This window comes from Apteryx rowi, unplaced genomic scaffold, assembly GCF_003343035.1.
Source record: "Apteryx rowi isolate R43461 unplaced genomic scaffold, aptRow1 scaffold_11, whole genome shotgun sequence".
NCBI classification, from domain to species: Eukaryota; Metazoa; Chordata; class Aves; order Apterygiformes; family Apterygidae; genus Apteryx; species Apteryx rowi.
Window position 1 is genome coordinate 3,351,392 of NW_020447308.1, and position 72,089 is coordinate 3,423,480.

The 72,089-nt window shown below is 39.9% G+C and overlaps 1 protein-coding gene across 1 annotated transcript in view; it reads left to right on the forward strand.

Annotated features, from left to right (window-relative positions):
* Positions 1 to 69,902: 69,902 nt before the first annotated feature.
* Positions 69,903 to 72,089, forward strand: part of NR2F2 (nuclear receptor subfamily 2 group F member 2) — a 12,251-nt gene continuing 10,064 nt past the window's right edge. Inside the window, exon 1 of the mRNA XM_026073259.1 lies at positions 69,903 to 69,974. Coding sequence (XP_025929044.1) covers positions 69,903 to 69,974 — 72 coding nt within the window. The remainder of the gene's footprint in view (positions 69,975 to 72,089) is intronic.

The window sequence follows — 72,089 nt, forward strand, 5'->3', positions numbered from 1 at the left end:
CATTATTAACTGTGGTAACATTTAAATTAAGTAATATTGTGATGGAGGAAAGGAGGGAAATGAAGAGCCTTGGGAATATTTTTTCTGTTGTTTAATTGCGGTGCATTTGGTGCATTCCAAAAAACAGTAGATCTGCTCTTCAGAGAAAAAGAAAGTTTCTAAACCCCCACTAATTGAGACAGTTTGGCAGCACATAGAAAGATAGAGAATTATCATCTGTCCAGGGAAATCCACCCCCTGCTTCTCCCAGCCTTCTTTCACATGGTGCATGCAAGATGTTCCTGCTCACTTCATCCTCAAACATTTAAACACTTTGAGGACCACACACCTACAATGCGTTATTTGCAGAGCTTTTTAAGCCTAAATCCAATGTGCATGCATGTGTATCTGTGGGTGGGAATGGCTGGATAATGTTACTGTGATAGCTGATGATAATATTTCTACCAATTGTTAAGCTTCCTAAGTCTCCACTTTGTGAATGCTTCGGCGTATCATTTTCTGAAAAACGCAGCCTTCCTTGCCTAAGGAAAGGTACGAGTCAATAATGTGTTCATGTGAGATTATCTAGGAGCCTCTGATTCACTCCAGAGAAAAAAAGTCTCCCTTACACAAATGCGCCTTTCTAAACACTTCAGGGGTCACATGGTTCACTACAGGATTGTGTCAGTACAGCCATAAAATAAAGGTGGCAGTTCAAGCTGTCTTTAACTAGCAGTGTAGCAGGTACTGCAGAAACACAGATGTGCTGTATTCTGAGCTGCTTAAAAGTGGCTTCTTGCCTGTAAGTATTCTGCTCTTATTTCAGACACCAGGAAAACGAGTGAGGGATGAATGAGTATGTTTCTTCAGTGTTTTAGGAAAAGTGTGGGAGTAGAGATTATAATTTGAGTCAAATTCCTAATTCCCTTCAGGCCTGTAAAATCAGTAGGAGTTCCTTCACTTTCATCTTTACATGCATGTATTGTTGGGTGAAGTTAGAACAAAGGAAGGTGAAAAAGAATAAATAAGTTGGGGTTTTTTTAATAAGTGAGTTTAAGGAAGACAAAAAAAGCAGCAGTCCTTCTGGTGTTAGGACAAGAAAAAAAGGAAAATTATTACTCTGGATAGTGTATACTATTTACCTGGGAATTTTTAGTCAGTCACTGTCTTTTGGGAACTACTTCAGCCATCCTTTGTCCATTTCCTCTGCCGTGGTAACTCTGCCTGGCTGTCCCACGTCTCAAACAAAGCACAATATCCTCTGTGACTTTGTTAAAAAGTACTGTTTAAGAACACCTTAGGGCCCAACTCTTCTGACTGTCATGCCTTTGTTTTATATTTTTTCTCAGTTCCTCCTCTTTCTCCACTGCATCAATGCACAAAACTCTTGGTTTTGTCCCACGACATTCACAAGTTTGACCCATCATAACCATTCTACCCTCTCATTGTCTCTTTTGCACTGAATCAATCAAACCTGACTATCCACTTCTCCCTCAAGCAGTATCGGTCTCAAAGCTTCTCAAACTCCATAAATTAACCATTGTTTCATCCCTCAAAATACTTGACACTCTTATTCTGCAGCCTATAGGAAATCTCCATCTGATCACAGCTAGACAGGCAGGAGATTGCACTTCTTATTTGTGATCAGCTCATTAAAATTATGAAATTCTACACACAATAACATTTGTGAAAGCATCCTTCTAATGCTTCCACTCTGCCTTTTTATTCAGTGTATTTCACTTTCTTAGCCTTTAAGATCTGATCCAAAATCCATTAAGTTACAGGGGAAAAAAAACACTGATATCCAAAGCTTTATGCATCAAGCTCTTATCTCATTATTTCTTTTGTGGCAAGAGTTCATTTGCTACCACTCCCAATTTACTTCAGATTTAGTGCCCAGTTTTCCCTGACTACAGTTATGATGCTCAGCAGTTTTGCACATCACGTTCTACATGAGTGATCTGGGTAGCCCTGGGGCAAAGGACTTCCTTTAAGAGGTCTGTGAAAGGTAATTAAGAAACTTAAATCTAGTGTTAGGAGGTTTAAGTTTACCATAGAAGAAAAAAAAATCATACAGATACACAGTTCAAAAAAGGTTAAAAATCACTGTTGTAGATATTTGTAGATTGTCTGATACTAAAAGGTTCTGACCAGATAAAACCCTCTGYATTTTACAGTAAAATAAATAGTAATAATTATATTGTTCCCATCATCTTATTAGGCTCCACTGCTCTCATCCTGAGAGCTCCCCTGGTTTGAAAGAGAAGTCTTTCTTCCATAGATCACTGAAGAAATAGCTTATAAGAAAAGTCAGTCTATGCATAAGAGAAAAAAACAGCACTAAGGAAAAGCTAAGCAATAGATATGAATCATGCATTTCGTCCTGAAAGCAGAGACATTTCCACTTATGTTTATCTTCTGTGTGAACAAGTTCTCTGGTCTGGGTCCCAGTTCTTTCGAAAGTCCCATCCCCCATCACCGCATGCCTCCTATGCTGGCTGACAGTCTCGTTGTCCCAGTGGCTGTCATGGGAGGTCATGATAGATGGCTACACTGCAACCCTTTTAGAAGGTTCGTGTTCATATTATGCCCAGAGACCTTTTTTAATCAATAGTCAGTTCAAGTCTTTTTAACTGTATGTACCCACAAATATATTTATGTATTTTTTATGCATATGTGTGAATAAGTGGTTGGAGAATTGGTAAGGTGAGCAAAATACTTTGATAGGTTTCAGCATTTTGGAACCCAAAGCAGTGGAAGCTCATGAGTAAATGTGGTCATTTGCAGCATGTGCAATATTTTTTTTAATATTTTAGTCCAAGGAAGAACAGTCAGGATATTTTCATTGTGAGGAGCACAGAGACTTGAAATAACTAGGTTTTGATACTAGCCATATTGCACTTCACTTTTCCTCAGCACAGAATGCCAGCTTGTTTCTTCAAATTAAGACAATATGCTTATAGTGATGAACCTTATTGGCCATCTATCTTCCTTTTGTAATCTGGCTCTCATCAAGCTGAAATGAAGCCATTTCTTCTGACTGTGGCTGATTAAACACAGAGTAAACCTAGATCTCTGAGGAGGCTCTAATGATTCTCCACAGGCCTAGTGTCAGACCGGCACCTGCAGCATTCAGCTTCCCCATTTCCATCATAAAATGAAGCATCTGTTACAGAGAAGTGTTATCTTTTTATCATCGATGGTATCTTTCTGTTTGAATTCACCTACCCCATTTGGTATAAATTACAGCCATTTCATATGTAATGAATGGTCACACAGGATGCACTCTGGTTATTGGGGGTCAAAAGGGCACAAAATCCTTTTACTAAACCTCTATTAAACTTGGTGAAAGTTAAGACTACATGGTTTGTGTAAAACCTTCTTTCTTACAACAAACAGGAGGAAATACTTATCACAGCTTAATGCTCAAGCATTTTGATATTGCTTGTCTAAATATTGGCCTTTGAGTTCTTTAGAAGCAATATCTGCAGAAGCATTATTAGTTGCAGGGAACAGAAACAGAGAGAAACATGTTCATGCCAAAGACATTTCTGTCTCAGTAACTTGATTAACTATAAGCCTAAAATGTAAAAGTAGACAAGACTTGTTTGCTGGAAAGGTTAGTTGCCAACTTAGAACCTGCTGCAAATCCCACAGAAGTCAGCTGGCATATTTTCAATGATATCAACAGAGCTAGTTTGGATCAGGCCAAAGATCAGCTAGCTGTTTACATTTTGTGCAGTCCACATGCGCCTCTACATTTTACTGTCTTCAGTCTTCTGTTTGAACTAAAAAAAGGCAACTTTGTCTTAGAAACCATTCATTTTCAGCTATTGGAGATTTGGGACATAACTTTGCAAGCATTTCATTGTTATCCACCTACAATATGGATGGTCTGGGCAGCTTCACAGCTCAAGCGATAAAAGAAACTCCCAAATATTCTAGCTCAGAAACAAAACTTTTCTCATTGCTTCTTGAAGTACTAGTAAAATTTTGGGGAACAATAAGATTATAAAAAAGCAACCAAATAATTCCCACCTATGAACATGTAGCTGCAAGATACAGAAGTGGGGGCAACAACTACCCAGCAGTTTTCTTGGTCATGTGAATCTGATAGACATTGCTGTAAGATAATGATGACTTTGACAACATTTAAAGAGTCCAAATAAGAGCAGGCCTTCCATGTTAGATCTTGCAAATACAGATAAAGTCTGTAGTGAACTAAAGAACAGTGCAGAGATACTTTCAAGTAGCTAGCTTCGGTATCAGGCTTTGACTATTTGGAGGAGAGCAGAGATTAGCACCACCTATTTCTTGGCTAATTATTGGGGTGTTCAATCACTGAGGTGTAGATTAAACTAGGATAGTAGAGGCAGTTACAGTCCAAGGCATTTCTTTCCACTCATCTTTGTATGCTGCATTCTGAACAGGATATGCCACCACTTGAGCCACTACGATTTACAGCCCATCATATTCCAGGAGGCTGAAAAGAATATCCATTTGCAGTAGTCTCTCCAGGCTTCACATTTCTCCTATACGATACAAGCTATTATATTGTCCATCTCGCCGAGACTGCATGAGATTTCTTTTCCTCATGTTTGTTAACACAGGTATAGAAGATGCAAGGGGCAAAGTAGTATTATCTAAGTTCTGTTGAATTACAGATGTTGAATGATCAAAAATTGAAGTTATAATTAGAATGAGAAAATGATACCCACAGCCCCTTTGGTGGATCATTTGCCTAGTTATTTTTCATGGCACGTAACAGGCAAAATAATTCAACTGCACAGAAGCAATTTAAAAGTCCGTATTTTGTCAGGTTTAAACTTTCAAATACTTGTTATCTACAGAGGGCTGGGGGAGATAATGGGGAAAATGGGCCCAGTGGGGAAAAAAAATCATCCTGTGAAAATCAGGGTGAACAATTTTGTACCGAGATGCATTTTCATGATCATTTGGCATGCCTGCATTATGTGGCCACTTTCTATTGATCCATTTTGTAGCAAGCAAAATCATATTGTCCTATCACAAGAGCACACTTGTTATTCCAAATAATTAGGACATGAGTCATCTTAGTATCATAGTTGGCATTAGTGATATATGGGGCTGATGACTGATGAGTCCAATGAACGTTTTACTCATGTAGACTTAATATGCAGCTGAAAAGCTCAGTTAATTCAGAAGAGACACAGCATAAAAGCGATAGCATCTTGTAAAAGCAAGATCCAAGACAAGCAGAAATGCAGTAACATTAGTGATGAAAACAGCTTAGGATTTCTCAAAGCAGCTGAAAAATGGAAGAACTTTTTCATTAAAAATTTCAAAACTCAAGTGGTTTCCACTTGGCAAGTAAAAAATTATTTTTTTAATTTTTCTACTGTTTACATCATTTTTTGCAAGTGCTGAAACTGTTTTTGTTCCATGTCCACTTTCTCTCATGTCCTTTTTGTTACTTGAGTTGAAAAGTGAACAATATCCAAAATTTCAGTTTGGTTTGGAAAAGTTATAACAGCAGGAGGAAATGAAACTAGCCCAACCACTTTAAAGAGTTTCAGTTTTCCTTTGTTCCCTTCTGTAACTTTTCCAGAGTTAGATTTGAAATAGTCTGAAAATAGGAAAAATGGGAAGGAGAAAGATGGGGAGTGCAAAGGGAAGGGGAAAAAAGATGGAAAAAAAACAATCACTTATTTTCTTGTAGAATAAAAGAAAAATCTTTTTAAAAGATTATTTCTTTTTTAACTAAAACAGAAATAGGCAAATCTGATCAGCTCTTGCTTTATTCTCTTCTCAAGGTACCAACCATTGCTAGTTAAGTAGTAATGTTTTCATCTAAATGTTTTAAGTCGATGTCAGGGTATGAATCTTGCCTCTGTTCTGTGTCAGATACAACTTACGTTAAATGTCACCTTCTGTAAGCCCTTCCACTTAGTACATCTCAGTCAAAAAGGTGCCCCAAAATTAACCATCTTCAAAGCTGCCTCAGAGTACTGAAACTAATAAAAGCTGGTCTCAGCAGCTAGACACCCTGAGGGCAAACAGAAAGCAATCAGGGCCAAAGAGACCAGTTAGTGTTTTCTTCCTCCATGGGACAGTTTTGGGTGAAGTGAGAACGTTCTCTACCTCAGAGTATGGCCAGATTTTGACTGCACATTCCAATTGAGTCAAGAGAATATAAAGCACTGGAGACCATCATGGGTTGTGTATTAACTGGTGACTGTAAAATTTAAAGGATTTTGTCTGTGAAGACACTCCATTTTTCAGAGATCTGATACCTCATATAGAAATGGGTCAAAAATAAATATTTAAAAACTGGGAGAAGAGTACATGATTATCTCCCCAAATATTCCAGACACTGAAGCATCTAATCACAATTTTAATGTTAAAGGATCTGAAATCTCTGGAAACAGTCTCAGGTTTATAATTGTGCATGCAATACAATGCTCCCATAGAAAAAAATGACTTCATAATTTCACTCTTTTTTAAAGAGTTGCCTCTCTTTAGGTTTAAAATCTAGTAGTGACTTGACTGTATTTGTAATCTAGTATCTCCTTGTCGTAAGATTTTGTCTTCACTGATTCAAATGTTATACAGCGTTCAGTGCTATATAGCTTGTATATAATGGTTTGTCTGTAGAGATTTAATTCATGGACTGAGGCCACACAATGCTTTTCAAAGCCTTCAAATCATTTTGTAGTCATCCTGGGGAAAAAACAGCTTAGAATGAAATATCGGAGGTGGGTACCAACTTATATGATTGTGAAGAACAATATGTGAAAAATTTTGTGATCACCACAGATGAAAGAACTTTGAGATGAAATTGGTCTTTCATAGCAATATCAGTCCACTATATCAACAACAATGTATCTGGACAATACACCAGTGTCATTGACTTTCACTATTTTAAAGGCCTTTAATACTGATTACTGCACAGTGAACAAAAGCTTTTCTTGTGAGAAGTCTGAAAAGGTTGATTATATGTACATTATAGCTGAAAATGGATCAGACAAGTAGTAAGTTATGAAAGTATGAATACAAGAGAATAAAGCCATTCACTTGGCTTGAATTACTTTAGTTTATCTTCTTAGGCTGAATTGTGGCTGTGGTCTTTTGCAACTCAAATAAAAAGCATAGATCAAGATGATATAAAGATAAGTGAGTATTGCCAGCATTAGGCAATAAAATCAGTAGCTGGAATGGAAGAAAACCTTGATATGTAGTGAATTTTTTTAAAGGTACAGTAATATGGGCAAAAATCAGCCAGACACTACAGTCACGAAATTTGATGCTAAGACAATAGGAAGATACAAGCATCTGCTCTTGCTTTTTTTTTTTTTTTTTTTTTTTTTAAATAAAGAGGTTAGGAACTGAAATTATTTTGGCCAGCTGGAGGCACTATACCTCATGTCCAATTTAAACTTTGTTTGAAACCTTCAGAGAGATGAGAGTGGGTAACAACTTTCATATTAGGCCCCACACAGAAGTGTCTATGTCACTCTCATGGAAGTTTACTTAAGAATTCATTCAAAATTCAAAATTCTGCACTATACTGGAAAAAACTGCTACAAAAATAGCAGTTTCTTTCTCAAAAGATTTTTTCCGCATGCTTTAGAATCATGTTTCTTTCTGCATCTTACAAACGAAATTAAGTATTAATTACTTCAAGCTTGTTTTAGCATGGAAGATCCAGTGCAACCATCACTGAATAGGAAAATGTGATGGCAGAATTCACGTTTCTAGCAAAAGCAAACACCTCAAGAAGAACAGAGACTGATCTGCAGGTCTTGAGCAGATTTTGCAGACCGGGCAGTCAGAAAAACAATCATTTTATTTAAAAACTGCCTTTCTGCTCTAAACGTCACAATAAATGCAGAAGGCCCAATGCTATTCCTCTGGAATAACACTCACACTTTTTACAATAAAAAATCCTAAATTAATTTTAGTCACTACCTTAGAGGGTCATTTCCAAAAGATGAAAGTACATTTTGTAGCAGGGTAGAAGGATAACAGAGAGCAAAAAAGAATTACAATGCATACTAGTATTACTGAAAAAAAGAGCACGAGTTGTGATATCCATGAAATGTTAAATTTTCCGCTATTCACAAGGCTCTGCATTCTTAATATGTGTAAAGAATGGTCATCTTGGTTGCTAAAATATAACCCAAACGCTCAAGCCACAGGGCTAAAATACTCCAAAGTAGCCATTATGTCCAGCTGACTCTGCCATTTAGCACTTCTCCTGTAATGTCAGTGGTGTAACCTTACTCCCCAGAAACTGGACAGGGAGTTATGCCACTGACTTCAATCTGATCTGGCTGTCGGACAAGCAACACATATATCCCTTAGGACTACACGCCACGGGGAAGGCCTCCTGGCCTGTGGTCTGTGGAAACAGTCCCAAACGCCTTGGTTGGAGGGGAAGAGATCAGAGCTGTGTCTTAATCTCTTCTTGGGACTGGCAGGAGTTTAATGCCCGCCTGACTGCAGTGGAGCCAGGTTTCCACCTGGTTTGCCTCAGCTTAGGCACACAAAAATAGAGAAACACGAAATCAGTGCCCTCATATTGAACTACTGAAATGTGCTAAATGCAGCGTCATGAATAGGACGTTCCTACACACCAAGCCTCGCAAAAAGAGGGTCATTCAGAGCACAGGACTTTCCTGAACAGTTTGCCTCAATTTCTTAGGAGGCACTGCACGTTTATGCATTTCACGAAGGTCCATGGCAGTAGACACTGTGCCACAGAAAGAATAAGGTAAAGCAATGCTAATCTTTGTGCTTCGTTTACTGTACAAATAGCTCATGTTAGCCACTGACTTCTTAATGTTTATGTATGCTAAGTGCACCTAATCTTACTGAGAAATTCATGCAAGCATGTGTTTAGACACATTGTTTAGATGTAGGACAACTTTGTATTTAAATGTTGCAGGGTGTGTGAAAGCCCTCCTGCTTTTTCTCTAGATGTCACATGTGCACACTCTCCTACATGCACATACATWCACAAGCGCATACACATGCATGTAATAAATATCTTCTGGTCCACAGACAATTTGCTAATTGATGTTTGTTAAAATTAATATTTTTGCCAGTCAGAATTAGTCACACATGAAGCATGAGCTTAGAGTGGGTTGTTTTTATTAAAAGTTTTATCTGTCACTTAACGGAAGATTTATTATCAATTTTGATCATGCTGTTTTTCTTTGGGATAACAGTAGTGTTACATCATTCTGTGTATCTCTGTACATCAACCCAAATTTCATTCTGATTTCAAATGCATGCTGATTTATTTTACAATGTATTTGCTGCACCCTGGGCTATCTCATAGATACAATACTCAACTCCACATAACACAGAAATCATGTAAACAGGTGAATCAACAAAAGGAAAGCAAACCGCGCATGCCAGATATTCTCATGGAATAGAATACCACTAACAGAGCTTGACTTTCATCTGCTTCAGACTTTTTTTATTGCAAAAGGACATAAAAATACTGTTTCTAGGAACAACAGAAGAGTCTACTTTTTTAATCAAATAATATTTCAGCAATGCCAGTTTCTCTAAGTATGATCTATTACCCTTAYGTAAATCTGAAACAACAACACTGACATGAATGGAATTAAATCTGGAGTCATTCAAGAAGAGCCGAGACCCAAATCTCGCCAATCAGTAACATCTTGTTCCAGATTGCAAAACTTCTTGTTAGAATACAAACACTCTTTTATCAGAAGAGTTTAAATGCATTGTTAGTGACGTCTTCACAGAATGAGTTGGAGTATTTCTACTTTACAAAAGAGAACCTCTTCCTCTTTTTAAAGCCATCAGTTGTTTTAATTTAAATTAATACTAAAAGTTTCTTGCTTTGGGTCTGCTGTCAGCTACAGGATTCTAAAGAGTCTTTATCAATGTAGGAATGCTATGACATAAAGACCACTCACCCAAGAGAGATGTATCCTTGTGATCTTTCTCTCCATTCTCTAGAATTAATCCCAAATTATCTACCACTCATCTATAAGAGACAGTTAGGGCCCAATTATTTCCTCAAAACTGAGGAGGTAATACAAATTTAGAGCTGGGAAGGCAAGAATCTCTATATATTTAAATTAAAAGGAATGGATTTGTGACCATTCAGACAACAGGAGATTTTGCTTTACAAATTCAGAAAGCTGCATTAAATTACAATACATCCCAGAAACTGCATTGTCATCAACACAGTGGCATAGATCAGGAGCGCTTTGCTGGCTCTTCTAGGCAGTTCTTTTTCTATAAATAAGCATAGCGGCCAATCTTGTGCCATGCTGACATCAGTAAACACAGAAATCCATAGAATTGTCTTTAAAGTATTTTGGCTACATGCAGTGGAGCTTTAATAGGATCAGTCTTTTCCTGACAGGACACAGTATGTTGACTAAGTTTAGTTACACTTTATGATTTCAAAGGCTTCTTCCCCTGTTTTCCAACAGATACTCCCCTCCCCCTCCCTTTTTTCTTTTTTTCCAAGAGAGCAATGATCAAAGTGCTTTTAAACATGGTATTCATGACTACTTTGAGTTAAAAAACTGAAACCTAAAGTGATTCCAAGTAGCACTTCATTTGAATTTAAGGTAGGTATAAATTTTGCACAACTGTTCAATTTCCACCATTCAACCACTGCAGCTAAAGAACAGTTTAGTAAAGTATTTACCTTTACATATCAAAATGGGAGTTAACCATGTGAATAGTTCTGTGAACTTGAAATGACACCACATGCATGCTGAAAGTTAGAGGTGCTCAAGAACTTTGTTAGACCAGCCCAAGGGTACTGTACATCATGCAGAAACAAGCCAACAAGATCTAAAGGGAACAGAGTATTCCTCTTTAGTTTAATTACGTTCAGTTTATTCAAGCGTTGGATTGCATGCAACAAAGGACTGGCCAACTTGATTATTGCCAAAGAGGCAGGGAGCAAGAGGAATATTTATGCCACTTCCACAGAGTACCTTGAGTATGTAGCACTAAATGCAGTCATGTGCAGGACTTCAGAGACGACTACAAACCCTTTAGTGTCCACACTTAGTTTTTGTTTTTATGGTATTATCTGAAATACCTACTCAATGCAAACTGTGTATTTATCTTGGAAGGAAAAGCCAAGCTGCTTCTGCCAGGATTTAAATGTACTGTTCCAGGGGAGCGTATGTTTTCTACACTTTACGCTCAGACTACCAAACTTCCTGCACCAGCACTCATTACATGGTCCAGTTAGAGTTAAGAGCAATCTACCATTCCCCTCCCTACCCCCAGCAGATTTGTGTTCATTTCACCATTTCTTCTAAAATATAGTGCTTCTCTAGGGACCTGACTTCAGTTTATAAATAGATGGTATATAATGACGTAATATTCTGGGCATAGTCACTGCAAAGCTGCACTCATCATAAACGACTGTTACCAGAAAGCATTGTCATTTATTTGCTCTCCTTGGAAAAAGGAGGGAAAATAAACACATTAATCGTTATGGCGGAGAGGGGAGGGACACAAGTTTGTGCCATTGATTCTCTCCAGTTTGGAGCCTGAGAAGTTGATGTATTCATCTTCTCTTTAATGCCAGCCTTCCTTAGCATTATTCATACAACTTAACTCACGCTGCCTCCTCCTCATCCCTCCTGCTTTGCCTCATGCTTCTCAAAAGGAATTTCTCTGCATGGCACATCAGAAACTAAAAATCTGAGTTGCTATCTTACTTCCAAACCAAGTTGTTGTCAGCATTAAACCTACACAATGCATTACAATATAATCCATTTACAGGGTGTCTTATCATGCAAATAACTCAAGGTGCCTCACAATAAAATAAAAAGGACGAAAGGAATAAACCTCTGCCATTGGAGCGCACAAAAAGGAAACCTTGAAATTTACTTTCAAACACACTAATGGCTCTTTTCTCCCAGTGAGGCATGAAGAGAGATGGGGGAGAGGATTTGACCACAGAATTCCTATTAGCATTTGATGGGAGTTAAAGTTGCAAATCCACCACAAGATCACTGGGAGACTAGACCCCTTAAAAGGAGAAACTTCCTTGAGATCTTGAAGAAAGAAGATTCATGAAGGTAGGAGTATTAGAAAAAAGCTTGGTCACCAGAAGATCATCTTGCTGGCTTAGATCTAAAGAAATGTAAGGCCTTAATGATCTGGCTTAGGTGCAGCAGTCATAAAAACTCAGAGCAACACAGAAGCAGAAACACTGTTTAAAAGTAAGAATCACTTTGGCCAGTGCTTACTTCTGACTCATTTCCAAAAAGGGTCCTGGTTTAAATTAATGTTCCATTATCGGTGTAGAAATAGCAAATAAAAGGCACTTTTCCCCTTCCTATTTCATTTGTTTTCATTTTCCATAGTTCTTCTTAGACTGCTATAAACTGCTCATTGGAAGAGCTGGATCAGTAATTTCCTCCCTCTCATTTGCTCCCCTGGGTTAGAGCATGAAGCAATCACAGGCACTGAACAGATCGGCTGCCAGAAGAGCAGAACAGGGAATGAATTGTGACCAAACCACATTTTGGATTCTGATTCTTCCTTGCTCCCTGAAGGGAGCAAGCTCTGCCAGCTCTCTGCATGGCCCACATCATTCCCCCATTCATGCCAGACTAGCTTTACTCAAATGACAGCCAAAAGATGGGGTAAAGCAAGTTTGCCTGCTCTTCACTTCTATGCACATGAGTGGGATTGACACCTCACGCCTTGTACGGTGCCCAGAAATGGAACAACCTTAGGAGAAGTGACAATTTGAGCCATTATTTTACTGCTCCTAGAGAACAAAACTTTAATATASTAAAGATGTCAAATACTGGAGACATAAACCGGCATTTGGAATAAATATGCCGGGAGATGCTAGCCTTTCTAGGAGGCTGTCTAATGCAACTGTTGCCCATGTCAAATACAACCATTTAGACTATTGGCTTTTTACCCAACTGGAGACTAGCTAAAATCAGACTGAGGAGCAAAAATACTTGTTGCACCAAATTCAAGCTATTAAAGATCTCTAATTGACTTAGAATAACAGAGCACAGGTTCAAAATGATCAGAGATGAGCTTTATTAGCCAAATAATTAGGCAGTATTAGTCAAACGCTTCGACTTTGCTAGGGATTCAGAATTGGACTGTTGCTCTTTGATCTAAACAGTCACATTCAAGGTATTTTATTTTCCCTTTAGTGCTGACCAGATGTACATGCAGGCTCAAATTCAAGATGTTTAGTGAATGTTCACCTTTGGGGCACTCAAGAACAGAATAGAGAGGACTGGAGAACCTCAAACTTCAGTAGATACCCACCACCAGAGAATGAAACTCCTGGCAGAGTTGAACATTTCCTTTTGCTCCCAAAGGACCATTTCTAGTATCCAAGATTTGCTGCATTTTTATTTCTAGTGGCCATTGACACAGCATCATGCAATACCTTCTACAAATCCATTACATGACTTGCATCCATCTATCACGTTGTAGCATGACTGAAGAACATTCATGCTCTCTAACCTATTTCCAAGTCTGTAATAGCTGCCTCTATGGAAAATGATTACTATATACCAATGTTACGCCTACTTCCTGGAGCTTATTGTGGCTAGCCTCACGTACAAGCTGGGTTAAGTCTACAATCATAGAAGCAGAAAGCATAGTAATTCTACATTTCTAAGCTTCCTTTCGTTCAGGGTCACAGTAGCTATGTTCTCTCTGTTTCTCTGAACATTGGCTCTACTCAGATTTGATTGATCTTTGTCTTCAGGATACCCAGTTCCATGTTCAGCCCCACTGATTTAAAACCAGAGCACTACTTAAGCTGTGAATGATATTCCATATTTCTAAATGATATCAGAATGTGGCCTGTGGCACAGGCTAAGAAATAATGAACTCAAAGTTACTTTTCAAGAAAGAAAACACTAACCTAAAAACACAATTTGGAAAGAACTGTGTGGCTTGACTCCTCTTACTTTAAAGTATTAAGGCCAATTCATTTGCCATTTTAAGAGAATGAAAGCCCTTCTAAGACACTATTCCTCTTTCATCTATCATATACAGCTGGACACGTATGGCACTCTTGGTTTGCAAGAGTCCTTCCTCATGGACCATAGCTAATTTCAGATGAGACAGAGGGATATGTATCATCTGCCTTTCCAAGATCAGAATCAGGTCTGCCTTGGTAAGCTAAGCTTTAGCTTGGAGAGAATTTTTATGGCTGAGTTATAAAAACCCTAGAAACAGGGGAGTTTATGACAGAACCACTGACAGACCCTTAACTATAGCAGTATTCATGGTTACCACTACAAGAAAGGCATTATGTTGGAGGGCAGTAAAGTTAAACCTGCCCATAGGGCATTCTGAAATGTTAACTGCTGGTGCATATAGTTAGATTTTTAGCACAGGTGTACTCTCCAAATAAACTTGGCTTCCAGAAACCTTCTCCTTTTCAAAAAAAAAGAAAAGAAAGGTTTTCATCTATGACACTGGAAACATTTCTGTAGTTGTGAACAACTACATTTGATTAAAATCTGTCAGATTTATCTTCTTAGCAGGAGGGAAGAAATATGTGTTTTCCTCAGAAAGGAAATCAATGTGTCTTTATGATAGATGTAGAGTGAAAACAGGGATAGTGTCACTTTAAATGGTGAAGCAGGAAGGATGGGTAACCCACAAGATATTACCATTAGCTGCTGACATAATTGTTGTGAGGCAAAGCCCCAGTTCAGATCTTATATTCTGCATTTATAGGACTTTTTTTATGGCTACTGACCCAACAGTTATTACTCAGACTCTTAAGGCACAACATCTTCAGCACAGATGCACTGTGTTTTTTGTTCTCATCACATTTCTTAATTATCACACCTTAGTAAAATCTCAGTAAAAAAATGCCTTTGGCTTTTTGCTGACATTATTAATGCTGGAGTCCAAATAGCTTCTTTAAAACAGTAAAATAACAGTAAAATAATTTTACTCAAAATACCACAGAATTTGAATACTGCTTAAAGCTCACTGGTTGATTTAGTGGCCAAAAAAGATATTCATCGAGCAATAATTATCACCAAAATTAGAAAAAAAAATTATTTGAAAGAATGAAACAGAGCTGGATTAAAATCAGTAGCCTAATACCCTTATCAAAGTATTTGACCTCAACGAATGCATTGTCAACTTGGATTACGACATTATCCAGTTACCAAACAAAATGGTTTAAAGAGCTGTGCATATAAATACTCTGTCCTTATTCTGGAACACTTATATGCTAAATAGAGAAAAAAGAAGAAATGAACAACAATTATACCCCTGAGCAACTGATCCACAGAAGGATAAAACAACTTGCTCAGTAAGACAGATATTTTGGCAGACAAGGAGTACAACCTGTATATCCTGAATGCCAGACCATGGTGCTAAGTAGAAAGCCATGCTTTCCTTTTGAAATAAGTGATCTTAAATTTAACCAAGTAAAACATGCCAATTTTTAATGCCAAGCAATATACAGCACCTTTCACTGGTCTACACAGATCCCCTTTAATAAAGTTCTATTCGAGTTCCTTGAAGGAATCAACAAATGCATAAACAGGGATGATCTGGTCCAGAGAGCGTACATAGGGTTTTCAGAAAGGTTTTGAGAAGGTTTCACAGCAACGGCTCTTAAATTGAGCTGTTATAGGATGAGATGGTTAAAAGAATAAATACTCAAGCCTTCCTATTGGAAAGAGTTTTCCAGCAGGGTTCCCTGAAGAACCTGTGCTATGAACTATGCTGTTCATGTATGAACAAATGATAGAATTATTCAGGACTGTCAAAGCTAAAAGATCTCACCATACTGACTGCCAGAGTGTTAGAACAGAACAAATTCAGCGTCACTAGGTGGAGGGTAATGCACAAACAGACTCTAGGCCCATTTATGCTAGAAAGATCTGTGATTGAGAATAATTCTCTTCAACAGATCAATCCAATGCTCCACAAAAGGGAAAACAGAGTACAAAACAGGATATTGTAGAGAATGAAAACCCAGAAAATACCCTCATGCCATGTGTAAATCCATGGTGTGCTTGATTACAACATGTAGTTCTGGTCATTCTAATTCAAAATAGATAGAGAAGATTATACTACTTTGGCTCTTTTTTCTAAGCAAAAAATACCTAAAAAGAGAAAGAGGGGACATGATATATGCCTTAAAAAATCAGAAATAGAGTAGAGAATGTAAGTAGAGAATGATTATTCACTATTTTTTATAATACCAATATGGTGCACCTTTTAGAAGAAACTATTTTTCTTCACAGCACAAATTAAATGATGGAACTCACTTCCACAGATGCTGCAAAGAACAAAAGTATAAATGAGCTTAAAATTTTTTGAAAAGTCATTGAGAGCTATTAAACAACAGCTTTGGATGTCTTTAAACTGCTGATTATCAAACCAGGAGAGTACAGCAAGGGAAGAATCACTGCACCCTGCTTCTAATCATCTTTCCCTACGCATCTGTCACACAGCACACTTGGGCTAGGTGTTGCTTTGGTTTGACCCAGCTTGGCAGTTTACATTATAATGAACTTTATTATGAAACTTTCATGATATATAAAATTGTGCTAATAAAATTTGTAGATGACACAAAGAATTATTATGGTAGCAAACGTTGGGAGACGACAAGGTTCTGATTCAAAGCAGCAGTCTGTGTTATTCTCTATTTACTGTAATGTGTTTTAATATAGCTAAATACAGAGAGAGTCAGGAAAGAAGGCCACTTTTATAGAATAGGAAACTGTCTCAAAACAGTTCAAACGTAAGGATTTAGAGTTTAATCTCTACCTCAGCACACAGCTCTGTTTTGTGCTATAGCATAAAAAGGCTAAAACCCTCCAGAGTCCAGAACTAGAATGAAAAAATAAAGATCCAAGTAGAAACAAGGAAATGATCTTGTCTCTGAAAAAGCTGTGGTAAGATCACCACCAGAAAACAGTGTCCAACTCTAGTTTCAAAATGGAGGCAGAAATACTGAAGACCATAGGAGACAAAAATAATCTAGGTACTAGAAAAAAGCATTATTGTGCAAAGCATAATGAACTCAATTTCTGCAGTTTAACAAAAAGAAAGATGAAGGACTTGATTACTGAGCAGTGTTACCTGTATGCTGGGAGAATAGTGGATAGTATGTGGCTTTTCACTTGCTGTCAACAACATGACAAGATGCAAAGCTGGAAACTGAATTTACAGAAACTCGGCTATGAAGTAAGATGCAATTTCCCAGCACTGTAACCAGTTACACTTTGAGATAGATAACCAGTGGGCTTGAAGTGTTTAAGTCAAAATTTGCTCTCTCTAAAAAGAAATGCTCTGCTCTAGCTCTTGAGAGAAATTCTTCASTCTGTATAAGCAATGGTACAGCTGAACATAAACACAGGTAAATGATGTTTACCCAATCTGATTAGGACAAAATAGAATTTATCTTCTTCATTGCCTGGTTTGGAACACCTAACGATTTATACACACTCATATTGGAGAAGACATGGAGAAGGAAGGGGGATGTGTAGCCAGATGGCTGTGAAATACCTTTCCAGCCATCCATAGACCAGAGCCCTTCTTCCTACTACTCCACGTATTCTGATCTTTGCCTTTTTATCCTTGCGGTTCCACATTAAGAAATGCTTCAGAGCATTAGAGAGGTACTGGCAGTATCAAGAATAATTCTCACACCTTTGTGATATAATTCAACTTTGCTTTAGTCAGGTAGTTTTTCCTTGGCTATATCAAAGACTTTCCAGTGCTACAGATGAGATACTGAATAGGTGGTCAAATTTTTAAGGGGAAAATGGGGCAATCTTACGGGTGGCGGTTGATGGGGGTGGTTTCCCTCATGCACAAGATCGCACTGACCACTAGATTCAGATCCAAGAAAGAAATTAACACCAAATCAGAATATCAGGACAGCACAGGAATTCCTACAACATGGGATTACCTGAATATATTTCAGCCGGCCAATTTCCCCAGCCCCTGATGCTACCTTGATATGACCTATTCTCTACCTACAGTTAATATTTGGGCAACAAGGAAGGGCAGAGTGTAGGGAAAAAAATCTCATGGAGTTTTAAATAGGTTGCAATCTCTGGGCTTATCGTAGGTAATTTGTAGTACTTAATAGTCCTGATATACAGGAGGTCACATGAAATCATTTAGAAGTCCTCTCTGGATTCAGTTTTGAAGAATTTATTAATCTCTGCCTGGCATGAGAAAGATAATGGCATTTCCTTTAGTAGACCCTCAGTTGGTGCCAAAAGCAGAAGTCTGACTGTCATCAAATAAGCCAGCGAAAACAAGAGGGGTATTTGGTTGTTTATTTATTGAGTCATTCCAGCTTGATATTGGCTTTATGCCAATGCATATAGGTTCAGAGATAAAGAGTTATTCCTAACGATAGCAGGACAATCTGTCTCTCCACATCACAGCACAGAACTCTAGCACTAAATTAAATCCAAGATACGCACGTAACCTGAACCTCGACTTTCACAAGGGAGAGAAGGTTCAGGAGGCAAGCTGGGACAGATCCAGAGAAAGGTCATAAAGGTACAACGAGCCAGATCCCTGAATAAAAGTTTCACTGTCTTTCAACAGGCCAGCGCAGATTTGAACTTGGAAAAGTCCAGGGAAAAACTATTTAAGCCCAGGTCCCAGAATGCAAAGTGAACTAGTGGGATTGCTCAGGAGCCTGAAGTGGCATTTTTTATAGAGCAAACAATATAAAGTAAATAAGGGAGAATGACAACCCTCTGTGTACTCTAAAAGAAAACTAAAAGTCCCACTGGTGCGCTCTGCTTGTCTGAGAAGCACAGGAGCAAAATGCAAGCGTGTTAAAACGCTGTAGCCTGGAAGGATTTTTTTTTCTTTAAAGCAATGAAATGGTTCAACAACCTTCTGAGAAGGTGAAAAATCTTGCCTGTCTACATTTGCAAGAGAAGCCTGAATTACCTGCCTTTCCCTTTAAGCATTTTCAGATACAAATCAAACACAGATGGCCCATTATGTTTATGACCTCACTGTCAATTGCTCTAGATAGTGCATGCATTAATTATTGAAATATTTTCATAGTATACAACTTTTTAGTGTTCACATTGTCACAGATAATTTCAACTTTCTGATTAGAAGGAGGTATAAAGAGGGTTATTTATGAGAATTAATCTCTTGAATGCCATAAAAGCCACAAATACACTGTATTTTTTATAATGAATCCAACCTAAAAGAGAAAAAACAACAACAAAAAAAACTGGCCACAGTCCTAAAAGTCAACATTATGTTAACGTTCCCTGCGATACATAAGTGATGCCAAAATCCATTACAATTGCAGTAAATTTTGATTACAGGAGTTGTTTGTTATTTATGTCTAGAAGATAAAGATAATATTGGGAATAACCCTCTTTTCCATGTATAAATTACCTCCATAAAACATTGTGTTTTGTAAACAGTCAAACAAAAAAAATACTTGACTGACGTTTTCAAATTGTTGCATCTATTTTGGTTCAAAAAAAATTTTCAGAGAGTGAGCAGACAATAGCATTTCTTTAATTCTAGTTTACTTGCATTGGTAAAAACTGAACAACTATAGACCAAGTCAAGAGAGGTCCACAGAATAGCCAAAAGAGTACTGCAGTTCATAGGAGTGGAGAAGAAATCCTTTTCAGAATAGAGTTATCAAAAATAACAGCTTCACCAGAAACAGCCTATTGACTGAGCGTTAAAGTAAGACTTAACTTTTCACACATTCATGAGCACAGAAGGGACAAAACCTAGATCTCCACTCCCTAGGGGTTATAAAGGATGAAAGGTAGAGAATGGCCCTTCTAATAGGGGAGTTTTGGGGGGGGTGGGGGGAGAGTGGCTTGAGAGCAYCAGCCAACTGTGAGTCTCCTGGCCATATCCAACACAGAACTTTTAACACCTTACGAACTTCTAGTACGCTCCATCAGTACTATATGTGCCTACAGGCTTCAGCCACCTCAAAAGCTGGATTAGACTTTTGTGACAAACTTTTCTCATTTCTATTTTTATGAACAGAGTAAGGTTGACTTGTTCTGGCTGCTGTACGCTGAGCTGGGTGGCATCCATCTGAGAGGGAAAGAGACTGCACTTTCCCCAAAAACAGGACGCAAGGAGAGGTTCCCCAAGTGCAGGTAGGGAGCTGCAGCACAGCAGAAGTGGAAGCTGCCAGGGAAAGTGGTGAGCAGGTATATAGTCAGGCCTCCAAGATGATGGAGCAAAAAAGATTTCTTTGAATTGGACAGCCTTAAAGCAGTGAAACAAACCTCAGAAACAAAAAAACTGTTAAGAACTGTAGGATGAACACAAACTGGAAGCCCCCTAAGACTGTTATAAAAGAAATTAGAAAGCCTAAAGGGACAAGAAGCTGAAGGCTAAATGAGGCCTATGTTAGAAGCTGACAGAAAACAGCAGGGACTGTTGCAGCTTGTGAACCTGGCCCAGGTCAGAAACACAGAGCAAGCAACCTTGAAAGCTCGGGAAGGGCTAAATAGAGACAGCCGGGTGGTGGTGCCTGGCATCCCATCCCCTTCACCCCTCCACAGGGAACACAGCCCAGGAGAAAACCCCACCTCCATTTCACTCACCGGAAAGCTCCCTCACCAAATGAGCCTTAAGAATTGAAGCTTAAGTGCATGTGTGTTTATCTCCTCCCAAAAGCCTAAATTCATACTGTGAAAAACTTTCTTTCAGGTAGGATCTATCTCTCCCCATCAGAAAAGCAAAGGTTTTGCTCATTACTATTTTAAAGAAACAGCAGATCACCTGCGAGAGGTGTATCTCTATCTAGAAAAAACCTGCAGCTTCTTTTACTTATACTTTTATTGCCTTAACATCTCTGCAAGGCACAACTAGAAAGGGAAACCTAAATTTATGGGGTGAAGAATTAAATAAGCTAATCCCTCCTAGAATATTCCAGATGAGTAAGAGAAAACATGCCTTTTTAATATTCCTGTTTTCAGAAAACCCTTCCAATAAACTGATGCCATCCAAAGCAGAGAGGTTGCGGGGGAGGGGGTGAAAGCAACATCTTATGGAAGTAGCCCAAGGGATAAATCAGTTCACAACTAGCACATTTACACCTTTCTTGATTTATTTAAGGTACAAAAACAGTGTAATAAGCCCTATTTGCTTCACTAAAAAGCTTTTGTATTTGTAGCGGCTCGAGTCCAGACCCACTTTCGGCGACGCAGGTGCCGCCCAGGCCCCACAGCGCAGGCCACACGCAGGCCGGGCCCTCGCCAGCCCCACGGCGCACGAAGAAAGAACAAAAAGCGCCTAAAGAGCCGTTGTTAGCCATATTTTGAAGTGAAGTAGGAGCATCTCCCCCCGCCAGGCCCCCCAGTCCCGCACAGGCTCTCCCAGCCCCTCTTTTCCCACCGAACCAGGGGCCCAGGCCCCCCCTCGCCCCGCGCGAGGAACCACCCCAGCAGGGAGGGTTTTGCGTCCCTACCTGAGACTGCCCTGAACGGCCGCTTTCCTTCCCTCAGGCCGCTTCTCTCCAAGGCCCAGCAACCGCTACAGGCGCCCACGTCGTCAAAGCGGCCAAAAAAAGAGGAGGAAYGGCTGGCAAAGGCAAGCCCGAGCGCTCGAAGGCGGCATCACCTCAGGAGCGGGAGGCTGGCGCGTCCTCCGCGCGCCCCGGGGCTGCGGCGCCCGGCAGCGCTGCGCAGTGCGGCCTGGCCGAGAGGCGCCTGCTCCGGGGGCAGCGCTGCCCCCAGCCCGAGGCGGGAGGCCGCGGCACCCTCCTCTGCCCCTCTGGGCACGCCAGAGCGGCTACCAACTCTTTCTTTTTCCCTTTTCTTCTCCCTTCTCCTGTTCCGCAACGGGAGGCCGGGGCAGGCGGCTGCTCTGTGGGCCAGGCAAACAAGAATCGCACCGCTAGGCTGCCGCGAGCCTTTCCTGCTCGTCCGGACGGGTGTTCGGGACGGGGCGCAGCCCGTGGCGGCGTGTTTGGGGCTGGCGGGGGCGCTGGCTGTGCCAGCATGTCCTCAGGGATTCGTGGCCATCCCTTTTCCACGCATTAGGAAAGCCCGCGAGCACGTTGTTTTTAAATGAGGTATGTATTTAGCACTGCGCCCACCACTCTTTCAGCTCTAATTTTAGAGGGCAGGGGACAACTCTGACACTATTGTAGCCTTGTCTACATTTAATATAGTTGAGCAGCTGCTTATTATCAGAGAGACTGCCTTTTTGCTCCTTAAGGAATCTTTCACTCAAGGAAGGAAGTCGCTGTGGAGTACTCTGCTCGGGGACTGTGCGCGCTGTTGTGATACACGAGCAAGAAAAGTGTTCTCTGGGCTGGTCTTTTAAGACCTACCTCTTACCCGAGGCAGGGACTTCAGATACAGGATAAGGAAATAAATGTAGTTGGCCTGGGTGGTATTTTCCTTTCTTTCCTGCAGAAAGAGTAATAACTTGTGCTAGCGTATACCAATAGACTAGTCCTATCCCAACTCCTTATGAGTTCAGATGCCACTAAATAAAGAACAGAGCCAAGGATCTTCCAGTTCACTAGTTGCCTTGTGCGAGGAGTGAGTAGGTGAGGAATATCACTCCCTCGTGTTTGCCTGAATCCAAGGTTCAGGCAGTCCATCCGGAGCCATGATTTTAAGGTCAGAAGAGGAACTATTCTAGTAATTCAGTCTGATCTCTTGTAAGACAAATCCACCAGACCTTCCTCCAACTTTTGGCCATGGGTAAGCGTGGCTCTGAACTCCTGAGCTTGAAGGCAGTCTAGACCTGAATGTGTTTGGGGTTTTTTTATTTGTTTGTTTTATGGCCATAGTAAGCAGTAGCATCTCAGTCTCTCCAAATTTGTCATACGATACGCCATTCATAGAAATGGGGAATGATGTGGTGCAGGGAGGGTTTTTTAAGCGTTTGTAAGTGATTAAAGGTGACATATGCAAACATTTTAGTATTAGAGACAAGCTTAATCTGCATAACTCTACAGTGTCAAAGGCTCTTTCTAGACAAAGGGTGTTTAATGAATAACTGTAAAAAGAGGCCTTGCAACTTTCTATAAATATTAGAATTTCTGCCTTCCTTCTGAAAAATATTAAAAGCCTTAAGAGGAATTGCTGATGCTGGCAACTAAGTTTAAACAGCCCTCTGAAGTTCCTGACACTTTGTGTACAACATTAGACTTTTGCATATGGTTCCCCCCACTTAAGTGTTTTGAGGTTGGGGTGACTGCAGGTCTGAAGAAAGCAAGATTGATACAGCAAAGCAATCAGAGTTATTTCCTATGCATGAAATTGATTAAATGCTTCACTAAATGGCTTATAAATTTGGATCTCATATTTCTGTCACCCACTGCAAAGATTATAGAAACTCCGTCTATAACCATGTTGTATACAATACCAAATTACAAAAGGTTGTAAAAACTAATGTTTTGTTTAAAGTTTTGAGCAGGACCATATGCCTTTGGTGACCTTGAGTAAGCTATTTTAATTCAAAACATTTCTAAGAGTAGAAGAGAAGGAAAAAAATCCATCTGCATAACAAAACCAAACTAATACAGTTTAAAACTTAGTATGGAGTATACTATTTCTCACTCCCAGAAAAAAATATATTGAATCCCCTTATACTAGAGTATCATAATTTTATAGCTACTAAGTGTATGTGGCATGAAACCTGGAAGACCAGGTTTCCCCAGATTCAGTTTGGTTCTCTTATTTTTATGAACTTTGTTATCAAATCTATCTAGGAGCTTATATGGTCCCCTTTCCTTGAGAACCAAAGTGCGTCAGGCACTAGTCTTTTTAACCTCACCCAGCCCTTTAAAGTGCAGCTTTACTGTTTCTGTGCTTAACAGAGTTTTATTATTATCCCTCAAAATACAGATAAGAAACTGAGGCACAGAGACACTAAGGATCTCAAGATCCCAAAAGCAGGTGGGAGTACAGTTTGCTCCAATATTTGCTTGCTTCCCTTTCACACGGGGTCCCATAAACAGCTGAAGGACTTCTAGCAAGCTGCCTGTTGACATATAGCTGTGGAAGCACAGTAAGCTGCTAGAGGGCTACTGGAGCAATACTAAATTCCTGACAGTACTTAATCACGTGTAGTGTCCCACGCTCATTTAAAAACAGTTGCTGGTTATGAACTGAGTTCACACAGAATAAACTTTAGGTCAACCGAGTCTTCTGTTATTTTAATATATTGCATTGACTTGTGTGTTGGCCATTCTGGTATAATCTGATCTCATCTGAAAAGTTTAGCTAACCCAAACCTATCCAAATGTAGAAAAGAATGTTGCTTATCCCAGATATTAAACACACCAGACAAAGTTATAGGTAGCTGCACTAAAACAGGTAGATATGCTTTATAAATCCAGTAACACTGTTCTTTTGACAGTTGCACATAGGCTATATGGGACTCTTTTTACATATTTCTCCATTTTACAGATGGGAAAACTATGGTTCAGCAAGCAAAAAGGATTCGCCCAATGTCACCGAACAAGTTCTCTGGTGAAGTTTGAAGGTGAACTCTAGCTCTTCTGCTACCCAATGCTTTAAGAACTCAACCATACTTCCTTTAGTTATACAAATAAAGATCTGAAGCGATTAAACGTAAGTACTGAAGCAAAGCTCATAGCAAGCAAGAGTGAGTCAGCATGAAATGCAAACGTAAGCATGAGAAAATAATCCCTGTGTTTTAACCATAAATGCCTATTTTCTACAGGAAAAGCTATGATCTCCTATAACATTTACAAGCCATCATGTCCCCAACAAGGATTAACATTTGGCATCGAAGTACTGATCTGGCAAAGAGCTGCCAGTAATGTAATCTTTTTTACAACCAATGACATGCTTAAAGTCTTGATGGACTTGACCTCTGCCCATTGCTAATCCCTCACTTTCTTGCCCATTCAAATGTACATCTTTAAAGAGATGATACCAAATGTATAGCAAACACAGCTAAACTGTAACTGAGGTGAAACAAGAGCTGCCCAGGGAAAAGTGTTGGGTGGAGGGAAATATGAGTGTTTCTTAACAACCAGTCATGAGTTGGAATTTTGCCCCTATCACGGGGGAAGAGATGCTTGCTTGGTTTTATACATACAGCTACTTTGTTTCTTCCCAGATGAGAGAGCACACCTTTTGGTAGGAGTAGTTATAATATACTTGCTTGGATTACAGGAGCCTTGAAGAACTATAGCTACAGTCAAACTCTTTATGCTCAGACTGTCTGAACAGTCCTTGATCCCAAAGGTTAAAACTAGACAAAGCAGATGAAGCTCAAGCATGGAAAAATGAGGTATAAAGTGACCTTATATTTAACTGAATCAGTTTCTCAACTCCCAGTTCAGGAGTTTGGTTGAAAGACCAAAGTGAAAGATTTACACTATGTTCACAGAAAATAACAGTCAGTCCAGTAAGATTCCAGCTGCCTTTTCTTTCATTCATATGACAACCAGTCCTGGGACACATGCCAGCTCCTCAGATATTGCTGTTCCACAGTCTAGTTATTCTAACTTCTGGCAACTGGTTATTTGACCTCTTGGTGGCTTGTCGTTTTAATATCGCTTTCTCTATGTGGGTAATCTAGTGGGAATCCCTTCTTTATAATGCAACAGTCTATACATGGTAATCAGCCAGAACACTGAAGTATTGTGCTGTTAAGTCTCATCTTGAGCTATAGCTGAGGAGCAGATATTGTGGTTCGAGAGTACAAAAATATGGTTTAGTCTTCTGGTCATGAATTAATGTTTTCCAGGCACTGAGAGAAGAGTCTAATCCATTCTGTGCCATGTGTTGGATACCAATTTTGGATCACTCTCCTCTAAAGTCATGTGATAGCAGTCTCCCACATGAGCATAGCCCTGGCTCCAAAGGTTGTACTAAGAGGAGATCAGCTGAACAGCATCATCTCTCCCAGCTTTTTCTGGCTTATGTATGATGAGTTCTTACTTTTGTGTAAGAAACCAGCCGGGTGTAAAAACTTATCTGTATTCTTCTGTCCCATTACCAGTGATTACAAAGTGACACAATAGCCAGCAGAGTGTTCTGTATCCCACAGAGATCCTCCAGTGAGTGGCCAGCACTGTGGGATGAGGGCTGTTTTTCATTAGTTTCCAAAGCGGCCTAAAAGCATCTCAGAAGAGTCCAGTGTCTCTAGACACTCTCTAATCTTCAAATATTATATTCAGTGAAAAAGAGTGCAAGCAATCCAAACAAAAGAAACAGCCATATATCTTTAATTTAAGGCGATATTCCATTGTAAGCCCTTTGTCCCACCATGAACAGTCAGAACGCAGTCATAGATTTTTCCAGTAGTCTGGGAATGGGATCTTAGAAAGTGGTATATTCAGTCTGACATGGACTTAAATAGGCTTCAGAATAATCTATTATGTATCAAGTGTTTAATTGACATAATTAATATTTTTAAGGGGAGCCATTTACATTGCAGGTTGTATGCACATTATTTACAGTTTCAACAGTAACAGTTAATGCTCTGTGACAAACTATATTGTTTCCAGCTTGTTATCCATTCATAACAGGGTCAATCTATTGCCATTATTTTTGTGAATGTAGCTGTTACCTTGAGGCAAAAAGTTAATTGTAAATTACAGAGGAGGGATTACTGAGTTGTTTCTTAACTGTATTCACTGTAATGTATGGTAATGGTGCCATTTTACGAAACATTTACATTTAAAAGCATTTTGTTATTCATATCAGACATACTGGACAAATTCACTTCCAAACTTTTCAAGAACTTTCTTAATGGGAAGGGAAGGGCCATTTGAGAGGATCCAGCTGAACATTTCACAACTATTGCGGTTAAAACCAGATGCAGTCTCATCTGTTTTTCCCTTGTGTCTGACTGAGACCTGTCCCTCTGCCATTACCATCCAACACAAAACTCCAAGAAGTGCTCAGTGCTCTGAGTAGCAGGAACAGGCTTGATTGTAATTTAGAGTTACACTTTAGCCCTTACATTACAAGAGTCATCTGTAATAGAGATGTATCTTAAGGTTTTATTCAGCCTCTGATCCACACAAAGCACACAGTGCCACATGTCTGGACTCCTCTATCTCCTGATTTTTGCACAATTTCCACTGCATTGGCTGATGCCCTGGGAGAAAAGGTTAGGTCTGTTTGATATTTATGCCATGCTTTGTTTGCTCTCACCTAAGTAAAAGACAAAAAGAGTGTGGGATTGCTGCTTCCCCAGCTCTGCTTCCCAGAGCTCAGTAGAAATTGTCAATTATAAGGTTTCATAGAAAAGGATGGAGAACCATCATAAAAACTCTTTCCCATATCATTCTAATGATTCATCTCAGGGCAAAACCCAAGAGCTTTCCATTAGACTGTGGACTTGTCCATCTTAATGGACAGTGGAGAGCCAGCGTTGTTTAACTTCAATCCAGACGGTATTTCTGTTGCTTCCCCAGATACAGCCGGTCTGCATGCCACATCAAGCTCCAGCTCAGTAAAGTCTTCAACATTTGTGCTTTAAATTGCATTTAGATTACTTATTTTACCATATTTGATTCTACCTCGAGTTATAACACTAATGCTAATTCTTCACGATCAATTCCACAGTAACAGAAGGCAAACTCAGAAACACTGAATATTTAGAGTTCACTAAAGGAAGCAAAAGGATGACACTGAGCAGATGCAGAGATTTATCTGTAGTAGCAAAGGAATAAGAGAAAAGTATGTTCATGTTTTATCTTCCTTTCTCTGTTGTAGAACAGGCTTAAGGAGGGTGATGGCTGTTGGGATATCTGCTTAACCGTTCTGTAAGAGTTAAAATGTTCTAACATCTTGGTGATTAAGTTTGTGTAGTATGCTAGTGGTATTTGGGCAAAAAGAAATTGTTCTCCATAAAATTTCAGGGGAAATCAATTTAAATTTGTTAGACGCTATTGTTCCAACATCCAACTGCTCACCTGAAAAATCTATTCCTTTCTACCTTTAACTCCTAATGAGAGAGAAATTCTTCAGGCTTATATCTTGTATTTGAAAGACTTAATATGCCAGATTAGATCAGATTTGTCTTTACCACATGGTCTCAGAAATTTCAAGACATTGCAAGATATTAGCATATCTAGCTTGTGAAGGGTTAAGCAACATTATTACTGTGGTCTCCATCACCGGTAGTATGTTCAAAGTGCACAAAGCTCAAGACATGTGCATTCTTCGTCCAATAACTTGTCCAGTAATTGGTATATTGATTGCTAATGTCATCATGTTTTAGTATATATAAACCCTCTCACTCTATCATACAGCCGCCAACAGTCCAAGAAGTCATTGTTTATTCATTGTAACTCCCAAACTGGCCGTGTCAGATTCTGCTTGAGGCCTTGCTGATAAAAATCAGCAGATGATTGGGCACACACATTCTTAACATGGCTGACCCATGACATCTTAGGGCCAGCAGGGAGCCTGTCATTATGTGTACAATACTCTTCTTTCTTTCCCCTTATCTATTCCCAGATGACTTTGAGATTTTTATTAACTCATTAATGACTGAAGATGTCATTAAAGAAAGTGGGGGGTGGGAGAAGGAGGGGAAAAAAAGAGTATTTTGTTTGTTTGTTTTAAAGCGGAAAACAGCAAGCCATCGGCTCCAAATGGAGAAAGGTGGAGAAAGCTTTAAGTCATAACTGAAATCCAGAGCAAAAGATCAGTAATTTTTTAGAATGATTTAAGATAAGTTTTTTGCAGGGGAATAGTGGAAAAAATCTTAGGCCGTTTCTAAAATACAGTTAAGGAAGGAGGGATAGATTTCTCCACAAAAAGAAACAGCAAAGACTAGTTAGATTTATATAGTACAACTGGTAGTCTTTACAACTGCAACTGAGTATATTCTGAGCACTGTCTAGGTGTTCAAATATTTAAGTATTACTTAACCCTGAATATACAACCCATTCTGAGTGAGTTAAAATGCAAATCTTATATAGAGAAATAGTATCTGTTTTTTTTACTTTTTCCTCGCAAAAATATCAATTCAACAGATATTGAACAACATTATATTAATTACACCTGCAGTTCCTTCCCAGTTTTCTTTTTGAATCTTAAGTATGTGAATTCTATCTGTAAATGTAGTGAATTACTGAATGTATATTTGCATATTTGTATTATGTAGGCAGGATTTAATTGCATTAAAATATACTTTTGAAGCAGAATTTTCAGGTGAGCTTACTACTGGCCTACTTCTGATCTATTGCAGTTAGTCATTAAACTGTCCTTGACTTCAAGAGGAACAACTAGTGCCTTTTAGTGGTCTTCTTTAGTGGCTTTTTCCATCTTAAAATCTTGCCTGTATTTCCTAATTTCTCTTTAAAGCAATCACACAGCTGATATTTTGGGGGGGGAAGCTGGATTCCTATGACAGTGCAAGTTTTTTCTCTTGGAATTCAGGTGTGCTTCCTATAATTAGGGGCTTATTGGTTTAAAACCAAGGACTTACTATTTTAAGGATTGTAATTATTTTGTTTTAATGATTGCCATTTGTGGACTGACTGAGGGACAGTGAATGCTTTTCTGTCTTGGACAGTTGCACATATGATCAACCTTCATATGTGTCTGATTTCAATCTAGAAATCTCTGATATAATTCTAGTAATACTGGACATTAAGGTGACAGAGCTAGATGTCATCTACGTAGGCTGGTCTTTAATCTTTGTTTCTATGTCTATATTTGAGATGAGTGGAAGAAAAGAGCCTGGTTCCCTGAGAGATCCACAAGTAGTTGTATAAAATGTAGAACGCAACTCACTGCATGGGACCTGTGAAGAATTACTAAAACCAACTCAAACAAGAATTTGCCTACTCCATCACATAAACTGCAGATAATAGGAGACAGGAGTTAAAGAACAATTTAGTTATGCCATACTGGTTTTTGATGACTCTCCATTCCCTCCACTCAATAGATATTCCAAATCACCTAGGTCATAGGGGAAACAATTGTTATTTATTTGAACTTGCAAAAGTTTGAATAAGTCAAACTAATATATAACTACAACGTATATTCCTAGGAATACTGTTAATTTTTGCCATATCCTGAGCTCCTGTGAATGCCATGCCTGCCTTTTGCATCACTAGCATTCATTTCTTGTTTCTTTTGTTTCTTTTTTTTAAGAGGATTTTTTTTCCTTTTTTGAGTCTCCTGATGGTTAGTAGAGTTTGTATTGCAGTGGGAGCTGGGGTTCTCCAACAAAGATCAGAGCTTTGTTGTGCAAGGTGCTGTTGGTGACTTTAAAAAGCTACATATATATATGACAAGACTGACAAAAAAAGAGATGAGGGGAACACATCACCGTGTTAATCAGCTATGCCCAACTTAATCAAGGTGTGCCATTTATCTAATACACCTTTTGGAGAATAAGCCTTCCTTCCACCTCACTTTCTAACATCCAGATCCTAGTCCATCCTATACCGAAGCAGGAACCTGTGATGAATCTTTTGATAATGGACTGTTGCTTTGACAAACTACTCCTCTAGTGAAACACGTGGCTGTCTTGGCAACAATAATAGCAAAGTGTGGATTTTGCAGAAGAAATAGAGGCTTTGAGGGCTAGAACACCAGGCTCTGAGTCTATAAATTGCTGGACTGGGATGTTAGATGCCTTTTAATATTTTCAAACATCCAGTAGAGTAATGAAAGAACTGTAGGACTATCCTGATGTAAGATCTCGGGAGAGTTGTTTTCAGAGATCGTGGGAGCTCACAACTTGTTTAAGAACATGAAGTCCTATCCGAGTAATAGCTGGAAATAAGTTGCTTGATTTTTCTATCCCCAAAGACAAATTCTTATAATAGCAAAAGTGTAAAATCCAACAAAGAGAGGCTTGATACTTTGAGATACTCAAGCCACTTCATAGTGGGGAAAAAAAAGGCATACTGACAGTGAGACTATTTGGGGTAAATAATGAGGACAGACTTCTCGGAAATAAACTGGCATGGATTTGGCCATGAGATGTCAGATTCATAACTTGGGAAATGAAAGTCTCTATATACCACAGAGCAGGCCCTATCCAGGCAGTGGCAATTCAGCCTGCTGAGCCACAGGGATTTCTTTATAAGCAGTGGTATATTAAATGTGGAATTGGGTAGGCCAAAGGGACAGCAGTAAAACAGAGACAACGTGCAGCGACCAAAAATGAGCTAAAGGCAGACACACTAATTACTTTGCAGTAATTTTATTTTCCTTTACTGTTGACTATTATATCTTGCTCCTGGAACGTAAATGCTTTTCTTATTACTTAGATTTCACATCTGGTACATTTTTTGTTTAACTGAAGTTGTGGAGGAAAGCAGTTTTTGTCTAATTATCCGATTTAGTGCCTTTATCAACGTAAAGTTGAGGGCCAGGTTTTTATACTGTGCACATAGCTGGAATGGGCTGAGGAGGAGCACTTTTAGACAGGCCTAGGTCAACAAAACAGATTCATCCATCACATCTGCCAGAATAGAAAGATAGTTGTCTTGATGTTCGGTCAATCTGAGACCTTTCTGCTGAGTCAACTGACAAGATTGCAGATACTTGTGACAAAAAGAACATTTATCCACTAGTAAGTGAACTGAAGACCACCTACATATTTGGCACTGGGTCTTCAGCTTACGAAGCTCTGAACTCATCTTGAATGCCAGGATATTGCTGTTTGCAGTCGTCTTCTCTTTATAAGCTGGGAATCGACACCAAAAACTAACCTAAAATAAGAAAAAATAATAAAAGAAAGGAATTCGGAGATGATAATGGTGGAAGGTGTGAGAGCCAGTAGAAAGTACAGTAAAGAAACCCATGACAAGTCATGATAAATGGGTCGTTATAAAATTCATGTTTAGGCTGCACCAGTCTGGGGATAATGCCATTCGTCATGGCAACACTGGGGCACTAATGAGCCCTCATTGCATATTCATGGCTTTGGCGCCTCTCTTCTCTCCCTCCCTCCCTCCCACCCCGAACCAATGCCTGGTAAATATCTCCACCTCAAGCTGAAACTCGACTTAGGCTGCTTTTTTTTTATTTGTTATGTTGCAGCAATTACACTGTAAAAGTGCTGCACAAGATTGATTGCTCTGATCTGTAGTTCAATTGTAAATTAGAATACACATCCCCCTGGGGACACACGGCCCCTATTTGTGATTAAGAAAAAAGCCCCATAATAGACTAATAGCTAAAGTTCTCTCTCTTTTACTTTCAGGCAATTAGCTTGATGAAATGGCCTCTTTTTGTGTACCCTGGAAGTGTAAACCGATATCATAATGAAGTATATGATGTTTATTCTATTATTTTCACCTTGCCATGTATGCAGGAATGCATAAATAATGGCTGCTTTGTCTAGTACATTTACTGATTCAGAAGTAAACTATGTCTTAAAGATGCAGTGTATGATCCTGCAGCCTTATATGAAGCTGAGCACTGTGACTAGTCCCTATAAAAACAAATGTACTGCCTAAAGAAGTTGGAAACCATTTTTAGTCAGGTGATTAAATACTGTTTGCAAGGCACTTCCATTTATAAAGAACTTTAATTGAAAACCTTCCTGATAACCTTGTGAGAAAAGTAAGGTGTCTCCATTTTAGGGAAAGGAAAACTGATGGGGAGACACTGAACAAATTATCAAAGCCCACACTGGACCTCAATAAGTGCTTAAGAAATCCTAGCTCTTTGGAGTTTTTTCAGGCAATCAGAAATGCCCTTTTTTCTCTTGTAAAGTATTATTAACACTGGATGGTTTGTAGAATGGCTCTGACCATGGCTTGCCTCAAAAATATAAAACTCTGTGGTGTCACAGTTGCCTTCATTACCATGTGACATACATGGCTAAAGCTCTTTCACCTGAATCCAAGGTGAATATGGTCATGCCCGTATCCAATATCATGTGTTGGATGTTGGCCTTCCCAAGGCTTAATTTGAGCTGTCAGTCTGAGCAAGTGAGTCGTATTGTGCAACAGCACTATAGTGTGGTGAGTGTGTTCGTGCAGTTGAGTTCAAGATAAATATCTGTGAAGAAAACTGCCATGTAGATGATAACTGTGCATACTTGCTTTGTGACAATAGGACCTTCAGCATTTGCGTTTCAGTTTGGCCCAGGAGTGCACTTTTGAAGCGACACTTCCAATCATCCCTGCTTACCATGCTCCACAATATGAAGCAATCTCAGAGCAGGCAAGCTGAATTCTTTGGGGTGAAACTAAACCAGAAGATGTGGTCTTGGGAGCTCCAACTGCTAAAGTGCTTTCAGTTCATGGATGCATACTAGAGCTAGTCCAAGTAAACCTCTGACACGCAGTGACCTGGGACAGGTCCCTGCGCTCACTTCAGTGCACAGTGTAGGCATACTTTTATTTACCTATTTGCCAAGTGAAGTGGGATCTCTATCCAAGAAGTTTTGAGAAGCTCATATATATGATAGGGAGGCCATGTGAAATAGCCAGAAAAACCTGTGGGAGAAAATGCACTGGTTTATGTATCACCCCGTTGGTTCATCTGCAGTAGAAACAGTTACATTTAGTCTAAACTGCTGTGAGAAAGAGGTTCTACAGGGAAATACAACACAGGAAACATTTTGCCAAGGAACATTACCAGTGCAAGCCTTTAAAGGTAACACTCTGTACATGGCTACAATACCATATTCTGTTTAAACTTGTTCATCATTGTCTTCTTGCATGACAGCCCTGGCATTTAAAATATGTTATGGGTGACACAATACTTTCACCTGGTGCAGACATATATCACTGGAAGGATGTTCTCATAAACAAAGTGCTGCAGGCTATGATCTTATCATTCTGCTCTTCCTTCTTCTTAGTTCAGTTCAATGACAAACACGTATTTCTATTCTTTGCTCCAGTTTCTGGTCTAGAGAAGCCTAGCATTGGAACAACAGGTGATGTTGCAAATCAGGAATGACAGGCATTGGTGGTGGCCTGGTGGGGGAAAGCAACAGAGGGGGCAGAGAGAATGCAACATATTTTATAATGCTTTGACTGGTACACTGATTCTACATGGTACTGCAATTTTACAGCATTAGTAAAAGTTTGCTCATGTGCCTGCCTGCACGTGCACATTCTTGAGAAAAACATAAAGAAAATTAGAGCTTTCACATGTAATTAGCTAACTCTTAGCGTGGTTCAGCTGAGGTGTTGGGCAGACAGTAAACTTCCAGATAGCTCACAGGTAAAAGGACTAAGGCTGTTCCGGAGAAAGCTGGGCGTAATAGTTCAGAAGAGAAATTCCCAACAAATTTAGCAGGCATCTAAGGATGTTCTTGCTCTATGCCATTACACCATAGTGTAGCCATATAGGACTTCCTCTTCCTCCTCTCCTCCCAAGCTCAGCCCCTGATGGGGTCCAAGGCTCCTTCTCCTTGGGTAGCCCAAGTTATCATCTTCAAATTATTTAAGAGTTAATCATCATTTTCTGTTTAAACACACTGGTCTGTGGACTAAAGCTGCGTGAAATTCCCTGTTCTTCCTGAACTTCTTCCTGGGACAATGTATGAAATAGGACCTATAACTCCTGTAGAGGCTGGAACACATTTTACATGTAACCCTGGTTTTCCAGGTTCTCCAGTTATTTATCTGAGAGTGTGTATGACCAGGCCTAGTAAAAAGTATTGTCACTTACCATATATAAACATCATGCTGAGAATGAAAGAAACCTAAAGTGTGTCCGAGTTTAAGTTTGTGGAATTTCTACAAAAATGTGGGTATTTTGCAAAATTTTTGTGCTAATGAAAATGCCATTATATTTTTCTCTCATTTTATAGCTGGCAGGGAAGTACTTTTTCTGTCCTTTGGGTGTTTTTAGGATTCCATTTTTCCAACTAATTCTTTGGCTAACTGATAAGCTATAAAAAAATCAGAGTGGGTCATTTGAAATGTTTCAGTTCAGTAATTTCAAAATAATTCATTTTTTAAGTTTCATTTATAAATTAAAATTTGAAACCAAAACATATTTCAAAGTAAGTAAATATAACTGGTAATTTAGAAAATGTCAGGCTGGACACTTGAAGTGATTTTGAAATACCCTTTATTTTTTTCTCTCCTTTAGATTGTAAGCTTCATCAAAACCAGTTGTTTCCTGTGAACCTTTCTGATTGTTTGGCATTTTCCAAAACAAGGTTTTAATCAAAAACCTCAGACCAGCTCTACTATTTTTTTCCCTTCTATTCTGCACATAATCCACTTGTATCATCAATTCAGTATCTCGGTGTATTTTTATTTGGAATGGCTTCTGAGGTGAAATTATTGAGAACTTGGTACACTGAGTCAATCCAACATTCAAAATTTCATATGCTGTTAAAATTATCCATGCTTCTGTGTATCCATTCTGTCATGCATTAATGTAAAAGCTTATGTTTCTTGAGGCCTGCATACGTATGGTCTGTTGTCATTTCTGTTCCTCTCAAATAAGACTGATCTAAAATATTTCCATTGATGTAAAAATGTGTCTGAGGAGGCTTTGCACAACTTAAGCACTATTTCTTTGCCGGAATGTAAAATCCATAGCAAGTCTTCCTGTTAGGAGGATTCCATCCTGTAAGAAAAACACACCTGATATTTCAGGGAAAATTTTCTTCTTTTCCATCATGCAAACCACAGAATTCAACACCAAATAGCTGGCACTGTTACTGAACTAGCACTGTTAGAGTGGGTAGAGCTATGTTCATTACAAAACATAATGTTATTTTTACAGACAAGGAATCACTTCTCAGCATATGATAAGCAACATTGAATAAATAGTAATCCTTTAACCCCTAACAAAATTACCAAAATTATTTTGAGGTTCATTTGTCCAAGGCTTATGTAGGCATTTGCCAAGGACAAAAGTTGGAGTAAATTCTCTACAGAAAAGTGTTGAGTTTGGAGTGCGAGATTGTGTTGATGTTTCAGTTCATCTTGAAGTAGGAGAACCTTCTGCCATAAATTTCAAGTGGTGCTCAAGAGGAAGAAGAATTCATACAACAAGGAGAGCAAGCGTGCCAGTGGCCAAGAGCCTACCACTAGAGATAACGCCTGGGTACTGTTGCAAGGTGAGGGCCCTCACAAGCCACCCAGCAAATGCTTTCAGTGCAAGTCTTGCTTCCCTCCTTTTCCTCTTTCCAAAGCTTGTCCTGTCTCTTTTCCTTATCCCAATGTGCAGAATGTCTAGCAAACCCGAGTTTTTGGACAGGCTTCTGGAGAGAGGAGCAAGCTTTCAAAACAACCATTCATCTTATGTAGGAGTAGCTGTACTGGGTTAGACCAAAGGTCCATCAAGCCCATTTTCTGATCTATGCCAGAAACCCCTAGCAGATATATAGGGAAGTGTGAAGCAGTCAAACACAGTGTTATTCTTCCCCAGATATATTTTCCCAGTTCCCATCACTCAGTGAGTTAGAGAAAGGCTGATAGTACAAGTTAAATAAAACCAGAATATTTAATGATATCAAAGAACTATCTTCCGTGAATCTCTAGTCCTTTTTGAATCTGTTTATATTTACAATATTCTGTGGCAGAAAATCCTGCAATTTAATTACGTGCTATGTAACAATACTCTGTTTTATTCACTTTAAACCTTTTTTGATCCTTGTTCTAAAATGGTGAATAAACATTCCTCTCTTCACAACATTCTTCATAACAACTGTCATTTTATAAATCTTAGTCACCTCTTTTCCAAGCTGAGGAGTTCTAAATTTACGTAGTTTCCCCTCACATGGAACTGTATATGCTACAATTATCCACAGGACAATCATCACCAAACCCAACTGTTGTTACTGAGAGATTCAAGCTCTTACAAAAATTAATTTATTTAAAATAATCCTAAAGGTGCAAATATCTGAAGATCAGGCAAATCTTTAAAACCTGCCTGCAGCAAAATCATGCAATTAGAATCATGCTCATAAGTGTTAGAGTCTTAAAACATTAATAGATCATTTTAATGGAAGGAGTTATTAAAATTTGTACTTGATTTGCATTATTACAACACTGAATGCACTATAGAAAGCTGAGTCCATGAGAGAAGTACAGTACAAAATAGTCTAATAGAGTTTCTTATTATCTGAGCTGGAACTTTAAAATAGATCATGCTTTACAGTTCTGCCTGAATTTTATTTAGTTTTATTTCTCTTCTAAATTGATAAGAACTCCTGTTTTTATATTAGAAAATGAGAAGGAGGATAAGAAAATAGCTTTAAAAAGAGAGTGAAAGATTGAAATGAAGCCTCAGAAAAGTAATATGAGCAGCAAAAAAATCCTTCCCAACATATGTAATTTTTATCATATATTAGAAGTGTTATGGTTCTGATCTTACTGTCTCATAACCACTATCAAAACTCCCTTCAACTGCAGTGTTTCTGTAGATGATTTAGGAAGAAGTTGCCCCAAATGTGGAAACAATTATAGAGAAATTCATGACTCATTAGTAAACATACCCTGTTGTATTTCTGTTACAAGTAGACTATAATTTCTGGATGTCTAGATGACATCTTTTCTATTGGGCATTTCCCCTCCATGATGTGTTTATAAAATTGCCCATGTTTCATTAGCCAGCCATCTCCAGCAAGCCTGATGCACAAATGTCTTCCTTAATCCAGTGAGAAGCTTCTCCCTAAGAAAGCTAGGCTAGTACTAAGTAGTGACAAAGAAGAGTTCACTGGAGTCAATGGAATAATTCCCGTTGATTTCAACAGAGTTTGGAATAAGCCTCCATGGGTTAAAAATACCTGTAATCACAAAATGGAGGCCAGATTACAGTGATCCTGTTCCTCAGCTGAGATATTTTTGGTTTTGAATTCTTTAGAATCCCTTTAAATATTTCAGGAGTATGACCCTGATGCATGGTTGTTGAAATTAATGTTTAGAGTTGAGTTGATTTGAACCATTATTGGAGCGTGCTCTAAATTTTTCAGGGCAGCGCAAATGTTTAAAAATGGTGTCTTTGTTTTCAAAAACTCCATATCATTTAGAACCAATGTGCCAGTAAGTTAAACAAAGGAGAGTAATTGTACCTATAGAGGTCCTGTAGAGACAGAAAAATGTTCTGTGGCTTCTGAACTTAAAATATCATGGTTTAAAATTCAATGATCATATTCTTAGCAGGTGTAAGTCATCATAGCAATGATGCTGTACCGCTTCACATGATATTAGTAAATTGACTTGGTGGTAATTAAGACTATCCCCTGTGGAATAAGGACCAAGGACAGGAGAAAGTATAAGTTGATATTTTCTCATCACAAAGATGTGGTAGACAGAAATATTCATGCATATAATATACATCTTGCCTATATGATCCCCAGGGGTCTAAAGTAATACGTTCAGAATAATCTTGGAAAAGGCACTTCTCAGTGGAAACTAAAACTCCTATAAGTACTCTGTAAGTTTCTCTTAATTATAAATGACAAAAACGAAAATAAAGCTTTAATAGGCATGGATTTGGGAAAAGTTCAACTTTCTTTAAAAATCCAGAGCGTCTTATACTCTCTTGTTTTCTCAAACCCAATTATTTCACATTATTTCATCCTAAGAGAATCTTCATTTTTTCCCCTTTCTGTCCATGGGTTTATTATGTCTGTATTCCACAGCCCAAGGAAACAAATGTAATTTCTATTAGTCAGTAGGTAATGAAAATAGTCTGATGAAACATCACAAATTTTTACACTGAATTTGTAGTGTAAGTTTCAGGGGAGAAGGACACCTTTTAACTCAATAGCCACTTCCATGGAAATCCAATACAAGCTATACTGTCTGCCACAAAGATGCGGTTCCTTTAACATACCAGCGTAATGAGTCTTTTCCAGTATTACTTTTCTTTGAAAAGTGTTTTCTTTCCTCAGCATGAAAAGTGCATCCTTTCTGATCCTTGTGAAAATCACTTTTTTAACAGCTCCTTCAAGGAAATACACGTTTCCAGTAGCATAGTTTCAGGCCAGAGATCTCAGATGTTCATGAAAAACACTCTGACCTATGCATTATGCTCATGACTTTCTCAGTATGAAATGGATTTTTGAAATCACTTTTTTTTAAACTAATTGCTTCAAATCAAATCACTATGGGGATGGTAGGTCTAAATTCCATTTAACCAAACACATAGCTGATGACCAAGTCCCTGTATTCTCATTTCAGGTATTAAGGTCCCACTATCCCAAAAAAAATTTTAGAAATAGAGTCAATTAAGAGAGGAAAACTGTAATGCATAGTGATGAATGAAATTGGGATGCATTTGTTTAAAATGGCCTCTAAATCCAGAATAACCAGGATTGTGATGACATTAAATGACCAAATATTTACAGTAGATGAAGACAGATTAAAAAAGGAAAACTAGCATATACAGATTACCTGTGGAAGTCTTTAATTCAGGATATTAAGGGACATTTTAGATTAGCAGAAATCCAGAAATTATTACATATGATTATAAAATCACATTAATTGAAACCAGTTTTGTCAGCATTTGAATTATACTGAGATCAGTGTTTTATATCATGTGAAATGTATGAGGCACAAAATACTGTGTATTAAAGGTCACTGAACAAGAACCAATACCTAGGTATCAAGTGCAAACACATTACAATCAGAAGAGTTTTTTGAGGTGTGAAAAAATATATTAACAGCAGGAAGTAGAAATATTTGAACTCTTCTCTTGAAGCCCCCAAAAAACAAATCCGGATAACTTTGTGAAAGGCAGGCTCCAGGAGAATTATCTCTACAGGAACTCTGATTAGACAGCTTTTTCTGCTATCAATGTCTACGTAGTCCAAGTAGTGAAACATTGAACATAAGCAACTTTCTGAAGCTGGTTAACATATTATGCTCTTTTTTTACTTGTTGGTATCCTGACCTCTCTTGTATGATGTAGCACTGAGAAGCATCTTTTTTTCCTTTTTAATATAGAGCATACAGGTGCCCACATGTGAAGACTAGCAAAATGCTACCTGTTGTTGAACAGCAAATATTTTGTATACAAAGCAAATAATTTCAGTTCAGTTAGCAGAAGTCATGTGACACATGTTCATATGCTATAAAATTATATCCAATATCCAGGAATATATTTATTTGTATTGTCTTGGTGCCAGGAAGTGCCCTCCAAGCTTGAGCATTATACGTTACACTGTTACCTTATACTGTACAAAGTCAAGCATAGAACAAGAAAAATTTTTGCCTTGGAGAACTAACTATCCAAAAGATTTCAGTAAAAATATCTGTCTTGGGACGTGGGCCCTTAACTCATCTAAATGTATTTAAAAGCCCAAAACCACGTAGATTTAAAAAGCAGCAGATCAGAGGAGAGTCGGTGGCAGAGATGCCCTTATGCTAGTTTTTTTGGATAGTGGCAGAGTCACGTGTCGAGATTCTAATTCTGTAACCTACCTGTTAAGAGTAAAAGAGAAGCACAAACACAGTTTCTTGCATGCAGAGCTAAATGACCAGTGAACTAGTCCCATTTTGTGCATGTTGGAGGTTTGCACATCTCTGGAGTTTTTTGTTTAGCAAAGCAGATGTGCAAATGGATATACCGATGACCTCACCTCTGAGAATCAGGTCTTTTCATGTACTATTCTCCTGCAGGCAGCAAGAGACCTGTGGATCAGCTGGCATTTCACACTTGCAGCTAATGTAGAATTTGTGAAGGTAAAAGTGAGCATTAGTAATAGAAGCAATATTTTGGACACAAATCAGCTATATTTAATAGGAAAGGTGCAAATCCACATTATGACTCAGAGATGTATTAGCTAAAGCCTTGCTTTAACCTAGAGAGAAAAAATTATATCCAAGGGATCTTACCTCAAAGAGTTTCTCTCTTCTTTGGCAAAAGTGATGATTAGGCTAAATCTGGCTATGGGTTTTATCTGTAGTTGGGGAATATATGATTTAGTTCATACAGCATTAGCTGATAGGCCAGTCTTGGTTCAAGATCCTGATCTGCAATAAATACCTGTTCATAATCAATAGAGCAATGAACTTAAAATAGAGCTGAGGACCTAGTCCCTGCTGCTTTGGCCTGGACAGAGCTGACCTGGTAAATCTTCGGGGAGATGAGATCTTTTTGCACACCCAGTGTTTTCCGACTACCCTCTGTGTTGGGAAGTCTGTGCTTCCAGATAGGCTCACAAGTCCAGAAATTGCAAAGCCTTTCACACGCCATTTTTTTGCTGATAACAGATGCTCTGCACTGCAGCCTGGGCTGTTTGGACTTCCACTAACACTGCAGCATGTATTATCCTACAGTGCTAATCACTGATCGGTGCTGTCTTCACTAAAACAAATCTATCTATTGCAGAGCATGTTTGTGTCCTCTGCCTCACCTAGAAGGAAAAATCATGTTTGGTGGCTAGAAAGGTATCATCAGCGTTTCTATATCAGTCTTCCTTAGTCCTGGGAATTCATCTCTGCTCTGCGGTTTTCTGAGTTTTCTTTGTCAGTGTCTAACAGGTGGCTGCTCTGATGTCTCCCAGCCTACAGTTCGATGCCTTGTGGCTTTCTTCCTGGCTGAGAAATGCCACAGATGGAAATGAGCAGTTTCGTTTCTTCCTGCCAAGTGTACGGTGATCAAGAGGTGGCAGCCATTCCCACCTGCCCCAAATTATGGAGCAGAAGTCATACGGGAGGCCTGCTGGATGGAAGCATAATTTGGTAGCACTAATCCATCTTTCTCTGAAAAGTTAGGGGATGTGGAAGAACATATTCCCATCATCAAAACTGGCCCCTTGGTGGTTACGTGCCATTCAGCTTGAGCAGGGAAACCAGTTTATCACCTCATCACTTAACTGTGTGATCTCAAGGCAAAGCTGAGGCATACCCATGGGCTCAGGAGATAAGATTACATTATCAACACTGTACTCGTGTTCTGAAGATTTTCTTGTTTTGCATCTCAGAATGTGGCACATTAAAAATGTGGTGGGATTCTCAGTTACACGAGTACTAATTTATAGATTCTTCTAGAAAGAAAGAAAGAAAACAGAAAGCATCTCTCCCTCCCCATCTTCCTGAGTTCTTTTAGAGGGTGTTCAAGGCCCCGATCTAGGTCAGAGCTGTCATAATCTAAAGACTCCTTTGGTGAAGAATTGTGTAATCATGTAGGAAACAGTTTTTAGCCAGAAGAACCTGAGCTATAGATGAAGCACCTGCACACTTTTGTGTAAAGGCAGGATGGTATGTATGTATTCTGCAAAGTGTATTTTGCACGTAGTTGAGAATAGTAGGCGTATATATTCAAAGAATAATCGGAGGTATATGGAAAAACATGTTTTGAGGGCTCATAGAGACAAGGAAAGTACAGATGAAGGGGGAAGAAGGGAAAGAGAACAGACACGGAGACAACTAAAAGAGTGACAAGTATGACAGTTAGGAATCAGGTAGGACAAATCCAAATATGAAATCCAAGTTGGAAAAATGTGTCTCTGGCCTTGTACCTCTAGTTTATTTCTCCACAATGATGTTATGATGCTTTTTCTGCTCTTCTTTTATGCAAATGAAGCCTTGAGGTTCTCTTGATTCCCACCTCCTTATAAGATGCATCCTTTACACATTCAAAACATATTCCCATCTATCCAAGATTTAATCATTCCTTTTCTATCACAATCTGAACTTCACTACCATCCCCTTCATCAGTTTTCTTTCTCTGTGAAACATCAACAGCAGTGAAATTCACTGAGAGGAGTACTGTCTTTGTATGCTGGATTTACTGTGGTGAGATCACTGGCATACTGGTTTATTTTAATCTTCTCAGAAGGAATACCTAAACTGCAGTGAGGTCATGACTGTCATAATATCTAAAAAGACATTTTGGGGGGGAAGTAGAAATTTCCCTATCATTTAGTAAAACTAACAGAATTTGTGCCTCTCAAGTTTGTCGGACAAGTTAAGATTCGGGATTTTTTTGTCTGTTGTACAGCATATTATTGCAAAAAGCAGCCTTGTTCATACTCTTTTTTCAAAATATTGCATAAATCCAACACAACTTACAGGCAAAGCAACCCATTAAAGCAGTGTTCCATTTTGAGCAATCATCTGGAAGTATCTTTACCTGTTATACATTCCCAGCCACATAAAGTCAAGAGGAGAAAAAAAAATCAAACTCTCATGATAACCTGAATGTCACCACATTGCATTTGTTAGGCCTTCCATATCATTCAGAGCTGTGGATGCCTCGCTGAGAATGTCCTAGTCCCCTTCTCTTCCAAGGAGAAAAATCCTTGGGGCATCCCTGGTGCCGTGGTATCACTATTTAATATGATGTATTTGTGCCAAATTGGTCAACGGAGTAATGCCACACAGGAATTTAGACCATGACATTTCAGGCAATAATGGTGACTCAGAGTGTAGAACTTTCACTGTTATTCTGATTTTACATCCAGTCTTTTCCACTTTGTTTGCTAAGTGAAGTGGCAGGCTTAATGATATAATTCTGAAAGGTCTCTAGATAGATTTAGTTCTGGAAGAAATGTGTAGACAGATGGAATAATATGCCTTGTTTTACCATGGCCAATGCATTGTATTTTAGTGTGTTCTAATGAACTTTAAAATGACTCCCCAGTGTGCTTGCTCCCTAGGTCATAGGGGTTACTTTGAGTTTGCTGTTTTCCTGGATTCTTGAGATAAATCCCTCCGGATTTGGTGGGTCAACAACAAAGTGCTGGTAACAAATACACTGCTGCTTTAATCTAGTGCTATGCTTTCTCCGTCTTTGCTATTTGTACATGCTAACAGTTACACTGCTCATAGTTTAGCAACTTTAGGGCATCAATGACATACAGCTTAAAACCAGGTTCTCTTTTGTACCTGGAGACTAAACATCCTTGATGATCTGTGTGACATAGCAGATGCCCCAGGTTTAGTTTTGCTCAAAGTGTTTAAGAGCTTTAGTTACCCAGAGAGGAGTGGGAAATTAATGGAATTCGTTGATAGTGATAGCAAACTGTGTGCTCTAAATCCAATTGCAAGCAAAGAACCCACCTCTACATATAGCTAATATACATAAATATAGAAAGCCTTTCTGTTTAAAAAGAATAATTAATAATGCTTAATGGTCCGTGGATTTCTGTGTATGAATTGTAAGGGATTTGAGAAGGCTTAGAGAGGTGGAGAAATGGTTTAATACTGCATTGTTTAAAATTATAGGGTTTTAAATTGTTTAAAACGATAAGCAGATAAGGTTTCCATGCCAGATTTGAGACATTTGTTCTCTTATTTGTACTAAAATTTCAGCTTGAGCTCACATTGTCATTCTATACAGACTACTTTCCAGACAAGCTAATTTGTCTACCTGTGTTCCATTTTAGGTCTTGATTTTAATTTGAGGATGATTCCTGCTAATACCAAAGACTGGATAGGACATCCATTAAAAGTCTACACAGCAATTGAAATGGAAAATTCCAAAAGAAACCCTATTAGAGTTTTTCTCCATCAAATCAACATTACAGACTTCTTATGCATTTCTTAATTAGACATCGATATTAACTGGACTGTTGCATGATTTAAATCTAGCTCTTAATCTCAGCTATTCTATGCTGCTGTAGTTTTTATGACATCCAACTAGCGACTGCTTTATGCATTAATCTATCTGGAAAACCACCTTCACATTTTTTTTTGTCTTTTTTTAGAAGAATAAAGGCCCCAAGAAGGAAATGAAAGCTTTTGGGTTCAGCCATTAGTAATTTTCTGCTTAGTATTTGAAAAATTGCTTATTTTAATTGCTTCATAGAAGAAAAAGATATCAAAGCTAACGTTCTTTCTCTCCAAACTTTGTAATTATTTCTCTCAGACTCTTATTTGAAATGCCTTGAAAGGATTTTCATTGAAATGTAGATTTCTTCTCTTTCAAAAGTACTTTTATTCCCTGGTGTTTCTCTCCCTTTTTTGCTAGTCACTTCCTCTCTAGTTTTAGAGCAACAATACATAGACTCCAATCTGTGGACACTATGGCATGTGTCATACAGATGTCACTTAAGTGCCATCACCTTTAAGGTAACCTTCCCATGGCCCAGAGAGGTGGCAGTAATCCATAGGTTTTAGACAACATTTCCAGCCCATGAGCCTCATAACTTCTTTGCAGAGGAAACAGGCAATGCTAGCTCTCCTTTGACAGGGAAAGCATAGCGAGGAGACATGAAATGATTTGCCATTCTCTGTCCAATGGCCAGCACTGTCTCCTGCATCATCTGCTCCTGATCTTAACTTCTCATTTTTATGAGACCCTAGTACCAAATAATAAAGACCTGAACCTTGGCTGTTAGAAGTCAGTGAGGCTCTTCTGAGAGTAGCCTTGATAGCCTGAACAGCATCACTGATTGCAGTGATGCCTGAATACCACTGTTAGGACTTTCTGAGTCCCCTGTAAAATTCATAAGCCAAAGTCTTCAAAAACAGTTCCCAATTCTACATTTCCAGGTAGGATTTTCAGAAGCACCAGAATTACATAGATGTATTGGCCTCAATGGGGCTGGTCACAGAGAGTTTATTCAAAAGTGCCCTTAATAGTCACATATGATCAGTGACCTAATCAAGCTCTATGTCTAAAATCTTCCATTTCTGGAGTTTGCACCAATAATTGAACCTATATAGAAACAGAAATAATAAACCAAATGAAGTCCTTCAAATATAAATGAATATGAGCAAAAGAATCCCTAAGCTAGTGCTAGACAAAACTGCACATATTTTGCTGAGGAAGTTTTGCAGTTTCTCAGTATTTTCTGTGCATTTTTTCTGTACAGAGAAGCAGTCTTGTCACACTGACACAGAATACATAAAACTCGTTCCCTCCCTCTTCCAGCCATGCAAAACTTGAGTGGTTCAGAATGAACTGCGTACCAAAACTAGATGTCTTTTTAAAGTCTGAATCAACAGAAGCTATGGTGTGCTTTATTAGAAACTACTGGCTTCATTTGTGTCTGTTGAGATACATGAAGTCATGAGCCCTAGCAAATTTTAAATGTGGAATACATTTGGTTTCAGTCAGTGTAGATTTCTCTGTATGTCCCCTGCACTCACATTAGAGAGGTAGTATCGTTAGGTGTCCTCCACAGACAATGAAGAAGAGTCATAGGTTTTATAGGGACTTGGTATATCACTGTCCTACTCATTCTGAAAACTGCTATCTAGTTTTCTAATTAATATCACTGCTAAAATCAGGGGAACCTAGTGGAAAAGTTTTATAAATGTTAGCATGTTACTGAACTTAAGTTTGGGGCTTGTGATGAAGTCTGGAGACAGGTAAGTTTTCTATAGTTTCAGGTTATGTTTCCAGCAGTACAAGCCCTGAATATCCTAATCTGGGAAGGAATTTGCTAACCAAACCCTGTAGTTAGTTCTGCATTGTATTTAAACATCAGTAGCACAAAGCCTCAGGATCATGTTGGTCTCATCAGTAATCCTTGATACCAATACAGCAAGAGTAGCAAAAAGTTCTTTATTTCACCTAGACATTTTCAAGAAACATTATATACTCATAGATTGTGATCTGGTCACAATGATCTATACATTCATTACATCCAAAGTGCTGCTGTATAACTCACAGCATCTAAAAATGAGGCAAAAAGCACATTTGTTTACAGTGCAGCAATTCTTCTGCTCAGCAGAAAAAGGTGCAGAGAAAATACTGTCCTACGTACCCTGTGGTCTACTCTGAGTCCCAGGTGATTTCTCATGCCAGTTCAAAAATGTCTTTAAGAGCCTCAGAAGAGTGGAGGCCTGGCTACCTCAGAGTCCTTAAAACTCAGCTCTCCTCTCAGCAAATAAGTGGCCCAGCCAGCCTAGCAGAGCTATATAGTTAAGGTCATCATATAAGGGGAATCTTCACAGTGGAAAAAAACATTTTGAGAAGAGAAGATTGAAATGAAGCTAAAGCATTCTCAGTATCAGATTTCATGAAAGATGTTTTTCCAGTAACACAAAAGGAAGAATGAGAACAAGAAAATGAGTTAGAGGAAGATGGAGAGGGAGATGCTCTATTAAGCAAAGCTACTTTTTTACTCCTTGAATTTACAATCCTGATAGAAATCTTGGTGTGAAATTACTCATTTTTACATGCAGATGCTACAGTTTTCAATACTAGGTCCTAGATCTATCCAGACAGATTACCCTCTTATCCCCACAATGAAACTTAATTATCCTTTTAGTATCATCAGATTCTTTCAGTCATTTTCGGAACTGTTTCTGGGGACAGAGAGCAGCTGATAGTCAGTCAGTAAAGTTAATACATCCCTTTCAGGCACACTTTTCTGAAGGCAGAAAACCTTCAGAGATGCAAGTCTACTTTTGTTGAGCTTTTTGACTAGCCAGAAACTTGTCATTTTCTCGTCACCTTTCTGAATATTTCTTGGAAGCACCTAATATCTCACCTGGAAAATGTGGAAGGCTATTTGAATGATTGATCTCTGAAATGAGAATAATTCCCTCATGAAATCCAGGATGGAAATGACTGCATGATCAAAAACGTGCCGTCTTGTATCACAGCTGTTGCAGCAGGAGTGAATGCATCTAAGTAGTTACAATCAAAATGACTAAATAAACTGGTTTAAAGCAGCAGTAGTAGCACAGAGGGTCATGCTGCTGGTATTGAGTGGTTTCTAGACTTTTGGACACTTCTCTGATTTCATCTGTAAAAAAAACTATAACAGACATTATCTGTTATCACTACCTTCTGTATTTCAACAGAACTACCGAAGAGTAAAACTCTAGCCAACACGGAAAGGTTGTGTAAGATAACCCAAGACCTACAAGTACCAAAGAGAAAATGGTAATGTGCATCTATTCTGTCTTTGAGAATTATTTTTAGATCTTATTATTTTTATAAAAGCCTCAGTTATTCAAATAAGATAGCAGAGAAATGTTACAATACACTAAAATATAAATAGTCTATTTTTTAAATCATCCAATTCATCAAGAGGTAGAAAGGTAACACAACTAATGTGTGTTACTGAATCGCTTTTGAGTGAAATGCTAAATCACAAAAGGCTGACCTGGTAAAATAATTTGAAATATAAATGGTATTGCTATTGTATACATGTATGCTTTATTGAATTGAACAAACAGTCCTCAAAGACAGTTTCATGACTAGGCTGGAATTAAAGACAGACTTTTATATTGTATAAAACACAAATTGAACAAAAATCCACTTACACTGGAATAGTATTCATGTTCCATTCGCATCTTTGCATGGAAGTTGCTTCTTCCCAATGCGACTTCTAATTGCAGCCTGAAAGCAGAGTAGAACAGGACGGCGCAGTAGTCCCAGAGCCTGCATAGTCTGCCATACCGCAAGCAGAGGTTAAGATTGCACTGCAGAATAAAACACAAGGTTCTCAGTCCCACCCAACCTGCAGTTTTTCTTGATGAGTGTATCATTCTTAATATTTCCACCAGACTGAGAGAATAGATAATCTGTTCTCTATAAATATAATAAATAGTGCTCAAAAGGGCATGACATTTATTCAATTAGTCATTTCAGTCATTCAGAATAAACATAAAAAGAAAAGATGTCTAAATCAACAAGCCACACATCCCAGAATAGAGAGTCCTAGGTTGGGTTCCCAGCTTTGCTCCTGAGGACCAGTTATTTTAAGTCTCAGCCTGGATCCATCCATTTGCCTCTGTAAAGCAGATAGCTCCTTTTGTAGGGCTCTTACTTGGAGATTGTACAATAGTTAGCAATAAACTAGGCCCTGATCTCATCTGTGCCCTCGCTCTGTGTGACTGGTAAACTAGTGATAAAAAATAATAATAAACTCTGAATAAATTATGTATTGTCTTTATAGTGAACCAAGCCTTGAGCATTGTGATCTCTCCACTGGGAGAAGTCCCACTTAAAAATCTCCCTGACATAAAAATGAATTGGATCTTGTCACACGAATAGCCTGCATTTACTGTTCTTTTCACTTACCTTCTTGTTGTTCATTTTCTCCGTTGACTTACAGCTGTTCCCTGGTTGTGAGCAGGAACTGGGCAACAAACTTGCTGGAAATGGGGTATTTAAAAAAAAAAAAAGAAAGAAAGAGTTGCTGACTCATCAGATGCACTATTATCACAACAGTATGAAAGGATCATGCAAACAGCAAATGCAAACTTCCCAGTGTCTCATGATTCACATTACAAACAAGGTAGAAAAGGGAAAGAGGATTTTTGACCAGTGGCAATGAGTTTGGAACAACACTGGATTTTGAGATCAGAAGAAAGCTGGGATGGGTTTGGGTTAAATTTTTGGTTTGTCTGAGCAACAGATGTTCTCCTTCCTGTAACTGTTACAACATTAAGCGTTGCATCTATCATCTGTAAAAAGGCAGCACTTTGACTATTTTTTACCAAAGACCGCTCCTTCAGAGCCAAGAAAATGAGCTTAGCATCTCTGCTCTGGGATATTGAAAATGTTTGGATAGTTCAGCTCAGGAGAACATCTCCCTCCTCCTGAGCTCCAAACAACTCTAGGTGTTATATCAGTAGGAAAAATGGGGACAAGCTTTCAGAATACTTGCTCCTCTTTCCTCACAAACAGGGGGGCTTCAGAAGTTGCATGAAATATCCCCTTGGCTACCCTGTTCTTTCAGATGTGAAAAACAGTGTATCCATCAAACCAGAGCACTTGCTGCCTGTTTCATCCAGGAAATGGGGAAGACACATGGTTCCTAGACTTTTAGGCTATTAGAAAATACAGCAGTTCACACAGTAGCTGCTACGTTGAGCTTGCCCCCAGGTGCGGATCACCTTCCCAGGGAGATGGAGCAGAACAGAATAGGGCAGAGACAGAAACATCATAAGTAACCTAATGGATGTTCTGGTGGGAGAAAGGAGAGGTTAGTTATTGGAAAAATATGCCCACCATTAAGTGTCCTGGAGCAGCTATTGCAGCACTGTAGCAGTGAGTTTCAGTGTGTCTGACATCTGTCCTAAGGAAGCATTAGCAATTCTTACTGGGTCCTCTTTTTCTTAAACCTTTGATTCCCATAGGCTAGCAGTTGCCTTGCTAAATGAAAGCTTCTTTAGGGAGACTGGCTAGCCCCAGGGATTGGTAATGCAATATCATGCCTTTCCTCACCCATAAACCCATGTCAAACAGAGTTTGGTAAATGACCAATAACCCTTACCATCCCAGGGGCTGTTTGGTGACCTGTGTGAAATGAGGATGGTCATCTCTGTGTCTGTTTACTGGAAGGCAAGTGTCAACCTCACTATAAAAAGGGACATAGTTACTACTCGTTATCACCCAATTTAACATTCTTAAGCTAAGGGCAGAGAATGAGCCCAGGAAACTCAGCCATCTTCTCACCCACAGATGGTGGTCCCAGTACGTCAGAGCTTGAAGTACATCAGTGAGGACAATTGCATTGTAGCAAACCAGTCTGTGCCTCTCCTATAGGCAAGAAATCTGAAGTCTGAACTATTCCAGCTGGTTTGAGTGGTCACAGTTCTCCCCAGATCTCTGTGTAAATACCCAAGAAGAACAGCTGGGTTTTCAGATGAAACAGGCACTAAAATATGGTTGCGAAGTTACAGGAACTGCAGATAACCAGCTTCTGCAAATTTGTACTCAGGTTATTAAATAGACACAGGCAACCTACATAGTGATACAGCATCCAGCACTGACAGAGTTAGTGTGTTGAAAAGTCCTTAGCTGGAAGGCTCTGTTCTCTCGCCATCATGGATATACTGCACTGGCTACTCAAATAGCGGTAATTGGAAGGGTTGAAGGCCAGGAGCTCACTCCAGTAACCATTCTTGCTGTCTTCCCCATGCACTGCCCTTTTTAAGGTCAGACCTTTAGCATCAAGGCCTGTTAGAAGAAACAAGAATTGCTTTAAAGGTTGTTGCCGTTCTGGTGGTTACTGTGGAGGGTCTGGGAAGAGAAAGCAAAGGGCAGTGGCAGGTAAACACTTGGCCAAATGAAAAATCGGTTAACCCAAAATTTTGCCAACAGTGTTTCTAGTCACCACAATCATTTTCTAGCCTTCTTGTGCCATAGTAATGATAATATTGTCGTTGTCAGCTACGAGTCACTGTTTAATCCATAGTATCTTGATTAATTGCATCAAATTGGTATACCTGTGTTAATTAAACAGAAGATGGCAGAGGCAGCTTTCATTTCTTATTCTTTTGTGTAGATCATTTCCCAGGGCTTCAGAGGTTGTGGAAAAATAATAATACAGACACATCACACACAATATTTCAGCTCAGCTGATAAAGCTATTTTACTCATACAGTGATCCACAACTTTTTTTGCACATCACAGTATAGGCTTAATTACCATGCTGCTGCTGCATGGCAGCTCCCCTCACTTTTTTTTTTATTTGTATTATTTGCAAGTTGTAATCATGTTTTCCTGTCATCCCCAAGCAATGTGCGTGCGTGCGTACAGGCAAATGTCAAGCCTGGAAAGGAAATTTGATGCGTGTCCATGAATTGGAGTTTTCAAACTTTGGCTGAAGTTTAGTACGTGTAAACATAGCTCTGCCCCCTTCATCTTGGATAATTGGTCACAAATGCTACTTGACACTTCTCAAATCAGACACTTTACATACTTCTAAGCATAGCTGAACTTTTTTGGCAGGAATTAATTTGCTTTGCAACTCAGCCACTCATTCCTGGCCTGATCCCTACTCCAGTGTTTTCAGTACAATGTTCTGCCAGAGTGAGAGAAGCAAAGAGGCAGGACCAGCTCTTTTTACTAGCGTCAACTAGCCTAGCTTTGTTGACTCCATCAGAAATACAATTACCCCAGCTAATGTTCTGCCCTTTGCCAGCCTTGATTAACAGTGGGGTTTTTATTTTCAGGGCACTCTCTCTATTCCAGTTACTGTTTAGGTTGCATTGCACCAGGGGACATGTAGAGTATTGAAGAAGGCAATATAGTGTCATCAGGAAATGCAATTTCTATATACCAGGACCCTTCCATGGCAGCATCAGCTTCTGTGGGAGATAGCTACAAATGCCCTTCACCCTGCAAAGAAAATTGTCTCAATGTTCTCCTACCTCTCCTGCAAGCTGTGCTTGCTCCAACAGCCCAGCTTGTAAGCAGAGAAGGGGAATCCATTTCTGAAGTATAGATAAAGTTTGAAGTAGCCACAGAATTTCATGCTATTAAACAGCCTACTGTTTGCTCTGACATTGCTGTGTGTTTACTTACCATGCACCGGTACTAGAAGAGCTAGGCAGACCATATGCTCACTTACAAGGGTTGACAGGCCTCAGGGAGCATTACTGCATGTAATTCCAGTAGTGTTTTGGGACAGGAACACATTCCGTAAAGATTTTCGCAAGGAAAATTGTGTTTTATCTGGTGATTTATTTCTGTCCAGTCTCTGGACTCAATGGCAGTTTATCATCATATCCATGTGCGTCCATGAATAACCAATGGAAAGTATCACCATGTATTCGCTGGGATATTGATAAGCTGCAGCTTATTAAAAACGTTTGTCAGTTTGTTCTTTTCAGCTATCAAATGGGATGTGTCCAAGTATGCTCCCCTCGTGCTGGCTTATTCATTCAGAAAATAGAGAGAAAATGATGAAACCGTGTCAGTTCTAGCAGAGGATGAGGGTCTGCATGGGTTGCGTACATTATTGTCTTGCTCATCACTAACACTAAATCTGTGAGCTAGATTGAGCCTACACAATATGCTCCTACCTGCAGAAACGAAGGATGAAACTTCACACTTCAGGTATATTCCATGGGAGCACCAAATGCATGCTTGGTCATGCATTCACGTTGGCTTGTTTCTTAGTGCTTCATACAGCGCGAATCACTGAAGAGAGTGAGACAAGACAGGAACAAGACAGGAACAGTTTAACCTGTGCTTCTCCAGCCTCTGGTATTCTGAGATGTGACTGATAGCTTGACTGATAGCTGAACCATCACCTGGCAGCAGTTAGAGCCCCAACTGGATCAACCATTTGTGTGTGTGCTTGGTCCCCATGCTGTTCTGCCTTTGTCACAGTCTTGTGATGGTTCATCCCTAGAAAAGAAGGGTGTCGGTGTGTTACAAAAGATATGCCAGCTTCATGGTAGAGAGAGAGTGCCCTTATTTGCCCAAAATGGCTGCTTGCCCTTGAATTTGCCATGGAATAATGGAAAAGCAAACTTATTCCAGGCCAATAAGCCTTAGTTTTCCATAGAATCTTACCTTAAGTTAAACAGATGGGGATGTGTCTTGCTTCCTCCCGTTTGATTCTGACATTGGAACCATCTTGAGAGTGGTGGGTGTGATATTTCTAGGTGAACAAGGCACCAAACAATGCAAAGAGACGTAATGCAGCTCTAAAACCTGAGCTAAGGGGGAGGCTTAGTTTCCACTGCTATTATACGTCACTATATAAATTTAGCTTTCAGGTCCTAGGCATTTTAAAATAACATGTCTAGTGAAAGAATAGAAGAGTATCAGAAAAAGTGAATTACAGGTTATGGACTTCCAGTATTCGCAGTAAAAGAAGTAGTATTGTAATTACACCGACAGAGTACTCATTTACGTTGTTATTAAGAGAAAATGAAGGTGGCGCTAGTATGTATGGAAAGAAAGTCTTGCAGAGGAGGAGCCAAATAATTTAGCTGGGAAAAAGAACTACTTCCTGCAATGGCTAGCAACACACATCCATTTTCCGCACGTGTACTCACCAGATATGCGCGGATCTGCAATGTCCAGTGATTTAGGAGAAACCACTATAGGTCACTGATGTCAGGTACAAATGGGAGCGAAATAAAACTCAGAGGAGGATAAGACCTCACACACATGAGTTTGTGAAGCCTCAGCACTCAACTGAAGCCCCCCCCGATACTGGGAACTGGATGCTGCCTTTGTACCTTTGAACCTCTCCGCAGTCTTCATTAGATGAGAGCAGAAATTATCCCAAATGACTCTGTGAGCTTGATACTTCACAGAAAATAATCCTTCCCCACCCCCAGAAAGAACAAACCCAAACTGTTGCCTTGTCTAAAGTGAGACTAAAATAGAAGAAGATGAAATTTTTCAATGAAAAGGTGAGCCTCCATTTTGAATCACTGTATTTTGCTTAGGCTTTTCCAGCCGCTATTAGTACAGAGGTACCTCCTGTTGTAAATCTGCTGCTGTATTGCCTCCTGGAACTCTTTACTGAAAGTAAGTGAACTGTTGCTTGAGTGGGTAAAGATTTACTTGCTTAATGCCTGGTGTCATCAACAAATTCATGCTGGCAATGACATCCTACTTGTCTGAGCTAATATATAGCTTTGCACTCCCCTTGTTTTTCTTCCCATTCAAACTTATGGCTTAGTGTCAGTACCTACCACTAGCCAACATTACAGCTGAGTGGATGAAGTGATGAATGAACGTACAGTTTGTATGTAGATAATTGGAAGTCCGACTCAATATATCACATTATTTAATGTATCATCATTATGTTTGTATTTAAAAGGTAAGTAAATAATATTGTTTCTTCTATAGCTCATCTATTCAGTGCTCTGACACCAGGAATGAACTGTGCTAGGTATTTTGGTAATGATATTTTTTCTAAAAAAATTATGGAACTACTTGGAGCTTAAATCATTGCTGTAGTAAGTTGTCCCTACTTGAGAAAAGTCTTGTGTCAGGAGTAAAACTCCGTGTTTGACTGTGCTGCAAGAAATAAGATGATATTTAATTATGACAATTCAAACTCATCTAGGTTCCTCCAAGTGCAGAGTGTATTGATTTATAGTGCTAATACAGAAAAGGTGGAATTAAAAAGCTGGTTTGTTTAGAAACTTACTTATTCCTAAAAATGTCTGTTCAGCTCATTTTTAAATATGATTTCTTATCCCAGGTGAATTACATGGCATTTCTGAATCTCAAGAACTGTTGGTGCATGATAACAACTACTAAGTACTAGAACAAACAAAGTACTCGAATTTTTTGGTTGTTTTGACTGTAGGGTTTGGGGTTTGGGTTTTTCAGTGGAGTTTTTTTCTTTCTTGGTTTATTGGACAGTGATATTTGGAAAAGCAGGATTAAGAGCACCAGAGCCCGAATTCATGACCAAATCTGGTCAGTACCTGAAACTCCATATAAGTATAGGACCACAGTCTGTAAGATTTGTGACAACTCAAACCAGCTTTCTGGCAGAATCAAAGTCTTGTTCTGAAAAACCAGTAAGAGAAATCCATGTCAGTGTTTCAGCCTGACGAATGAACTTAGGCAAGTTGAAAATAATTGTGATTATTTAATATTCCACAGTTTCATAATTCAATACTCTGTGGACAAAAGATCAGAAGGCTGCTGAGTCCAAACTTTTGAATCTTTGGGTCAATATGCTTCTCATGTCTTCAACATTTAGTTTAATTTAGGAGGAAACAGTTCTGAGCTAAGATAAGATCTCAGACAAAATTGACATGGACTCACAACATGGCCTAACATAACAATTTAATCTGTCCTGTGCTTCCCCTGAAAGAAGGCTTAATAACTATGGTATGAGTTCACCTGCTGCTTCTAACATTTGCTCATTCTTTTTTCCTGAGCAAATTTGGATTATCAGATGGTGAGCAGCTTTACTCATGGTAGACAAATGTAAATTCATTTAGTAATAATAGGGCGTTCAGTCCGGGTTCAATGGCAGTCTTAATGAATGGAGTCTTTGGAGGACAAACATTTGTTTGGGTTGAAGAGAAATAATTAAATTTCAATTTTCCAGGATGTCGGGTGATTATAGCAGATATCACAAAATATTTTCCCTGCATATCCACGCTTGGGCATAAATACTACAGAAATATTCTCCGACCCCTAGAGTAACAGATATAGGGCATCTTAACCTTGTCATTTCAAATTCCAAAGATTCACAATGAATTATTTGGTGTGAGGAAAAGCATGTCTCTTGTTCCAAATATTATCTCAGACTTTCTTGGTCGTCTAATGCCGAGGAGTAAGGAGAGAGAAATGTCCATGTCGTTACTATCCATCAGCAGTCATAGTTTGAGACTGAAATACTCAAACGGAGGAATCCAGGATGGATCTGGATTTTGGCCCAGTCCTCACCATTGTCTTAGACATAGTTATCTTCCAAATTCCTACAGGAAATCCTACGTTCTTTATTACTCTCCCGATCCCTAGGGAAACAACCAGAGCACATGCCACCGCAGTTCCCAGCCACAAAAGAGCTGGCTGACCTGGCGGATTGGGCTGCAGTACACCCCTCAAAGTTAAGGAGCTAAGTGCCCACAGACATCGATAAAAATTAGCAGACTTCAGTGAAATTACCCTGCAGACAGTTTTACCCTGGAAAAATATCAGCTGTGTTGCTAGGGTTTGGGACACCAGCTTAGACCTTTTCATACACAGTGGAAGCTTTTTTTTCTTTCTTTCTCTTTTCCCCCAGTAATGTCCAGTTGCTTAATTCCGTTTGAAATCAACCAGGGTAGGCACCTAAATACCTTTAACAATCTTGTCCTTCATGCCTGTCAACATCTTGAGGCACCTAACCACCTTTAGAGGTCTGGTGTGAAAGCTTGTGAACGATGCAATCGAGAAGGGAAACAAAAGAGAAGTATCCCTATTTGCTGCCCAAGAATCCACAAAGAATGCTGCTTCAGCTCTGCCCTGATTTCTAATTAGATTATGAGTGATGTAGGACTCTAAAGCCAAGCTGGAGTTTGTGCTAGCACTTTGCATGTATGAATGACAAAAGGACACCACTTTCATATTGATTTAAGTGAGCGAGTGGAAGAATGTTTAAACATCAAGTGCCTTGATGCCCCAGTATGCCAGAGCACCTGGAAATATCAAATTAATTCCAGGTGTTCTGCCATTAAGACAGACTCGCTGCTTTTACAGCCACACGCACAAAATGTGGCTCCCAGTTCCACAAATAAAAACTGAAAGGTTTCTGCCCCTAATGCCTTGATAACTCTGACATATTGCAAGTTCTGGAAAGAATTTTAATCTACATAGTTTTTAAATGGGGAGGGAAGTGTGTGGGGGGGGATTTTAAATATGCTGCATACAATTTGTGATGGTCATCTCTAAAATGCAGCTCCATTATCCTTTTCCATTTGGAATGAATGAGACTAATTAATTTCAGGCCATACTTGATGAGGTCAGCACCATACGAAGGGTGCGTGCTAGACATTGCTAATCTCTTTCAGCTGAGAGTGATGAATTAAAGATGAAGCATTCCTTTGCAGGCCTAATTTAGAATGTATATCAAAAACCTACAGCAAATAATACTATACCCTACAACAAAGGAAAACTTGTTCTCTCAGGCTCCCATGTAGGGTTGATTTTAAAGGCATTTTCATTTCACTTTGGAATTCCAGCTGTGGATGGGTGAAACAGTTCAGAAAATTCAAGCTTTCTCTCTTTCTATTGCTTTTATGGACAAAAGTAGCAAGGCGGGGGGAGAGCACTAAGGGGAGAGAGAAACCAGTCAGTGTTTGATCCTGTATATATTGTGATTGTGACTGTATGTTCGACATTTAGGAAAGCTGACAGGGTCTCGCATTCCCCAAGTACCTGTGACGTGACCCCCCCCCAGCGCACACAGAAATTTTACCAGCAGATTTGCTAAGTCTGAGGCAAAAGCAGTCAGGTGTCCCATTTTGTTAAGATTCATCACTGAGGATGTTTTATTGGACGTTGCAGGTTTTTCCCTACGAAGTAGGTAGCGGCCAGCAGTTCCACTGGGTCATCCAACAGCAATACCAGAGCTTCCAAGCCAACACAGGGCTGCGTTTCTCTGTACGTCTTTACACTAAAAAACACCATCCTGAGCAAAAAGTCTCATCACATCCATGAGCGCAGGTAGTGAAATCTAGCAGAGAAAGGCACCGTGAAAGCAACCGCACCAGGTCCCGAGGCAGTGCAAATTGCTACAGATCTCTTGAATTTTRCTGTAGCTATGGCTCAGCCAAGTTTTGCCACCCACCCTTTAGGCAAAGCCCCCACTGAATCCAGTAGGAGTTTTGCCTGAGCGAGGAACTGCAGAATTCAGCCCTGTGTGCGGCAAGAAATTAGCCATAATTGTCATTTCGGTAAGACAGGGACGATGAAATACAAACCCGTCCTCTGAAGGAGGAGGCTGAAAACAAAAGACCGCCAGCTTCCCCACCACTTTGTTGCTTAATACCTAGCAGTTCCTTGAAATTCTTGACAGGTTACTGCAATGAATTGAAGTTCCCAACTGGTGGCCATAAGCGGCTGCTGTCTTTGTATCCCAGTAGTCCTCATTAGAACAAAGCTGCTTCGAATTAAATCCAATCTACATGCCGAATCAATCTTTCAACCCTTTGATTGCTTCTGAAAATATTTATATTTCTTAATAATGCACATTTTGTCCCACAGCCTGTGATTAAACCCAGACAAGGTCCGGAGAAGCCTGAAGTATATGTGGAAGGGGTTATTTTGGACAGGAAAAGAAAGATAAAGAACACAGGTTTTTCTTATTGTGAAACCATTAGCGTGTATAAATCTAGCAATTTCAGTTGTATAAGCATCAGAGTGGGGCTGTAATAAATACAGATTGGAGTATTATAGTAACCAAACAGAGTTTATGGATTATGTTCACTAGTTCATATTTCTCAGCTACTACAATCTAAAAAGCATTTTGCTGCACCCGACTCCATTAATATTCTATATTAATATTCTCTTTACATGTTTGCGGGAAAAAAGTTAAGAATCCACTGCTGCTCTCTGTAAAACAAACATGTTTAAAGAATCATGCCCTCCAAAGAAAAAAATAAACAAGGGGATGCTGTAAAGGAACTGTGTTAGAAGGGCACGGACCGTGGCTGCCTGAAATCGGCTCAGTTCTACTTAAAGTTAATAACTTCCATCTGATGGAGAAGCTGGCCCAAATAGAGGACATTTTCTGTGTGAAAATTAGGATGTGAAAACGAAGGCAATAACTGCTACTATCCCTTACTGGTTAATTTTTGGGGTGGTAAATAATAAGCTTTGGCTGGAGATGAGAAACACAGACAGGCTTTGAAGCTGCGCGCTGCGGTAAATAGCGTATTATTCCTTTCTCCAAAAGTAGCATGCATCACAGGTAAGATATGTGGAGGTGAAGGGAAGGATGTATCCCTTGGCTGAGAAGTAGCCCAGATGGGGCCTGATCCTGGACAACAGGAATTTGCCGTTGATTAAGAACGTGGATGTGGTTGAGGATACAGATCAGATAAAGGCACTGTACCTGTCTCCCTCCCTAAACATAAATGACTGCACTTGTCTATAACAAAAGGGAAAAATTGACTTCCAGAAACATGCTACAGTAAATCTCCTTGGATGAAGTAGGTGCCTGGGTGAGAGGGAGAGAAATCTTAGAAACTAAAAATACATAATGCTTATTTAATATTAAATCATTGTCATCTGCACATTGTAAATACAGCTAATATACTTTTTCACTGGGCTGGTAGATGCTTGTGATGGTTTTGCAAGCTCTTTTATAAAGGAGGGAAGGAAATATTCTTACCTAAAATACTATTCATAGATTCTTTCATCGCATATTTCATTATATTAAGCTGTCATTTCCTAAATATGTTTGAGGGAGTATTATTATTATATGTATACCCTCAGTCTTGACAACTGTGTTGCATTAATATAGGATTCGGATGCTCAGTCTTTATGGTAGGGAGAAGTTTATTATCATCCCCCCCAAAAAAGGGAGAGAGTGATGACAATAAACCGCTCACAAAAAGGGCCTGATCCAAAGTCTAATGAAATGAATGAAAACAGGTTTTGGATCAGGCCCGCAGCAGAAGGTTATATTGTACAACCTGTATTTTCTGAATAACTTCTATTGTTTGAGAAGCCCGATTTCACACACAACTTGGAGCTTCTTACTGAAAAAAAGCTTTTTGTGTAGAAACGATAAAATGTATCCTTTAGTGAACACACACATACCACAGAGGATATTGTCTTATTAAAGAGTTTAAGCCTAAAGGTGTATGCCTATTTTTAAAAGAAATTTTCTGATTGTAGATAACTGCTCAATTTGATTTAGTATCCAATGATAGTGATGGGGTTGATAACTGAGCATTCATCGGTAATTCATCTTGTGCTAGTAGAAATTTACAGCAAAGCAGTGCTTTCCCAACACTGACAAGTCCTATTAATCTTCTTCAGACACATTTCAATAGGTGTCTCCATCTGTGCCCAACATCTAAACACTCTGGCATCACTAGGGACTCGGAGACACCTTCATTTCAGGTTACACTAGTGAAAATGTGATACTAGATTGTACTCTATTTTTAACCTAATTCTCTCTTTTCATTCAATTAGCCTTTCTTGCCTGCATTTTTCTACTCATGTGTAACATCCTTTTCCCAGGAAGAGCTTAAAAATAAGATTTAGTTACTTCAAGAGACATAATCTGCCAGGGTAAGAGCAACCAAGAGCTCAATACATAAAAACAGCATAGTAAAGCTCACACATACAGTGTGGAGACTGAACTGCCAGCCACAAAACATGTCCTGCGCAGCATGCCCCCAATATACCTGTCCTGAGGCAGCTCTTGCAGGCACTGTTAGGTTAGGTTAGGTTAGGACAGGTCCGAAACTAAGTGCCCCATCTCCAGCTTTCCAAATCTTAAAAGAATTGCAGAGTATTTTTGGTTTTGTATATACTGAAACATCCCTGTTTGTTCAGGCTGTACACAGATCACCGCCACGCATCCCCACTCTTTACGTATACTGCTAATGCATGAACAAACATAGCACAATCAAATTACAGTAATAACATTCATGGGTGGATTATGTTCCAACTTCCTTGCTTATTATTAAATGTAAGTAAATTGCAAAGCACGTGGAAGAGGTATGGTGCAAAAGCAAGTGAATTTCCACTCAGAACCAAATGTTGTTTTTTCACTTTCAAAGCTGTGATGAGTTTGCCAGCAGAAGCGGCACAACTTTAAAGGTTATTCATTTTAAAATGTTTGGTTTGGTCCCTTTCTTCCTCTTCTGTTTTGCTTTAAAGGAAGAGCCAACGTACACCATTCTGGTTAGGGTGGCTCCTACTGCTCCGAACTTTCTTCTGGAAAGAGGCAAACAACGAGCTGTGTATGTGCACGGGCAGCCGCGCTCTAGAACGCAGTTTCAAACTTTGTTTCTCGCTTTATGAAGTTCTCCTGTGAGTCATATTATAGATCTAAATGACCTTATTGTAGGTGGCAAGTTTAAATGTGCCATATTAATAACTTGTTATCCAAGACAAATTAAGTCCTTATGTGTCAAAAGCACTCTGCTCTGGATTACCTACAAGACAAGTATTTATTGAATAAACGTTGGATCCAATTTCATTTTAATGTGACTGACTGTATGCTTCAGCCCCTTAGAATAAGATAAAAACACTCAGACCTGTAACTGCATTGCAACATTACACCTAACCTGTCTATTTCTATTATTGTCTTTTTAACATGGGATATCAAAAGCATTGGGGGGTTTTAAGGAATTATTATTATTGTTGTTATTATTATTATTATTATTATTATGAGCAAGGAGAGAGATAGAAAAAAAGACTGGCATTCAGCCTAAAGAGAAATCATTGAAACAAATTAATCCTATGCCGTTTAAATTGACATGGTAATCCATCATCAGCAAAGGGAAACTCTGAAAGCAATCTAGAATCTGCAGTGTTCTTTCACCGGCCCTCAGGCACAAAGACAGATAGTAAAAGAGGAAGAGAAAAAAAAATCATAAAAGTTAGCAGTGCCTTAGAAAAGGGAAGGGATAGAGGGAGCAGCTTTCACTTTTTCCTGCTTTCAAATGTCTAGTTCAGAAAGCAACGCTGGTTAACCTTCAGCCGTTGCCTACTAGCATTTACTTCTGTATGTCAAATCGTCTTCAGCTGCGGAGATACGAGTAATTTCAAATAGCGCAGAGCCCCATCCTATATAAACTCTAGCATTGAAAACTACACCAAACATCAACTTTGGCATTTCTGCTTACAGAGGACCTTTTGTTAGCCTAAACTTGGTCATTCCAAATGGACAATAAATTCTATCTTCTCAGCCCTGGAAAAAAGAACTGTACTATCCTAGGAGTTTAATCGCCAGGATTTTCATATAGCTACTATGGAAAAGCGCTTTTTTTTTTCCTTTTTGTCTATCCCTGCTTTCTCAGCAAGGCTTCCCACTATAATATATGTTTCACAAGGGTTTTTTCAAACTAGCTTTAAATATCTAAAGTGATGAGACTTTGTGCACCTTTAAAATTTTATTATACTTATGGTCAGAAGAAAACATAAACCTCCTGGGCCTTGAAAGCCAGTTGCAATACAGCCATTATCCCTATAATGTCAACAGAGCTACAAACCTATCTAGAAATAAACCTTTTAAGAACAGCTTTCCCTGCCTTGTGTTTTCTTTTAAGGTCAGTGGTGCATCACTTTTTGGAAAATGTTTCCCCTCTCTGGCCAGGTTTAGCAATCCGAAATAGAATGTATGTTACTAAATGAATAGGTTTAATTTTAGACACTGAAAAAATAAATACGAGAAGAGAGCTAGGGCAGGAATAATACCTTTCAGTTAGAAACAGACATAGTATAAAGAAAAAGTCAGAACTTTAGTGCCAGGGGCAAAGGGGTGAAAGGCTGGCTAATATGAACCATATCCAACATCTGCCCTATTTTAATTTAGCAGGGATAAAGTTTCTTCTTTTTTATTATTAAGAAAACTTTATGTGGCAGAGAAACCCATGAGCTTTGTTATCAAAACTGTTTTATTGTCACACTGAAACTTAGAACTGTTAAGAGTTTGCAAGGGGAAGAGATAAAAACTCTTCTCCCTCCTTTTTCAGCCCGTCACAGGCGTGGGCTCCGGTTCTAGTGTCTGGGATGTCCTTTTCATGGCTTTATGAAGTGCTGCACTCGGGTCTCTAATGCAAAGGGGAGGTTAATTGTTCGGGATGGGTCCAAATGATTGATTCTCCAGGTGAAGAAAAATCTGAAGATATAAAACAAAATATTGCTTAGAAGACGTTTGCAGTAGTCGCTCTCAGAGAGGAGCGATGGTGGTGGTGTACAACAAGTGTAAAGAGCGGCTGAACTGGGGGTCTGTATGATAAATAGCACAAATTGCACGGGCAGAACGTGATCTCAGTCCATGTAAAAGCCTCCCACCTCCATAGTGCAATTCTGATATAAAATAACAAAATATACTAAAACACATGCGAGTGACTACAAGAGTAAAAGAACAAATCGGTTTCTGACAGAAGGATGAATACCTTTGGAGAATCTAAAGTTAGAATTTGATTGAAAGCATAACATTCCTTTAAGCATCAATATGCTTAGGATCCAAAATATGGTTATTTTATTACCAGTTAATACTTAGATCAAAGTAAAACACTGTAGCTGGAAGGAACGTTCTCTCTGGAAATAAAATTCTATGTAATTATTTCCTATTAAAAACTAAAACCGGTCTTAGATTCAAAAATTTTTGCTTCCTAACATGTGATATAGTGCAAGCTTATCAAGGAAGAGTAGATGTGCCATTTTTCACTGTTTGCTGGTATCCCTTTGCTTTTAAGTTTTCAGTTTAGCTTTAAGTCTTAATGTGAAAATTCTTCGTACAAATTTCCCTCGGTCAAATGCACTGGATTATTTTGGGTAAGCTTGATTAATTTCTTACAGGTAGAAATTAGAATTCGCTATAAACTAATGTTGTATCATTTTAAATATAGTCTGCAAGTATAAGGAGGGGAAATATAAAGAAAATGATATGGAGATTGATAGGCAGTTGAAACTTAAACCTTGAAAGCAGACAAGTACTTTACTATTGGGTAAAGCAGCTCATCTGAATTTAATTCAGGACATGGAGTTTAAAATATGCACTCAAAATATTTCCAAGAAAGCTGCAACCTTTCAGAGGAGAGAGATAAGAATGTATTTTAATTATAAGGTTATAAATATGCAATTTTTTAACAATCCCCTAATGTAATATGTAATAATGTTCAGATGCAGTTATATATCTCTCTGTCTGTATGTATCCCTGTCCAGGGTTTTGGGACTTTTTTTTTATTATTTTTTTTTTCACGATAGTTCAATCTCTATTTATGCCATGTCTCAGGCAGGCCCTGGAAAATAGGAACTGCTAGCATAAATAATCTATCTTTCTGTATTTTTAAACTATCACAGAATAAATAAATAATGGTTCCTTTTTACAACTGATGGGTTAGTATTAGAAGTAGGAGTATGAAATATTTAGACACATTATTTCAAACTTTCTAATTGCTTCTGATTCTGGTAATTATTTTTGATAATGTCACTCAGAAATCAAAAAACCCCTAAAGAGTTCATTATTAGGACTGCTGAAAGGAAAAGGAGTCAGGCAGCAAGTATAATTTGGTTTTAACTTTTTTTTTACTTTCACTGACTTCTAAGCTATATTATTTAGCAGAATGATGGCTACAATTTAATTCTATATTCAGAGCTTGTTAAAGAGGGAAGGAGTCGAGACATTCAGCTGGGATATTGTTTGCTAGCTCAATTAGTATCCAAAGAATTTGAAAGTACAATAAATGTATCTGAAGATCATAGCTAAACAAACTTACCAAAAAGTACCCACCTCTCTCAGCAGCTCACGTATTTCTGCCTTCTGACTGGGAGAAAAAAGCAGTTCAGATGCATAGGTTAAGACTGGCGTATGGCAAGGTTTGTGCGAAATACAAAGAAACCTGTATTTCACTCAACAATTTCATTGCTTAAACATATAGTTTAGAAGCATCTTTTCCTTAAACATGTGGTTCAATAGCATTTTCTTCAAAGGAACAATTCAATGTGTTAAAAGATTTAAGAACAAAGAATGTGCAGCAAAATGCAAATTTTTACAGTGTTATACTGTGTATGCAATTATGTATGTAGGCAGATAGATATAATTTGAGAGTTATTAACTTTCAACATCAATGATGTATCCTGAATCAATACAATGTAACTACCTATTAAAATATAAACCAGGTGTGTTACTAGACAAATACAGGCTGAGAATCTTTTCTTTTTTTTTTCTTTTTTTTTTTTTTTTTAGCATAGCTCTACTATGGACGAGAAGCTAAAGAGATCGCTGCTGGTCCTAAAGATGGAGACTGCTTTGCTTTTTGCAATATCTGACGTTTCTAGAAGGTTTCATTTCCTCCACGTTTGAAAAAAAAAAAAGATTAAAAAAAAATCTGAAATGTTGTAAAGGGAATGAATTGTCTCGCAAACGTCCGTATATTTAGGCACCTCCCGGTGCATGGGAAAGAAAAGTTCCCTTTCGTTTCCATTTTCCTCTGGATCAGGGGAGGGGAATGCAATAGAAGGGAGCAGAAATCATTTTCAACCTTGCACCCCCGTTGAATCTCCCTCTATTGCGGATCTCTTTCTCCCTCCCCCAAGCGCACACACACACTTTAGATTAGCGCAGTTAACCCTGGCTCTGCGCTGGAGAGGGAAGGGTTAATGAAACCGAGCTCTTTACGACCTCCAGGGTCAGACTCTTCCTATCTGCAATCTAAGGAATTAGGTAAGGAGGTTATAAGATTATAGTGAAAGGAGTTATAGGCCCTCGTAGCCTCACACCTGAACATATTGGTCTAATCCACTGGGATTCTTAAAAATCGCTTCAGCTATGGAAAACTGTTAATTAGGCTGTGTCTATCCCGAGGTTTCCTGTTGCATTAGTGATCCAGCAGAGCTGCCTGAACTCTATAGGCTAACATGAAACGCAGTTAATATGCCTATATTTTCCCTCTCCACAACCAAAAACAGCAGCAGCCACTGATTTCGGGAGAAAGCAGAGTTTGGATGAAATGCACCCCCCGAAATGAACTAAAGTCACTTTTTTTCCTTCGTGCCCTAGCCCTGAGTGACCGGCAGGCTATTTGCAGCTGTTTCTAACTTCAGTGTTTGTTTACAGTAGCAAAATTAGCACTTTGAGGAGAAGTGAAAAGCTGTTTTCACATCAGTTTTCCTCCCCGGTTCCTACCTTTAGATAGCTTCCCTCCCTCCCAGCGAGCAGCATCACTTAAACTGCGGCTCAAACTTTCCCTCGCTCCCGTGACTTAGTTCTCTGCAGTCACATCCTATTTCTTCCGAAGAAAAACACGCGCAGAGAAGGTAGCGTTTGGACACGGCCCAAATACCAGTGAATCGAGGCAAAAACTGCCGAGCTTCCCTAAAGAACCTCTTTCGGGGTCGGCTGGCAGAGCCCTGCCCTGCTCCCAGCCTTGTGCCCTTTGGCACTAACACATTTGTGCGTCTCAGGCAAAGTTTTCCTTAATCTGCCCGGACCCCTCGCTGGAGGCTGTCGCACCTGAGACGCCGCCGAAGGTTTCCCTGCGGCAGCGACTCCCCAGCCGAAACACTTTTGAGCGCGGGCTGAGTTTAGCCATTTTGTCATTTTCAGAAATGCTGATTTTTGATGCCACTTGTGGTCTCCCTCGAATGGCAGTAATCTGTAGATTACATATTACGAGACTTGTCATTACGTGGATAAAATGAGGTGGTTAAACGCTAAAATCCATTTTACTCACCACATTTGCTTGGGGAGGGGGGGGGAGGAGAGGGGAGAACAAACTTGGACGCCAAGGATTTGAAACCCTCGCATCAGAGGAGCATCTGCCCTCGCTGCTGGTGTTAGAGACATCCCTGCCTGGTGGACACCCAGCTCTGGAGTCCCCTCAACTTGATCTCAAAGCCAGGCGGCCGCTTGCTCCGTCCGCTCCTTCCTCTCGCTCCCATGTCTTTTGTCCCCATTTTCGTAGTGTCTCAGGCATTGCTCTACGGGGGAGGCAGATTTTTCCCTGCCTCCCCTGTATTTACTCTGTAGCATTTCTAGCCTCCTCCTTGCCTGCTCTCCCCCCGTTTGCCTCTTTCATGTGTGTTCCTGATTCCTCTCTAGCTGATGTGATTCTTTAGAAATGTGGGTCTTATCCCGTCCCTACCTTTGCCGGGTCTGATTAGATATTATTTTTTCATTGGCTCTGCTACAATGGGTTCCTCCCTTTAATCTCTCGATACATTTTCCCCCTCCCGGTATAACCAAATCCATGAAATTCACAGCCTCTCTCTTTGACACGACTGGCTCGTCTAATCACTCCATATCGATTTCCCTAACTCTTTTCATCCAGCTGAAGACACATCTTAAAACACTCCAAGCCAGAGTGTGCTCTTTGCTTTATACACACTAATAAAATGATTTACCCTTCTCTCTCTGCTCTCCTCACAGGAGAAAATCGTTCAAGTCCCGGCTATTTGTGTGTGATCAGTAAATATTTAGTGTGGCGACATCTTCAGCTCCTCTCCTGATCAATACGCAACCCAACAGGAGGTGGACTATTGTCCGGGAGTGACTTGCTGAGATCTCCTTTAGATGAATACTTTGCCCCCCATACAGTCTGTTAGGATTTATCCTCGAAGGTAACCCGTAAAGAGAGAAATAGAGCCTTTAAAAACGTCTGTTTCTAACCTGTTTACTTTGACATTAACCCACCTACACTAGGAATGGCTTATTCCTCCCTCTCTCCCATCTCGCTCTGATGTTCCAGCACTTCCAAACTGCAGCTAGAAAATGAATATCAAACCAGGCGGTTGCTTTGCTTCCCTGCACCCCTCTATTCCCTCTTCCCCGGCCCCTCGAGTTAAAAACCGTCCTGTCTCTACGATGCAATGTCACATTAAAGGGGCGATTTCCGTGAGGGTCTGTTGCTCGGTCTCCCTGTGCAGCATCCCCAGGCACTGGCCGTGCTCGCACGGCTTTTCTCGGCGTGGGGCTTAACGAAAGTGCCCAGGACCACAGGGCGCAGCAGCAACTTCTCTCTGCTTCTCCTCGTAGCACCCTGGAGCTCTGCCTGAAACAGTTTCAGCCTGAGTCAGGACTGAGGGTGGGTTGGGATTTTTTGGTTTGCTTGTTTGTCTGTTTGCTCGTGTTTTTTAACGACATAGAAAATCTGCAGAAGAAGGAAATGGAAAGGGAGAAGGGCTGAAAGCCCGGCTCCTGCGGTTATCCCTGCCCGAGCCTTTCCCAGGGTGCCAAAAGGACAAGGAGGAGAAGTTCGCGTGCGTGTGCGTGCTGCGATGCTTTCTCCTGATCTGTTATTCCACTCTTGGGAAAGCCTATGCCTCGAATAGGAAATATTTCCAGGTGTAATTAGCCCAGGATTAAGTAGCGTGTCCCCGCCGGCCGCCGGCGCGGAGCTGCGCGGCGGCGCCGGGCTGCGCGGGGCTGCGCGGCTGCGCGGCTGCGGGCGCCGGAGCCGAGCAAGGTGCGCGCACACGAAGGTGCCTCGCTGTGCCCGGGCTGCGCGGGTGCGCTCGCACACGCCGTGCGCCGCAGCCTGCGGAGGTGCCCGGCTCTGTATTGCATTTCCCCGTGGGTGCTTTTGCACACAAGCTATAGGGCGAAGGCATTTCTTTCTATAAATGTGCCTTGCGTGCATACATKTTAAATAAATACGTGGCTACGTGCTATAGATGTGCGACTGTTATTCAGATCTAAAGCCAGCTACGTCCACCTGTTAACTTTGTTTAGAAACCACTTCCACTAATGGCTTTTCGCTAACTTATTCAGTCCGTTACTCGAGTATAGGAGGCAATGGAGGGGAAAAATCCATATGAAAACCTGCTTCAACCTCTCTTCCAGAGGACACTTTACACACCTTGCCTAGACAGGGCTCCTATAGAGCGCTTATCTCTCGAATATATCTTTATACTAATGCATACTTAATTGGTCTGTCTTGACTGTCCATATAAAACAATTTAATTAGGGTGCTTTCTGCTTTGGAAAGAAAGAAAAAAAAAATCTGCCCAGCATTTATTGTATTTAGCACCAATACAGGCAGAAAATGTTGCACAAGTTTTTGGTTGAAAGAGCACCTATGTGTCCATTGAAGGGCGTTGATCCGAAAAGACAGAGAGGACAAGTAAAATCGATTTGAAGCGACCCTCTCTGTCCCTTTCACACCATTCAGACACTCCATTCCTTCTAAGACAAAGACCCAGCGCCTTGGGAATGCTGGCAAGGGGGAAAAAAGGGAGGAAAAAAAAAGGGCTTCAATCCTCCTAAGCAAAAGGGAGAGCTCTGAAATTCCTTCATATTGCTGTTATTTCCCCCCAAGATATGATCAACTCCAGGATTTTCTTCAATTCAGCGTCTAACATTTCTGCTGCGAGGAATGTCCCTGGAATGGAAGGAGGTAATTATGGCTATTAGTGCTGCGAGCCCAGCCTCAGCCCTGGTCACTCGCAGGCTTTTAGGGTTAAAATAGCCCTCACCTCTGACCCCTGCAGAGCAAAGTTGTAGCTATCGCCACAAGTTGGGCCAAAGTTTTCAAATCCAGGGCTGTGCAACACCGGGGGGGGGGGGGGGGGGGGGGGGAGGGGGAGGCGCGCGGCGACCGTTAGGGCGACAACGAGGCAGGAGGACACGACTTCTCCCTGGAATTGTTTTTGGTTCGGATTTAAATCATATTTAAATTGCATTTGCCTCCTCTTCTTTGCAGATAATACCTTTTGGAGGGCTGGGGGGAATCTGAAAATGCCCTGTTCCTGCTACCTTTCCCCTGCTCTTTACATTTCTGTTTAATTTGGCAGTTTGTTTTCAAGCATGAAAATGGTTATCATTGAACTGAATTACTAGGTCATCCTTCCATCCACCGAGCTCAAGAATAAACGGGGGGGGGGGGCACATCTCCCCCTCTTTAGGCTTTCCCCACCACCACCACGACCTGTTCAGCTTTACAGAAAAGGAGTATTTGGAAAAGGAGGAGAAAAGCTCCAGTTTGTCTCCTGTGCCTTTTGCACACCTTCACGATCCCCCGTTAGGGGCTATTTTGGAGCTGGGGGGGGGGGGGATCAAGCGAGGAGCGGGGGAACCTACAGATGCGAGAATCCCTCTGGCAACAATAAAAATCCATTCAGCCGGGCTACGTCTCCATCTTCCACGCACTGCTCAGACGTAACAAGAGTGGAAACTTGTGTAGACCATATTTATGGTATTAACGAGCAGTTAAAAGATTTATCCTTCTCCTGATCAATAGCGGTGGCGGGCGCCGCGGCCCCCGGCCCGGCCGGCCCTCCCCGCAGGCCGGGATGACAGTCGCCTTCCTGCYTTTGCAGCCCGGTTCGAGGTGGCGAAACCCCATTGTAATTTTCATTAGCCCGGTAAACACGCAATTAACATGCAGCACTGTGGTTAACTTAATTCCTGCTGTAAGGCAAGGACAAGCAAGAAATGGAAGAGCGTTTGTTCCATTTGTCAAGTATGACACACTCCTCGCCATAACAGTCCCTCACAAGAAAAGCTCGCCTCCCCACCACCACGGCCACCACCCCTCTTCCCCGAAACCCCCCACACCGACACACACACACACACACACACACAAAAAAAAGAAGCAGGAATCCATTAGTTGGAGAGTATTCTCCTGCCAAAGGCGGTATAATGTATTCCAAATTTTCCCAAGCCCTCACTGTACTGGGGTCCCGTTACCCCCCTGGGGAAGGGGGCTGAAGAGCTGATATTTCTTATGGGCAAAAAGATTGAGCCTCCTCCTAGCCGTATTTTTTAATAAAATAAAATAAACGTGCTTCCCATGCCTAAAAGTTGCCATGTTTGTGAAGGGGGTGGGGAAAATGTCTCCAAGGGTTTCAATTAGCAACAAATGATTATTGCAACGGATTTTTGGTAATGAAAAAATGTGGAGTACCTCTTTCTAGCTGGGATCTCAGGGGCAGTGAAAGAGAGAGAGAGGGAGAGACAGGGAGAGAAAGAGAGAGAAAGAGAGAGAGAAAGAGATTCCTGATTAGCTCGGATTCTTTCCCAACTTGCTTTAGCGTGTGCTTGCGTTCCCTGCCGACCCTACACAGGACACTATATATTTTTTCCCCTTCGGTGCATGTGTTGATAGTTCAGCCTGTAGTTGTTTGCGGTTGGCTTTTTTTTTCTTTCTTTTTTCCCTGCCGGGGAAGGGGGGAAGTGGGGAGGAGGGGGGGGCTGAAATCGGTCGCATCCATCCTACCCCCACAGTCATTAAGTTAGATTTTCCTCTCTTATTTTTTTTCTCCCCAATTGGAAGGGTGGGTTGTGATTTTTTTTTTTTTTTTTAAGTCTCGCCTTTCCAGCTCCAAACAAGGTGTAGCGAGACGCTCTTCCTTCTAAGGAATGAAATGAGAGACAAGGATCACTCAAAGACATCTCCTACCTTGGGCTTGGGGATTTTTTCTTAAAGGCGAGGCGCACATTCCTAAGCAGCTATGTACAAAGCCCCCCCTGAAATCTTGTCTGTGTAAAGTTAGAGTGTGTTCAGGATTTTTTTTCCTCTCTCCCAAGGCTGATCGCTAATAATACATCGAAAGCACTTCCCTTTAGGTTGTGGGAAATCTATTCCCTTCACCTTGCCTCCTTTTTTCCCCCCCCACGAAGGCTGTAACTTTACTTTTTTTTTTTATCAGTTTGCACAATCGCTTAGATAAACACCAAGAAGGAGACTTCTCTTTAATTAGCCAACGCACATCTTTCTGGGGGGCAAACAGCGGTTTGATTATTTTTTTTGTTTGTTTGTTTCACCTGCCAAACTAAAGGAGAGGTAGAAAAAGGAAGATGCAAGCGATTTGGGACCTTGAACAAGGCAAATATGGTTTTGGTATGTTTACTTATAGTTTTTTTCCTTCTTCTTTGACACTTTTTTTTTCGGGCAATGTGTTGTGATTCTTGTGTTTCTCTTTTAAGGAAAACAAAAAATCCAAAAAAGCAAATGTTAGCTAACGTGCGTCTTAAACGATCGTTTCTAAGGTTACGTGGGTTGCTCTAAGGAGGGGAAGAGGGGAGGGGGGGGGAGACCCGAGCGGGTGTAATTGCAGCACCAGCAGTTCGCACGTCCTTTCGCTAAATAAAGCAAGCAGCAAACAAACAAACAGCGGAGCGGAGCCGGCGGCGGGCGGCTGCGGCGCGGGGCAGGGCAGGGAGAGCCGCCACCGCCACCGCCACCGCCACCGCCGCCGCCGCCGCCGCCGCCCCGGGCTGCGCGGGCGCGGGCGGCGGCGCTTTCGCGGGCAGAGGTCGGTGGGGAAGGTACCGCGCCGCGAGCCCTCTCCCCCGGCGACCCCTTCCCCGGCTAAGCGAGCACAATGGAAAGAAGCCGGAATATACTCACCCTCCGGAGGTGTGGTTGGCACTTCGGCGGAGGCTTTAAGGCAATGGTTTATCCTTTTTATTATTATTATTATTATTATTATTATTATTGCGAAAGACGTAGAGCTGACTTTAAGCGGCAAAAGTGT